Source organism: Impatiens glandulifera, chromosome 1 (assembly GCF_907164915.1).
Source record: "Impatiens glandulifera chromosome 1, dImpGla2.1, whole genome shotgun sequence".
NCBI lineage: Eukaryota > Viridiplantae > Streptophyta > Magnoliopsida > Ericales > Balsaminaceae > Impatiens > Impatiens glandulifera.
The window spans coordinates 28,426,682-28,498,770 of record NC_061862.1 but is presented as its reverse complement, the minus strand read 5'-3'; the positions used below and the strand labels follow the sequence as shown (position 1 = coordinate 28,498,770).

Below are 72,089 nucleotides of genomic sequence, written 5' to 3'. Positions count from 1 at the left end.
TCTACGTCGGGCTTCATCAATAGGCGGCGCAGGCGGAGGTTTACATGTCGTCTCCAGCCGTCTTTTAAGGCTACGAGATAAATCGAAATCTGTTAACGTGACATGACCAGATTGTTGAATCAATATATTCTCCGGTTTAAGATCTCTATAAACAATCCCCATATCATGAAGATGGTCAAGAGCACAAATGATTTCAGCTAGGTAGAACCGAATAACCGCCGGGGAAAACATGCGGTCGACTTGTCTATACCGGAGAACGTTGAGATCGCCGCCGGGGCAGTAAGGAACTGCCCATGCGAGAAAATCTTCTGTATCTGCCGACCCAATAAGGTTGGGTAAAAAAGCATGAGATGGTTCGGGGTTGGATAATCTGGCGAGGACGGAAACTTCCCATCTGGCACGTCGGAGGGCGTCTAGCTGGTCGTGGATAGAGGATTTCTGGACGACTTTAAGGGCGAAAGGAGATTCGATGGAAGGGTCTAGAATGCGATCGTAAACAAGGAATACGGTTCCCATTGCACCTTTTCCAAGCACCTTGATTGCTCTGAGTTTTTCCAGGTCGAGCTCCGGCGAGGACGATTCCATTCCGATTTGGGAAACTAATGTTCGTTGAGGAGAGAGAGAGGGGGAGTGATGGATGAGAAGAATTTTAGAGAGAGAAGGTAGGGAATGGAGGGTTTTTGGAAATTGCCATCTCAAAGATTACATAATATATGATTTTGATTTGATGGAATGGGATGGCACATATTCTTTTTTTTTTGGTGCTTTATTTTAATTTTTGTTTGTATTTATAATTTTTATATATGATCAGTAGTGTCTTTTTCGACAATGCTTAACGGGAATTTGGGTGCTTCTGTTTAAAATCAGTGAGTCATACCGTTATCCTCCGTTTGTTTGTTTCGGTACGTACGTACATGTCACATGATGATAATAGGATAATATGAGTTATGAGTCCCACATTATAAAATTATTTTTGTAATTAATTAACTAGCTAAGAATTATTTACTTATTTTAAAACTAATTTTAGATCTAAACATGAATAAATAAATACAAATTATACTACACAAACAAAAAATTATAATAAGATAAACATTATTATAAAAGAACTTCATACATATAAAATTATGTAAAAATTATACATATGTAGTTATTATATCATACCATTACAATGGAAAAATGTGATTGAAGAACTCTAAAGGCTTGTTTCACATATTTTTTATTTTGGGTATTGGTTTAGTAATTTTTTTTTTAATATTGTAGATGGTAACAGATTATTGTTTTTATTTTTTCTATATTTATATTTTATTTTAATGAAATTATTTTGTTATTTTTTAGTTTTTTTATCCATGTTTCATTATTATAAATTTATGGTATGTAAAAAAATATTAATTAAAAAATATATGATAAAAACACAAATTAAACCTATAAATAAATAATATATAAAAACCAAATATATAAAATTAACACATATCAATATTCAAATGACCAATTTATAATTTAAAAAAATTAGGTATATGAACAATAGAAACGCATATTTACATTCAAAAGAGAGAAAATAATAAAAACTACATTTTGGGTTTACATTTAAGGTAGGATTGAAGTGGAGAAATGCATAAAATTTTGAGTGGAGATAGTCTTAGTTTGATATTAGTATTTTTATATTTATAAAATTAATAAAATTTTAATTCTTTAAATAAAATATTAAAATGTTTTTATTATATTTAAAATATTTTAATAACTATTTTAAACTTAAATTTAACCTTTCTCTTTTGTAATTTTTTCTTATTATAGGATAAATATTATCGCCACAAAACTATAAAGAGATGTACATAGTTACATTTTATTCTCAAACAAAATCAAAAGAGTTTAAAATGGTTAGACGATATATTTTAAACGTCTTATTAAATTGGTTAAATGTGTTAGCAATAAAAATTAATCTCACTTTGAAAGAGAACTTTTCAATTCTCTTCATCATTAGAGATAATGTACTTTTAATTTTTGTATTCACTAAAAAGTTTTGTAGGTTACATTAATTATCTTATCTTGTTTTTGAGTTATTGAATTAGAGTGGCATAAATTCTAATGCTTAGTCATCCATCCACTTTTTCTTTGTAGGGATAATTTTATCTTTAGTTTTTAATTGACTCTCATAATTTGTAAGATATTTTTGTCTATTTGATTATGAGAATTGGGGAGAGAATTTGAGAAAGAGAAATTGAAGGAAATAACATGACGCAATCTAATTAGCTAAAAAATAATAAATTTTTTCTCTCCTCATCCTTTGTCATTTCAGTAATGTGGTGACGTCATTCCTCTCCAATTCTATTTCATCTCTTATTATTTTTAAATTCTAAAGAATATTTTTTTTATAAATAATTACATTATTCATATTTGTTTAGTTAGATGTTTGAGATATTTTTAGATGTTTTTTTTTTGTTTTTTTAGAAAATATTTTCTCAAATCTCATATATGTCTTTTTATAAGAGTTTTTATTTTAACAGTTTCAATTTATCTACTGTTTACATGTTCTTTATAAATAATATATGAAAATCCAATTTATATATGCATACTAACATGTTGTCATATATATATAATTTGTGAGGTGTCTTATTGTGTTTCTATTGTCTTTTATGAACTAATCAATTTATTGTCCTCTATTGTTCTCGGCTCTATTTTCAATTTCATGGATAATTTCAGTTGTTCAAAATTTTAGATATAAAAATAATTATAGTTATAAATAAAATTAATAATTATTTTAAATAATTATTAATTTAGAAGAGTTAGAAGCGATAAATTCTAAACTTTTAATATTGTTTGGTTTTTTTTTAACAAGGCTTACATTTTTTAAGACTGAAAATATGAAAATAATTGATCATTTTTATTGTTTTTTATCATTTGACAAGAATTTGAACTCTATTTTGATATGTCTCATTCATAATGTTTTAGAGATTATTGAAGTGAAGAACTTTAGGTCTATCAGTCTAGTTTTGTTCCGAAATTTTATGTCTTGTTCATAAAGTTCTGTGTTTCGTTCCGGATAAGGATTAGAGTTCGTCCAGTAGCTAATTATTTTTCTCGAAAAATTACGAGCTCTACAATCTATTAAGTATATTTTATACTTTTTAATTTAATGTTTTTTCGTTGTTTTTAAACGATTTTTATCGTTTATAATAAAATATGGATCTTTTTTATAAAAAAATTCAAAAAAGTAAAAATAAATAAATAATTTCTAATATTCCTGTAGTTGGCACAATTATTTTCTTGACTTGAAAATTGACATCATACATCAGTTCAGATCTTCTGCTACCGATTGCCGTGTTCCCCTGTGGCGGACCAATCAGATTGCAGCATTATTATTTTAATAATAATGCTGCAATCTGATTGGTCCACCACAGGAGAACACGGCAATCGGTAGCAGAAGATCTGAACTTATAATACATGCACCACGATAGTTTATATGATCTTGGTTATTGAGTTTTTTTTAATTTATTAAAAAAAATTAAGTTATTTGTATTTTTAACTGATTTAATTATTAAAAATAAATTTTATATTTATAATTTAATTAAAAAAATAAGAATATTTTAATATTTTTAATTAATGAAATGATTAATTTGAGCATTATAATGACTTTATAACTAATTAAATGAGCACTTGACAAGAAGAAACACTAGAGAGGTCATAAAATTATAAACAAATTAAAAATATTTCAATTATATAATTGTGTGATGTATTTCTCTAATTTAAATTGATACATAATACATTAATTAAATCACTTATAAAAACTATGAATTGAATCATTTTGTTACACTTCTTACTAATCATCTATATAAAGATGGTACATATTTAATAAAAATAATATATAAATTAAAAATATTAAAGTAAAGAAAATAGGTAAATTATTTAAATAACTTACAAAAATTACAACCCCATTTCATACCTTCTATTTATCCAATCAACCATTCATTAACCAACATATTAAACTCCTCATATATTTAAAATAATTGTATTATTATTATTTAATTATCTATTATATTATACACCCTTAAAAAAATACATTTTTTTCAAAAAAAAAATTCATTTCCTCAAAATTCTTCACAAATTTTTATTTTTTTATTCAGATTTTAGGTTTTCGGCAACAAATTCTCTTATCGCGAATATACGAATAACACGATCGACACGAATGACACGATTTGCACGGTATCAAGGATCGTGGTTCGCTTATTGTGATCACATTGTTAGTTGCTTAGTGTCGCTTGTCAATGTGCGCACGATCGGCACAATCGGCCATGAACGACACGGTATCAGCTCTAATTACTAGGTCGGTCATTCATCACAACGCTTGGTTGGAAGATTAGAGTTTCTAGTTTACCTTATTTTTATAGCTAGGATTTTTGGTGTACCCTATTATGTAATTGTTCTTCTTTGTTGTTTTGTTCTGTTTTTCATTGAAATGGAAGAAAAAAAACGTCCAACTCAATATTCATTATCTCAAAACTGGAATTTACTAAAGAAACAGAATATGAGAGATAGTTAAATGGTCAGTTGATGCAATGAAGGAGTGGATGAAGGCTCCCAAAAACTAAGGCCTACACTATTAGGAGTAATCAACATGAGAAAGTCAACGAGGTATGGAATGATAAAGTAGAAAACAAATTTGAAGATCATGACTACAAAGGAAAAAATCTACTTGGGGATATTCAAACAAAGGTAGAGGTACTCAACTCTCCGTTTGAATTAAACTGCCTTCTAAACTAGATGAGAAATGTATTGAAGACTAGGAGTTTATGGTGGTTGGAAACTTCATTGGGAAAAACAGAGTATCATTCCTAACTGTCAAAGAGGCTCTAATTAAACAGTGGGGATAAAAGGACTTGCCAAAAAGTTTCTGCAAACATACATGACATTACTTTCTACAGTTCAAAAAGAGCTCGAATTTGAAAGAAATCTTGGAGAGTGGGAATACTTACATAAGATAAAATTGAATGAAGTTGGAAAAACGGTCAGAAGAGATGAATCTACAAAGCAGATCAAAGGAAACTGTCTAGATTTGGTTTAAGCTCTAGAACAATCCAGCCCACATGTACAATGCTGAAGCAATTTGTCACTTTGCATGTACAATTGGGAAACCATTATATATAGACCCAATAACTGAAGGAGGTGAGCACTTGTCCTTTGCTATAATTAGCATTGAAGTACATCATAGGAGTGTCTTACCAATAAAAATGGCAGTTGTTGACAGAAAAGAAAAGCACAATGTCATGGAGATCTCTTATGAATGGAAACAAAAAATGTGTGTTTTCTGTAATACTTTTCTGCACAATAAATGTGATAAAGTTAAAACAAGAAGAGCAGAAAACCAGGAAACAAAAAAGAAAAAGAAGGAAATAGAGGAGGCTAAACTCAAAGACCAAACATTTGTAGAAGAAAGCCATAAGGATTCTGAGAAAAAGGAAAGCAGCAAACGAAAGAAAGTAAAGGAAATCAAGGTGAAGAGGAAAAGAAAATTTTCTGTAATGCAAATTATAGGCCTTAAAATGGAAGATAAACCTCAATTGTTGTTGACGAACTCAAGATGAAACAACCAGAATTTCAAAGCTGAAACAGATAATTCTAAAACCGATAAAGAAGATTTCAAATCGATGTGGAGTCTGAGTTGAAGCTGAAGATAAGGAAACAATAATACAGTAATTCAAGTTGAAGATAACAAAGGTAAAACCCTAAAATTCTCAGAAACAATTCTTTTATCAAATTAGAACAAACTCGTAAAATGAGAGAATTCAAAATGAGAAATTAACAATACTCATCTCCTCTTCAATACAATCTCCTTTTATCGTTAGAAGAAGAGGAAGAAGAAGAATGAAAACGTAACCTAGGGTAAAAATTTTAAACACTTTATATATGTATATATATGTTTAACAAATAAGTCTTCGTCCAGTTAGCTTTGTAGTTGAACTCTTTAATGATATGGTTTTAATCCTTTTCTAAAAAAAAATTTTTTTTTTTTTTCACATTAATCAAATAATCTTCATAAAAGAACCCTAGGTTAAAAATATTAATATGGTAGTAAAGGACATTAATTAGTGCGGAGCTTGTTGCTCTATGTATAGGTATAGGGTAACGCGTGCGGCCGCTTTTTCCATAATTTATAAAGGCTAAGGTAAGGACCACACGTGTTTTCATCAAGTTGATTTAATTTTGAACAATTATTGTAAATTATTATTTATAAAAATAAAATAAAATGAAGTTTCTCTCTCCTTTATCTTTAATTAAACACATGAGTGAGTGACAAAAGATAGCGTACGGCGATGACATGAAGACTACTTGTTCTTTCCATAATATAAGCCTATTCTAAGCAAAGCTTTGGAGTTTCCTCTTATTAATTAATTAATTAATAATATTTATATATGCATGGAAATATTATTACAACTGCTACGTACGTACGTACATTATTAATTTATTAAATTGTGTATTAATAATATTTAAGAAATGGGTGATTAGGTGAACAAATTAATTCATATGGGTTGTTGTTGTTGATTATTGATCCAGCTAGACCAATTTTATTTATTGTTTTTAATGTCTGTCATATTGATATTGGTATTGGCATGCATGTGTAATGCACTCATTTTTATTTATTTATTTATTTATTATTTACTAATGCATAATTTTAGTTTAAATAGTAAAAATTATAATTAGTAAAATAAATATCACAAATTTTATTCTTACTTAAAAAAAATAATATATGTATATATATATATACTTTAATCTAGAGAAGATTCATGACTTTGAGAATTTTGTTAGTTTTCTAAAACACAAAAATTATGGTATTTTAAAGAATATTAATTACTTGTGACTCTTTATTTTGTTTGTAATTTGTGGTATTTGGCATTAGCCATGTCCCCTTATTACAGCTTATCCATAAGTCTCTGACAGACAAAATGACATTTCACTGACACCTATTTTTATTTTGTTATTTATTAATATGCTTGGGTGATATTAATATATACTAATTAGTAATTATAATTGAAGATTGTTTTTAAAATATTTAGTTTGTATAATTAGGCGGTTTTATTAATTAATTAATAATATAGTGTTGGTAGATCAGATCAAATCCTTGATGATGGATGTTATCTGCCAATTGATGGGATACATCATTTTGATTCTTTTACATCCATCTATCTATATATATATAAATATATTCCCCATATTGGATTTTCTTTATGATTGCCTTTTGATTCCTCTACTATACTTAATTACTTCTCTTATATATAAATTTATTTATATGATTGAATCTCAAATACTATAATATATATATACATAATTTGAGAATCTACAAGCTTGTTTTTTATTAAAATAAGAGTATTTTAATAATTTAATCAATGAACGAAGTAATATGATATTAAAAAAAAAAATCTATATATAGTTATGAGTTTTTGATAATGAAAAAAACACACCAAAAACTAACATCAAACAAGCTTGAGATAATATGTATTTATTCTTTATACATTTTGGAATATATATTTTTTAGGCTTTTGTAATAGAAAAACAAAATTATTTAAAAAAAAACAGATAAATGAATAATTATATATATATATATATATATATTATATATATATATATATGAAATATAAACATTTATAACATGGTTATAGTTATGTATCTAACTCTAAATTAGTGTGACAATAATAATGTATTATATATAACAAGCATTATGTCTTTCATTAATTTTCTCTATCTAAAATCAAAATATTGATATATATGGAGCAGAATAAAATTCATTGGAAATCCAACAATAGTGTAAATAAATGGACCCAAGAAAATTGAGATAACAATAATAAGGAATCCCATTAATTGATTGTCGTGCTAGCTAGCACCTACTAATTATTTATTTAATTTAGTGTTACTAGCCCTAAATCCTTACAAATATTATACAAAAGCACTAATAAATCCAAAATTATTATAGTATACCATCTCCATGATTAAGAAATCTATACTCAACTAATTAATTAGTGGGTGTTATTATTCATATATCATATATGATTGAATAAATTATACATATATAATTAATCACAACCCATAATATAACTCCCAAAACACACACACAAAAATACATAAATGGGAGATATATAAATATAGTAAAATATGAAATGTAATTGTTAGGAAAATATGCTTGGCTTGAGTTTTCCAACTTTAGGTAACCAAAAAAGAAAAAAAATATGGTTTTGGCCCTCTATTTAATATAAGAGAGACATAATTGCCCTACAAGGAGCTTATTTAAATAAAAAAAGGCCCTTTCAAGTTTCACAAAAGTAGAAATTCTTGTCGGCCATCAATTGCTTGGAGAAAATTTTGGCAATGTTTTTAGTTCTACCCACCAGTGACCACCCAAAGCTCAAAGTGAAAGGCAAGAAAAGGTAAAAAAAAAAATATATTTATAAAAAAATTAATTAATTATATGTATAATTATTATTCATCCACCTGTAAACATAAATATAGTACTTTAAAGAGAAAATAAAAGCTTTGAACACAATAATGATTATGCCTTGTGGTCGGCCATGGCAGAAAGAAACCTCTCCTTTTTCCCTCACCAATTCTTTAATTAATCATCAAATAACTAATAAAATATATATTATTATTTTATTTATTTCTAATACATTTGTTTAGATTTTATTAACATCATATATTTTTGAGTAATCCTAAATTTTATTGACATGAAATTAAGACCCTACATTCTTAACAATTGGTTTGCACAAATATTGGTTGGTTGGGAATGGTGTACTATGATTAATTTTGTTATTTTATAATTTTAATTACTTATAAAATTGAATAAGGATGATCTAAAGTACAATTTATTACAAAAATAAATAAACAAATCACAAATTAAAGTTTGAATGTTTCTAGGAAAGGCCGGGACATTACAAACATAGTCAATTAGGAAATATATAAATAAAAACAATATTTCTAATCAAACAACATGCCTTTATCTTTTTTGGTTTGAATAATCTTCAAATAACTTACAAATTATTTATTTATTTATTTATTTATTTATTTATTTATTTATTTATCAATTAAAATATTAAAATAACCTTTATTTTTTAAAAAAAAAACTTTTCATAATTTCTAGGTCATGATGAGTCCAAGTTTGTTATCTAAAATCATTCTTGATATAAATTAGATGATGTGATGTTTTGTCTATTCGTTTGAACTTTCATTTCTAATTAAAACGTTTATAATAAAAATCGAACACGTGACATTAACTCTTTTAATTTGTTTATAAGATTTCAGAAAGAATTACTTAAAAAAACAAAAATAAACATTGGAGTATTAAGTGTAACAAACTATTATCTTTGATATTAACAAAGTCCATGTTATAACAAGGAAGATAAGTATGACTCATAATTATTAATTGGTCAATAATGATAAGAAGATGACACTACATGACTAATAATAGACTCCTATATCATTATTATTATTATTATTATTATTATTATTATTATTATTATTTAACCTTGTTCATTTATTTACTTTTATTTATATATAGATATAGCTTCCTATCATAATTAGAGATGCAGATAGAGAGGTTCCTTTGCTCAATAATGACACTTTTCTTAGTGCACGAATTGGAATTGGATGCACGATGCTTATTATAAGTAATTGCCACTGGACCGGACCGAACCGAACCGGACCCACACGAATTAAACCCTTAATTCTCTGCCGACCCTTAAATTATGCAAAAAATAATAATAATATTAATTTCCTAAACCCTAATTATTAGTTTCATTTCAAAAGATTATCCATGTTGTTGGAACTCTTCTTAATTAATTAATTAATTATTGGCTACTAAAAACTCATAAGTAACACTACTTTAGTCAACTTGAAGGTCTGAAATTGCAAGTATAATTACAGAATTCAAATGTGGTATGGGTTGTATCATTGCAAGTAATCAATAATAAAAGGAAAAAAAGAGTCTACATGATTTAATTAGATAGTAAAGTGTATAAATAAATATAAATGGGTCCATGTAATCCCAGTACATTTGATTATTATTTGAATGATGAAAAAATAAAATTTTAAAAAATGATGGTGAAAATGGATGGAGGGTTTGGGCAGCACTTAATGGTATGTAATAATGAAGAAGAATATTTAAAACTCTATATATAAGGCTGTGAAAAAGTTGATATTCATAATTTCCTTTATTCTGGTCTGGACCTGGTGACTGGTGTCTAGCTAGTCTGGTCCATTATATGACTGGTGTCTTCTGCTAAGGAGCCTAATTTAGACTGACTTAGTTTTATGATAACATGCATTGGATCGTGATTTAAAAAAAAACTAGAGGAAGAAAAAAATAATGATTGGTAATGATTTTGAGAAGGTGATGATTATTTTTGGTAAAAAGACTTAAAATGTATTGATATATATACATAAAATAATAAATAATAATTTAAAATAGAAGATATTTTGGTTAATAAAATGAATTATTTGATTGTTTAGAAGTGATCGATTAAAATTGATTTGGGTTGAATTTTTTAAAAATACAAAGAGAACCCGCCATAATTTTTAGAAGCTATATTTTAGTTATTTAATGTTGTCAAGATTTTACCACAACCAGGAATAGTGTTTTCGACACAACTTGTCATTTAATATACAAATAATGTGCTTTTTGGTTTGGTTTAAAGATAGACACTACCTTTGAGATAGTTTGAATTTATGTTAGGTTGAATAAATATAATATATATTAACAAAATAATACAATATAGGTTAAAGGTTATATTAACACATATTGTGTCAATACTCAATAGTTCAAAACTTCAAATAAGTGCATTAAGCGGAAAAAATAAATTTGTTATTCATTTGTGTTGTATTATATATATTTAGGTTATATTTAATAAATATAATAGTTTTGTATTATAATTAAAATAATAATAGTAATTAAATATTATGTTTTAAGATTCAAATATTAATTTGATCATTTTTCTTAAACTAAATGAAATGATATTTTATTAAATAAAATAGTAATTCGTTAATTACATAAATCAGTTTTTTGGTCAACTATATATAGTTTTTTGAGTTAGGCCTAACAAATCCAGGCCTTATAATAAGCCCAGAGAAAATTGATCGCCCAATTGAAGTAATACACTAACGGACTGACTTACGTACATGACTTGTATTTATTGGCCCAATAAGCCTCAGTCAAATTATATGTAACATAGCCTTGTTCGTTTAGGTTATTGGCCCAATAAGCCTCAGTCAAATTCTTAGTATGAAACACGGGACAGATTGATTGCAGTTGTACAAGAGGTGAAGTAATCCTTGATGGAGTTATAATTATGGTGTTCAAAAGGCTATTATCAAATTAGATTCTAAAACAATGAATGATTACGAATGAGAAGCACATCCAGTGGAAAATTAAGAAATTGTGGTGAACATTAAAATTGTGGTTAAACAAAGAAAAAAATTTAAATTTTTTTTACTCAACGTTGTAACAATAGGTTAACCATTGTGTAACAAGTTTATCTAAAATGAAATGTATAAATAACTCGTGGGTTTGTAATCTTAACGTCGAACTCAAATGTATCGTCCACGAGGACAATTTAAATTAAGTTGAATATGAATTATAATTTTGAAGGAAACAAAAATACTTGAACCAAACCGGCCCTCAATTTTGAATTTGGGTGCTATTTGAATTATTTTTTTTATCTTTTATGTAATATTGAAAATATATAACAGTTTTGTATTGTAATTAACAAAAGTAATCTAGTAGAGTTATTAGTAGGAATATTTATCCACATTTTCAAAGAAAAATATCGTGCATAACAAAATATTAAAAATATAAAAAAAATCGGTATGGTATAGCACCGATACTGATATTATGAGTTTTTTAAAATTTTGGTATACCTAAATAATATTTATAAGTAAGTAAATATATATTAAATTATAAATAATTAAATCCTAATTTTAATTTCCTAAAATAGATTAACTGAGGCTTGAACTTTCTAGCCAGACCAAACGACATTATCGTTTTACTCCTTAAGGATATTTCTTCGATTAAAGAATAAATACATTCGCTACCATCAATTGCCTCTTGTTTGTTCTTGGAAAATTTGATTTTTAGTTATTATTATATATATATATATAATGATGCTTAATTTTTAAAGTGTCCAGATTACCGGGTCTAGAGTTGTTGATAATTTAGATATATATGAGAATAAATGGATACTTAGGTCGGATTGTGGGTTGACCCGCTCGTAAATTTAAAACGGTTAAAAATAAAATTAAAATATTATAGGTATGTTTCGAACTTGCAACCTAACAAAAAAAAATTACAACCCTTTAACCAACTAGACTAATAACACTTTATATTTTGAATTCAACACCAAATTAGATAAACGCTAAATATTTTAACAATATAAGTTCAATTTTTTAACTAACTAATATATATATATATATATAATGATGCTTAATTTTTAAAATGTTCGGATTGTCAGGTTGAAAACTATGATTAATTTGGATATATGTGTGAGAGTAAATGGATACTTGAGTCGAATTGTGGTTGACCTACCCATAAATTTAAAACGGTTAAAAATAAAATAAAAAATGCTATAACTATGTTTCGAACTTGCAATCTAACAAAACAAGTACAATCTTTAACCAAGTGTAATTGAGATGTGGTTTGCTGAGAGATAATATGTCGGTATCAATTGAAAGTGATTAAAAAATATGAATCAAATATTTGATTCACCAAAGCGTAAGGTCACATTGAAATATGTGAAAAAATAAGTTCTTTTACCGAAGTTAATAAAATATGGAATGAGAACGTTTTATTTTTTATTGTAATATATTATTCTTGATTTATTAAAATTTTAAACATAATATATATTATATTATATTATTTTTTTATTAAATTTATTTTATTTATACTTTTATATCGTACAAAAAAATCAGTTATATTTTAAAATAATATATATATATATATTATATATTTTTTTAATTATTAATTTTATATAAAATAACATTTATCAAAGATTTTGGAAATTAAGTATATATAACCTCTATAATCATTATATCTATTCCTTAAATATTTTTTTCAGTTTTTTCTCTCTCCTATAATTATAACTTATTTTTATTTTCTAATTATATTTAAAAATAAAATACTATATATATATATATTATATATATATATATATATATATATATATATATATATATATATATATATATATATATATATATATATAAATAAGGTAAGATTTTAAATGTTTAAAACATGCCATTTCCATAATCATTTTAAATCTCTCCTAAAACTTTAGTAATTCATAAATTAAAAAATTTTCTAATTATATTTAAAAATATAATACCATATATATATATATATTATATATCTTTTTATTATTAATTCTATATAAAAAATAATGATTAAGGTAAGATTTTAGAAATTTCACGATTATCAAATCTCTCTTATATATTTTCTCTTTTCTAAATTATTAATTTTTTACCCTTGTAATTATAAATATTTTTTTATTTTTTTAATTATATACAAAAATTACAATAATATATATATATATATATATATATATATATATATCCTAATTAATTTATTTATCTCTTATTATATATATTAATCTAAGTATCATATTCTTGTAAATATTTTCTCTTTCCTAAATTATTAATTTCTCTTTCCTATAATTATATATTATATATTCTACCTTTTATATATATATATATATATATATATATATATATATATATATATATATATATATATATATATATATATATATATATATATATATATATAATTTTTTATATTTTCTAAATAATTTATTTATCCCTTATTATAATATATATTTTTTTATTATTAATTTTATATAAAAATAATACTTAAGGTAAGATTTTGGAAACTTAGTAAGGTTTTGGAAATTGATTACACGCATTATTCAATAAGGAAAGGTTTGAATTACTTTTTTAAAAAATTCTAAATTCACTTTAAATAGTTCCTCCAAATCTTTTTTTATCAATTTACTTTCAATTACAATATTTTTACAAATACATACGAGATAATCTTTGTTAACATATTATTATTATTGGATCAGCATGAACAAATTCATTTTCACTTTTATTTTGGTGTTAGTTTTTCTTCTTTCTCGTAAGTTTATTTAATATGATTTTTATAAGTTTCGGTTTTAATAATTATATAACTAGCAAATTAAACAATATTTATTATGTTTTTTTTCCAGAACACGATCAAGCAGTGTCACTAAAACCTTGTCGAGCTTATAGTAGTACTTTCAAAGGTGTGTGTCTATGGGACCCAAATTGCAGAAAACATTGCCTACACGAGGGTCATCAATCTGGAGAATGTAATTTTAAATTTCAATGCATTTGTTTGATACCATGCCAACCCGACAATCCCCCAATCCTTGCTCTATAAATGTACTATTGCATCAATTACTATTATAAATAATTTTTGTATGCAAATGAAATATTTTCATACCTGCTTACTTAATTTTACAATTAAATTGATTATTTTAAATTTGTTTAGCATTTAAGTAAGTCTATAACTCATTTAAGTAAGTGAAAATGAACATTTTATAAAAATAGGTAATAAATAGGTGTCTATATATTTAGTATAATATATTACATCCTATTATGAATTATCTCTTAATTGTTTACATTTCCTGGATTTATTTATTTATTATTATTTGCAAAATCACATATAAGCTAAATCATTAATATACATATTCTAAATCCATGTTAATCATTATAAATAAAAATAAATAAAAGAAAAATACTTAATGATTTGTTTTTTTATAATAATTTTTTTCTGTATCAATGGTATAATATCGATACCGTATCGAAATATCAATATACCGCAAATATTTTATATGATGAATAAGTTACCTGTATCATACTGGAATTTTGGTATAGTATTGATATATTATTTTCTATACTAAATATTTTAATACGATATAAATAAAAGTTTTCGATATATCATACCGACTCACCCTACCGTCCATCTATAATTAAATAATATAATAAAATTTATTATAACTATAGTCCATTTATAATTAAATATTATAATAAAGTTTATTATAATTTTGGGTTAAAACTTTGCTAGATCAACTTAAATTTATTTTATAATTATAGTGTTATCCAAAATCTCATTACATAATTCTTCAACCCTCAAATATAACACAACATGATTCTCTACAAACCAACCCTTAATATGTTGGGCATATTCGAGATAAAATTACTTGTACTATTATTTTGGAAGAATCTAGATAATGTTTAATTCACTAAAAAAATAGGACTTAAAAAGAATTTATAATACTATCTACCAACAAATTTTATTTTATTTTTGACAGAAAATTAATTGAATTTGAAGAAAATTAAAGATATTATCAATATAAATATCGTAAAATCAAAATTATTAGTACATTTGATTTTTAAAATTTTGGTATACACACTAATATTGAAATAATATTTATAATTAATATATATATATATATATATATATATATATATATATATATATATATATATATTGAAATAATAAATATTTATGCTTTAATTTTAATTTCAAAATAAAATTAGATTCATTAATTCATTATAAAATTTTCATTAAAATTAAGTATATTTATTTTGTCTCTCTAAATTTAAATGATTTTTTTTTTTTAAATAAATTTGATATTTATTCCAGAAACATAATTTTTGAAAATTAAATCAAAATATAATTATATTATAATATTATTTAATATATATATAATTTTTAGACATTTTATTTTGTTTCATTAAAAGTGTTTGGTTTTATTTTCACAATAGACACAATTAAATCTAAAATATTGTCAAGTTTATCTCAAATATAAAATAAATGAAATATGAAATACAAGAGTCCACCGAAAAACATATTCGAGAAACAATAAATTCAATAACTCTTTAATAGAATAAGAGTTTTAGTTTTGTCTAATGTTTCTATAATAATTATATTAAATTGGTTTTTGTTGAAGTAATATAATTTTTTTAGGTATTAAAGATATATATGTGAGATACTTAAGAAATGAACGAAATGAAAGTACGGTAATTTTTCTATATTGAAATTTTGGATAAGATATAATGTATAAATAAAAAATTAAGAGAATCTGTTTTCTTATAAATATAACCAGACATTAAACATTTAATAATATCCATTTTTTTTAATACATACCCTTTTTTAATTACAACTGGACTTTGTATTAATCCATTACACATTGGGCCTAAATGGGTTTGGGTCTAAAAGACCAGAAACATATAAACAAAATTGGATATATATTTTACTTTTTCATATTTATTTGATTATTCTCTTATCCAATAATCTCATAACAAACTAATAATATTTTTACAATACTCATTTTTAAAATCAACACAACTTTTAACAGTATTAAATATTTAATCGCACACACTAGGTTTGTAGTATTGATGTAATTTTACAATAATTAATATTTTATAAAAATAAAAATTGTAATAATACAATTTAGATCACCTGACTAAACGAAAATTAATTCAAAAAATATTTCATCAACTACAAATAAAATGAAAATTTTCAAAATGATAGATATTCAAAATAATGAAGTTCAAAAAAGAAAATGTCAATGATATTTAAATCCACTCAATTAAAACACAAACCATGATTACTTAAATAATTTGAAAATAATTAATTATTAACTTATACAAAATATGTCAATACTAAACATTTTTATTTATTTAAAAAAAAAAGCTCTAATAAACAAAAAACCACATTTGTAATCGAGAACAAATATATATTGTAGAAATATTCAAAGTTCTAGTTATCTTCTTCAAAGTATCTTGAACTAGTCTTATTTGATGCATCTATTTTTTAAAATTTAAATATAATGAGTTTCAAATGAATTATGTTACTCTACAAAATGGGTGGTATAGGGTAGTAGTTCAAAGTACATCCATAATTTAACTTTAAATTTTAGATTATTTAAAATTGTTTAATTGTTGTTGATTTTGGAAAATGAGTTTTTTTCAGTAAAATTATTATTATATAATAATATGATTATAAAAAAATAAATAAAATAATATATGATTGTATAATTTTTTTAATAAAATACTCAGTGCTGGTTAAAAAACTCTGATACACCAATGTAGAAAGAAACTCAGTCTGTAACTAAAAAATTGTCAGAAATATATTTATATTGGGACTGTGAAAGATTTTTTTTTCTTTCCAATTTATATTGGGTCTTCTGTGAAGCAGGAATTAGGGCCAATGCTAACCGAATCTCAGTAGCATTCCTGATTGGCTTATTTCCAAACCATTAATTTTTAATATTATTCTCTTTTTTATTGTTTTTCTCAATTCCAAATCTGATTTAAACTCAATTTAAAATGTCTAAACTCACATTATGTTTCGGTTCGTGTGTATTCATTTCAAAGACATTGGTTTAAAACAAATGACCTAAGATGCTGTTTCTTTTATTAATATATAATAATAAAATATATATTTAAAATAAATAAAAATTATTTTAATATTTTAATTAATAAATTAAATAATATGTATGTAAAGATTGAGTGAGTGAATAATTTTTTTTTATTAGGATTGAACTAACTAGCCATATAAAATAATAAACATGCTAAAAGTTTTTTTAATAATATATATACCATTTTTATTTAGTTACTTGAAAAAACAATTCAGACCAAAATTTATCTTAGAATGATCACTTATACTTCATAAATATACTTTTAAACTATTTTATTTTATCTTATATATATATATTTTAAGGAGCTATAGTGAGAGAAAATATCGTGACACCATATCATTGACCGAAAAAATAATAAATGGTAAAAAGAGGAGAAAATAATATTTTTTAAAACTAATTAAATTATTTATGGAACGTCATCCTTCGTCCAAATTTTATTTTTCTGTCATTTCTCATCTATTTTTATAAATTTTAAATTTCACATATAAAACATGACATTCTCATTAATAGTCTAAATCATTATTGAAGTTGCAAATCAATTTTAATAAAAAAACTCTTTTAATCATATTAATTTTGTCTTATATTTTTTTATATATAATAAATAGATAAATATCTTAAAATCAAACATATTGATATTTTTTATGTTAGTAAATTAACAGTCTTGTTTTAAGTCTTGTTTTATAGTATCTTGAGATCTTTTATTTAAGACATTAAGACATATTCTCTTTGAGATTTTAAAAAAACTCAACTAAAATTAATTTTCCAATCAATCATATCTCAACAATCAGGTCACTCATTTCATTAACCGAAATACTAACATAATCTCTACTTTAAATTATTATTTTTTATTCTAATTATATATCAATACCCTTTAAATCTTTTTACCAAAAATAATCATCACCTCTTCAAAATCATCATCAATCATTATTTTTTTTCTCCCTCTAAATTTTTTAAGTTTTATAAAAACTTTAATCCAAAAAAACTTAAATAATACTATTTTTATTTAAATTATTATATTGAATTAAAAATAAATATATCTAAAATTACTTGACTTTACCTGAAAATGCCTAAAAAAAAATTAACATTAATAATATATAAATATATTCAAATTTAATCTATTTAATGATTTATTAATTCATTTTATATATTCCGAAATTAATTATTTTTAAAGTCAGATAGATACAACATTATCTCTACAATAATTATTTATTTAAAATTTGTACAATGAGCAATATGCTAAATTCTAAAAAATAAAATAGGCTTGAGACTAAAATATATTATAAATCAAGAAGTAAAAAATTATATTTTATAAAACCATTATCTATTATTCTTGGAATATTTGAAAATTATTTTAAGTATTTAATATAGAAAATGACCTAAGAAGTTAAACTATGTAAAGCATACAATCAGGCTTGGGTTTAGGCCCTGGTGAGATTAGAGGTCCACACGGTCTAGGCAGATCAAAAGTACTGAAAAATTCGGGCAGGATCAATGGCATAGAAAAGTACGCGAATGGCTCGGCCAACAAAGGCCTGGACCCTGAATTCGAACATCGGACCTTTTAAAAAAAATTTCTTATAGTTTAGCTAAGACGCTCAGTCTTAGGTCACCAGATCGAGTCCCATGACGCGCCTTGTTTCTTTTTGCCTCGGTTGCGTATGACTTCGTGGTTCTCCATCGGGAGTCTTTCCTTCTAGGTCGTTCACAAGATTCGATCCAAGAACTAGCTATTCTCCTTAGCTTTGCTCGATTTCTCTGTTTGACTCAATATTGATTCCGCCTTATTGTCCGTTTGGTTTTTCCTTTTATTTTGCTTGTTCATTAGTTTTTTGTTTTGGTTGACTATGTGAGTTGATTTTTTTCCCTTTTCTTGCAAAAATACTCACAATATAAATTTTTAAATACTATTATATTTATTTAATCATCATCTATTTATTTATTTTGGGTTTTATTTAAATTATCCTAACATTTTATTAATTCAAAATTTGATTAATACGACACAATTTTGAAAGGCCTTTTATACATTTTGAATTCCATTTTATAGATTCGAGGTTTGGGTGTATAAATTGAATGTTTACTTATTAAAAATAATTATGAAGGGACACTATGTGAAATTAGCCGGTTCCAAATTATGTTTATTTAAATTTATTTAAATAAATTTTAGATTATTTTAAATTGTTTAATTTTTGTGGATTATGTAAAAATAAGTTATTTTTTCGTAAAAATATTTAAAAAGTATTAATATATAATAATAAATTATTTTTAATAAAATTTATTTTAATATTTTAATTAATAAATTAATAATATAATTATAAAAAAACTAAATAATATAATATTTAATTATATAATGTTTTTAATAAATAAAAAAACTTAGTGCAGTAAAACCCTGATTCTCCTATGCATAATGAAACTCAGTCTGTAACCCTGAAAATATCAGAAAATATTTTTTATTCTCCATTTATATTACTCATTCCTGATTGGCTTGTTTCTAATTCATCAATTTTTAATATTACAGGATTTTTGTGAAATTATCTTCTCCTTTTCAATTATTTTTCTCAATATTTCACCTCGATCTAAACTCGATTTAAAAAGTCTAAACTTCACTATAGGTTAATTGTGTGTATTCATTTCAAACACATTAGTTTAAAAAAAATTGACCCACATTAATTTATTTGTAATTTTCACATTTATATATATTTCAGTAATAATTTATTTAAAAAATATTAATGGATAATATTTATGAGAATTTTGTATTATAAATATTTAAAAAGTATTAATATATAATAATAAAATATATTTTTTTAAAAGAAAATTTAATTTAATATTTTAGTTAATAAAGTAATAATGTGACAAAGAAAGTAATTAAAGTGACTTTTTTTTTATTGTTCATTAACAATGGACAATAATACAACATATTAGAAAGTTTTTTTTAATCAAGTATATATCATTTTTATTTAATTACTTGAAAAAACTGTTAACAAAATTTATTTTAGAATGATTCCATATAATTCATAAATATACCTCCTATAAACTATTTTATTTTCCCATAAATACTCTAAATTTTAATATTTTGATTTATCATATATATATATATATATATATTAGAAGATTTTAAATTTCACATGTAACATGTCATTGCCATTTATAGTCCAACCATGATTGAAGTAATCAATTTTAATAAAACACTTATTACTCATGTTAATCTTTACTAATATTAAAATTTTGAAAAAATAGATAAATTTCTTAAAATCAAACATATTAGATATTTTTTTTTATCTAAAGTAAATTAACCCCACCTTGAAGTAACTTTGAGATATTTGATCTAAATAATATTAGTTTTATTTAAACTATTATATTGAATTAAAAATAAACATGTCTAGTTTGTCTAAGGTGATTTAAATATACTTCCAAAATTTTAAAAACTTGTGAAAATTTGTATGGTAGATTTTTGTTAAAGATGAATTCTAAGTTTTAGATTATGATCATTAGTTTCATATTGTCTAAGAAGTTATTTACAGTATGTTGAGAGAAAAAGTTGATCGAATTCGAGACAAAAGATCATTAATGTATTTTGTTATTTTCGATCATCCTTATCCATTTAGGTTATGATGATCATAGGTGAACTGATCACTAAACTATAGTTATCAATTCAACATTTGAATCAACCTGTACAATTGAGTAACGATTGAGTTTCACTTTTGAAAAATCAAAAGTTTTTGCTAATAAATATATATTCGTTGTGAAAAAAAAAGACGACCCGAGGTTGAAACTACATCATTTGATTCTTCGGTTGAGTGTTGTAGAGTTTGTAAAATGGTATCGTTTTGGGTCAAGATGCGAACTCATAGGTGTTCCTTTTGGCTTGGCGTTCCGGATGACGATCGTTGGTATAGCGTTAGTTGATTATTTACTGCGCGAAAGCGTCTATATTTCTTTGTAGCGGCAATGCGGTCAACTTATGTCCATCGCGGTTTGCTGTAACAATTTTATTTTCGGTTGTATCACTACATTTTTTCAGCTTATAACTTGTTTCAATTATTATTTTTTTACTTCTTTGGCTTTTATTTTATCCTATAAAATAAACATAATTATTACATAAATATTTATTTTATTTATTTTATTTGGTGTATTTTGGACTTTTAAATATTTAATTTGTGAATAGAATGAATACAATATGTATTCTTAATTTATTTATTTTATTTATTTGAGTTATTTAAATTTTAATTTGAAATAAAATCAGTACAAGATTTATCCCAAATTATTTATTTTGTCTTCTCTTAATTTTAATTAATTAAGATTAATTATCACAATAATTATCTTAATTATTTATTTTGTTTTGACCTTAATTTTCATTATTTTAAATTTATTTAAAATAATTATTCAATATTTATAAATTGGGGAGATGAAATTTTAACTTATACCGTACAATGAGCACATTTATAAATTATTTTTAAATTTATAAAAACAAATTTATAAATTCGTAACTTTTAAGAGTTTTAAAATTGGTGGGTAAAAAATGAATGTCGACATATTAAAAATATTTATGAAATTAGGGGTGTCAAAAATAAACTCGACCCGCCAATCCAACATGAGTCTACCCGAAAAATATTTGGTTAGAGTTGGGGATTCCAAGTTCGGGTCAGGTCGGGTTAGACCCAAAATCTGACATGAAAAAAATTGGGTTTATTCGAGTCAACCCGGGTTAAATTGAATTAAAAAATCAGGTCACTTTTCAACCCAAAATCACCCGACATTTTTTTTAATAGTATATTGATATCAAAATTTTGGTTAGGTAATATTTGTTTTTGTTAATTTTTTGATTTTTCTAAACAATTTTTTCTTTTGTGGAATAGTCAGTACTTTAAACTTTAAATTTAAATTTAAATAGTTAAATTTATGAACATAATTACCCTATTATGCTAATTTTGTTATTTTGTTTTTAAATTAAAATATTATTATGTATTTTTAATTTTTATTTAATTATTTTGTTAAATAATAAAATAATAATTTTAATAGTAAAAAAAACCATTTCAAGTTGATCGGTTGACCCTTGTTCGGGTTCGGGTTTGTTCGGATGCGTGTCGGGTTCGAGTTCAGATTTTTCAACTCATTTTTACTAAAAAAAAAAAAAATAGTTTTTTTAGTAAAAATATTTAAAAAATACTAATATATAATAATATATATTTTTAATAAAATTTATTTTAATATGTTAATTAATATTAAAAAAATAAATATAATTTTTTATTAAAAAAAATTAGTACAAGTTAAAGAAATCTCTGATGCACCAATGCAGAAAGAAAGTCAGTCTGTAACTTAGAAAATTATCAAAAATATTTTTATTCTACATTTATATTGGGTTTCAAATTTGTATTGGTCGGATGCTGACCGAATCTCAGTAGACTATAATCATTCCTGATTGTTATGTTTTTTTTGAAATTATCTTTTTTTAATTCTTTTCAAAATCCCACCATCTCGATTCTGATAAAGAGGTCTAAACTTCACTTTCGATATGGTGATGTGTATTTATTTCAAACACACCGTTTTATTTAAAAAAAACTAACCCAAATATTAATTTAATTGTAATTTATGTATATAATTTTTTTTTTTTTAAATCTTAGCTAAAGTTTGTTCGGTAAGAGTATTTAAAAAAATATTGATGACGTTAAATTTGAGATTTTTTTTTTCTATAAAAGACTTGTAGGTATTAATATATAATAAAATATATATTTTAAAGAAATAAAAATTATTTTAATTAGTAATAAATTGAGTGATATAATTTATAAGTTAGTAAGTGAATTATTTTTTTATTTATTATTATGAACCCAAAATAATACATCATATTAAAAATGTTTTTTAATATCATTTTTATTTAGTTACTTGAAAAAACTCTTGACCAAAATTTATTTTAGAATGATGATTAGTTGATCACGTATAATTTATAAATATACATTTAAACTATTTTCTTTTCCCATAAATACTCCAAATTTCACTAGAAGATTTTTAATTTCAAATATAACATGTCATTTTCATTAATTGTTTGAATTTACTAATCAATTTTAATAAAACACTTATTAATAAAACATGATATCTGGCTGAGCAGCGAAAAAACTTTCTTATGTAGGGAGGATCGAACTTATCAAAATCGTGTTTATGGGCATAGTTGACTATTGGACGCAACAAATGGTCATTCCGAAGAAGGTAATGAAGGAACTCGACACGCTGATGAGAAACTTTATCTGGGGTAGTAGTGGAAGAGGAGGAAAGAAAGTCAAATGGACCGCTCTCTACAAACCGAAGGACGAGGGAGGCATCGACTCGAAGAACTGTATCGAGTGGAACAAGACTCTAACCTTCAAGCATCTGTGGGCTTTGGAGCGCAATCAGGAGTCACTATGGATCAAATGGGTGCATACGAGGTTTATGAAACACGAAACCAGCATCTGAACCTGCAAAATTCACGAAGGTATGAGCTGGTCTCTGAAAAAGATTCTTAAACTAAGAAGCGATATTGCAGATCTTTATGACATCCGACTAGGGGACGGGAAAGACACATTATTCTGGCACGACCCTTGGTTTGAAAACCAGCCTATCATCGACAATGAGGAGTTTCAAAATACTCGTATCAGAAGGGACTGCGCAAAAGCGAAAATTAGAGACATCAAAGACGGGAATTGGAACTTGCTCTTGAGAAGAATTCCAGAAGGAAAGAGGATACTTGATCATATAAGTAACATACAACTACACGACAGACCGAATATTCATGAATGGAAAGCTGAGGACAATGGGAAGCTGGTATTGAAGAAAATATGGAAGGTAATCCGGGAAAAAGCGCAGAAAGTAGAATGGGATCCTCTTGTATGGTCAACGAAGATTATCCCTCGACACCAGTTTATCCTATGGCTCGCCTTCTGGGAAAGACTCAGCACTCGTGATTGTATCAGTAAGTATATGAGCATCCTGGACGCGAGCTGTCTTCTATGCATAGGAAATGAAGAAACCATAGATCACCTATTCGGGAGCTGCTGTATTGCTTCGGAGCTTTGGGACAGATTCTATAAAAACCTGGAGCTGATCAGTTTCCCGAGCGAATGGAATGAAATCAAAGAAGCAGCACTACTCAAAGCCAAGGGAATTAGATTTGCAACAAGCGTGTTCAAGTGCGGCTTTGGAGCAGTGGTGTATAACATTTGGCAAGAACGGAATGCAATGGTATATGACAGAACCCGCAGGAGCATTGATGAGTTATGGAAAGATATTGTATCGGATTGCAGCGCCCTCGCGGGAACGTGGAGAAGAATTCCAAGCACGGAGCAGAACTGGAATATCTGCAGGAACTGGAATTTACCGTTTTTTAAACTCACTAGAATTGAAAGCATTGTAAACAGATAATTCATTTACGTTTTTAGCTTTTTAGCTTTTATTCAGAATGTTACGACTTCAAAATCATTCTAGGCCTGTCTAGAATGATCTCTTAAACTCGTGGGTTTTTTTTCCGTTTTTGGGAATTTTTAATGAAATGACGCTAAGTCGTTTTAAAAAAAAAACACTTATTACTCATATTAAATTTGAATTATATTAAAATTTTGAATAAATAAATAAATATCTTAAAATCAAACATATAGATATTTTTTTATCTGAATAATATTATTTTTATTTAAATTATCATATTGAATTAAAAATAAACATAGTAGTTTAATTTATGGGTGATTTAAATATATTATGGATTTAAAATATTATTTTAAAAAAAAATTATATATGTATTTATCACCATAGCACCAAAATTATTCATCTTACCATGGTCCATTTGTATATACTCATTGGACATGTGTCTATAATAATAATTACATGCAAAACCTTTTGTTTGAATATAATAATTTTTTTTTCAATAGTCCTTATTCATTAAAATTATTATAGGTTCGATGATTCTAGGAAGAGTACGGTAACATGAAAATCTGAATTATCTTAATTTTTAAATAATATTATTATTTTTAGTAATATTAAAGTAATATTTTGAATTTTTATATTTAAAATAACTTAAAGAAGGAATTAAAAACTAATTGAGTTAATTATTATGATAATTAAATCTTAATTAAAAAAATCATTCAAAATTCAAAAATAATTTAGAATAAAATATTGTATTTATTTTACTCAAATTAGACAAAAAAAAAAGAGACTAAAAATATTTAATTATGAATTATGTTTAATTTATGACTTAAAACAATTAAATATAATATCCAAAATTCCAAAAAAATAAAATATAATTATAATTTTTATTATGATTCTAAAAATATATATTTTTTTAATTTTTGGTGAAAAAAAACGTACAAAATGAATTAAAATCGATTTTTAATAACTTTTTTAATAAAAATAAAATCTGGACCATCAGATGATATTGTGTAGCAGAAGTTATTTTTAATTTTTGCAGTAAAAATCTAGATCATCAGATGAGCGCCCAGACTTCATCCAACAGCCCAAACGCTCCCATGCAGCCCGCTACAACATATCAAGCGCGCGCCTGCCACACCCGATCAACTAACGGGATGGATTAACCCCATTAGTCAAACGAGCTGACCGTGGGCGGAACTTCAACGGAACCCGACATTCCGTCACTCGAAACGACATCGTCCAACTCGTCATCTTCGTTGAACTCACGACCTTGTAGGAAACGTGTCTCGCCGGCGCGCGATCTTCTAGAAGCTCCAGCGTCCTCGTTTCTCAAGCATATCCGCTGATTTTTTTGACCATATGCTCCCCTCGTCATCACATGCGAAACCCCCTTATCTAGAAGCCTTATCCTGCCATGGATAAGGCTGCCAACGAAATGAATAAAATTTGGAGATAAGCTCACCGGAGGACAGTTTCGACCTAAATTATCCCTCCTCAACCGACCTATCCCTATTATAAATACTCCCCAATGCTCTGTGAAGAAAATCATCGAACAATTACAACCTACAATGCCATGAATCAAAAATTAAAGATCCGACCTAGAACTGGTTTTTGTCAAAACCTTCTCCGACCACCACAACTTCGATCCAGGCTTCTGAATAGCTTCCAACACCTTCAAAGAGTTTTCTCCAAGTGTTGTTATGAATCCAAAACGTTTGTATTTCAATATGTAATTGAAAATTTGATTTTTTTTCAAAATTTTTTGTTTGAACGGGTTTAATCTGTTTCTTAAACTTGATTATGAAAATTTTGTGTTTAGAATCATTCTATATATAATGTATGAACTTTTTGTTGAAAGAGAATCGATCAAATCAACTTAAATTAAGAATTTCGAAAATTTAAGTTTGAAAACTATATTTTTTAAAATTTTGTGTTCATAGTTTTAATCTAGATTTTTTATTCAATTAGTTGATATACATGTTTTTTAACATGTTAGGATATATTCCAAACAACTTTAACGACGTTTTGATAATTTTTTATCAAATTGAAATTTTTAAAAATTAAGTTCAAAACTAGATTTTTTAAAATTTTGTGTTTTTGGTTTTAATATGAATCTTTTGATTCAATTAGTTGTTATACGTGTTTGTTGATGTGTTAGGATGATTTTCAAGTAAATGTTTCTCCATTTTGATCATGTTTGATCAAATTTTGTTTTTGAAATTTTTTGGATTTTAATTTAATCCTCAAATATTGTTTTAATGTTTAAATGAATTTCTTGTTTTAGTTGAGTTCAACTATATTCATCATTTCAAAGCTAACAGAAGAAAATGAGGCATTGAAATTGCCTAATTTGAAAAATCCCAAAATTTGATATAGAAATTGTGTTTTGAAATTGATTTTTGTAAAAGTCTTGAAATCGTTATTTATGTTAGGGTTTTTGTTCTTAATGATCATATGAACTAACTATAGCTTACAGATAATGATTCCATGTTTTGAATCAAAATTTATGGACTTTTAAAATTTCTAACCAAAATAAGACTACCTCAGTCCTAAGGTTTTAGCCTAGGACCGCTAATCCTCGGTCCTGTTCTTCAGCCACGATCGAGAAAACCTAGCCTCCGACCGAGGACTAGGACTGGTATTCTTCAGCTCCGACCAAGGACCAGGACTGATGTTCTTTAGCTCCGACCGAGGACTAAGACCGTTGTTTTTCAGTTTCGACCGAGGATTAGGACTGATGTTATTCATTTAGGACCGAGCTCTAGAACCGTGGAGCCCTACCGAGTTTTGTAACTTAGGACCAAGTCCTCCCCTTACCTTAGGACCGATGATTAAGACCGAGAGCCTCTAGCCTAGAATCGATGACTAGAACTGAGCCTCCTAGACCAAGGACTGGTAAAACTAACCATAACCACAAACCTAGAATTGAGAACTACCTAACCCTAGGACCGAGAACCTAGACCGATAGACTTGACTTGGGACCGAGCCTCCCATGTCTACGACCGAGCAACATGAGTTTGGGACCGAGCCTCCCAAACCCATGACCAAGCTCTCTGGTCTCTTGACTCGTACGATCTGGACCACCCCAGTCTTGACCGAGCCAAGATCGACCAAACCGAACCCAGACCCTAGGACTTCTTCTTATGACCTGTTTGATTCCACTTTTCAAAATCCAAATTTATTTTTGTAATTTTGGAACCTGAATCATTTTCAAATAATCTCGAAAGATTTTGTTAAATCTAAATACTAGCGCAAAAGGTACACACCCTTTATAAATAATTTTGTATAATTATTTGCGCGATCTAAACTTATCCTATTTTAGGACCACTTGACTGCTAATTAAAGGTAATAAATGTTATAAATTAATTTATCATAGCCACACTTTGTGTATTTTAGAAGAATTTTTAAAAACATTCATTAGGCGGGAGTAGAGGACATAGCACGAAAGACATTTCCCGAGCGTAAACAGATAACGAACCACTATTTTTTAGAAACTCTAGTATAAATACGTTTATACACGTATCATTTTATTGATTTTCATAAAATCACTTGGCGACTCTGATTTTCAAATAAAAAATCTTTTAAATTTGGTATGTCTAATTAATTGAAACTGGGTTATAGTTAAATTAATATTTAACCACTAGATTATTAAAATTTGAAAAAAGATTAATTATTTTTACATAATTAATTTTTTACCGCTCCATATATTTTCAAAATCTTTTAAAAACTAAATATTTCATTTTAGAAGATGCATAGCATGCAAACCAAGGTTGAAAGTTGAAACGCATCGAACATGGAGTCACTCAACGATATTCTCCCCATATTGCCACGCATCCGCCTCATCGCGGTGCGTGCTAAGCTATGTAACGAGAGATAGATCTGTGAGGGTTATAAAGACGATCCGACGTTGAAACGATGCGTTTCATTCTTCCGCTTTTGGGTCAAGGCGAAGACGCTTTGGCGTTCCGTGTGCGTTCCAGATGATAATTGTTTGGTCGGACGTTAATTAATTTGTTGTTGCGCGGAAGCGTTTAATTTCTATTGTAGCGGGCGACGCAGTTAGCTTCTGTCCATTGGATATGTCTCAGTGCTCAACATAATGGTCGCGTGGTTTGCTTTTAACTCTTTTGTTCGGTTGTACTGGATTTCAACCATTTTTAGTCTTTCAACTTGTTTGAAATTATTTTTTTCTTTTCACTAATTTTGTTTTATTTTATCTCACACAATATACATACTTATTATATACATCAATATTTATCTTGTCTATTTTTTTTTTATGTATTTTTGGGGTTTTTAAATATTTAATTAAAATTAAAATAATATAACATTTATTCAAAATTTATTTATTGTTTTTACTTGAGTATTTTTAAAATTAATTCTGGATAAAATTAGTATAATATTTATCCTAAAATTTTATTTTATTTTATCTTAATTTAATTAATTAGGATTAATTATCACAATAATTATACTAATTAATTATTTTATTTTGACCTTAAATTTATTTATTAAAATAATTATTTAATATTTATAAATTGGGAACTAGAATTTTAGTGATTATCCCTACAATTTGAGCTTTTATTAATTTTGAAAAGAATTTTTTATAGATTTAGTAATTTTTTAAGAGTTTTAAAATTTGGGTGCAAAAAAATAAAATTGACCTATTAACAACATTTATGAAATGCACATTTTTCAGATTAGCCATTACCAAATGAGAAATGATATTTTCAACGAAAGAGTAGCGAAAGTAAGGCCACGAATCTACGTGGCCTTGCCAGCTAGGAGAGAGAGAAAAAAAGAAAAAAAAAAGAAAAAAAAGAAAACGTTTCAGTTTCCCCCTTCTTCTTTCCTCTGTCTTTCTTCTTTTTATTTATTCTTTCCGGCGATTTTTCTCTTCTCTGGCGATTTTTCTCTCCGGCGGCGGCATCCCCGACTTCTTCAACTTTATTCATCTTCTTTCTTTCGATCGAAAATGGTAGGTCTTCTCCTTCGGGTATTTCCGTTCACTTCACTGTCTGCATTCGTGAATATCTTTTCTCTTTTTCAGGCTGATGGTCTAGGTACATCTCCATGCAAGACTCCAAAATCTCCAAGGACAAGGTAAATAACATCTCCTTTAGAATCCTAAAACATTTTGATGATTTGAAGACCGTTTAGGTTTTTGCGGTTAGGGTTAGGGTTAGGGTTATCGATTTTGATGATTCTGCTGATTCTAATGATTTTAACGATAGAAATGGTTGATTATTTTGTGTTTATTTGCTTCTATGTGATGATTTATGTGATTTTTGATATGTTTGGCTGTTATGGGTCCCGAAAGTGTTGTTTCGGGGACCCGAAAGTATGATTACATAGTCCAGAAATTTGATTTTGATATGTTATTTGAATGAACAGTCCCGAAAGTGTGGTTTCGGGACCCCAAAATTGAATTTTGATATGTTTGGCTGTTATGAGTCCCGAAAGTGTTGTTTCGGGACCCGAAATGGGTGGTTTCGGGACCCGAAATGGGTGGTTTCGGGACCCATAAATCTGATTTTGTAATGTTTGGCTGTTATGGGTCCCGAAAGTGTGGTTTTGGGACCCGAAATGGGTGGTTTCGGGACCCATAAATCTGATTTTGTAATGTTTGGCTGTTATGGGTCCCGAAAGTGTGGTTTTGGGACCCGAAATGGGTGGTTTCGGGACCCATAAATCGGATTTTGTAATGTTTGGCTGTTATGGGTCCCGAAAGTGTGGTTTTGGGACCCGAAATGGGTGGTTTCGGGACCCATAAATCGGATTTTGTAATGTTTGGCTGTTATGGGTCCCGAAAGTGTGGTTTCGGGACCCGAAATGGGTGGTTTCGGGACCCAAAATGTGTTGTTTCGGGACCCGAAAGGTGGTTTCGGGACCCGAAATGGGTGGTTTCGGGACCCGAAATGTTGTTTCGGGACCCGAAATATTGTTTCGGGACCCGAAATAAGGTGTTTCGGGACCCGAAATTTAGATTTTTAACTTGTTTTCTCTTGGTTTTTAACTGGCTTTAACTTTGTTTCTCTTAGATTATCTGTTTCATGTTTTTTAAATGTTTATCTTTTGTTTTTGTAGGGCAAATAAATGTAAAAAGAATGCCCAAGAAGCAGCATCTCCCAAAGCAGTTCACAAATCCCCAAAAGCTCCCAAATTAGTTCTGAAATCCCCCAGAGCAGCAGCTCCCAAAGCAGCCCCACACAACTTTTTTTTAACTAGGACATCTTCTTTTGGCCTTTTCAATCTTCTGCAACTACTGTCTAATGATCAAAAGGAGGCTGTGAAGTCAATAGGCTTTGGCCATCTACTTTCATTATCACTTTCAAAATGCCCCGGGGAGATATCTCGTTATCTAGTGAGGCAGTTTGATTGTGATAAATGTTCTTTCACTCTAGAGAATGGCGAGGAAGTGAAAATCGAAGAAGAAGATGTTGAAATGGTATTAGGTCTCCCCAGAGGGGAGTTGGACATTGTAGAATATCAGAATAACGAGACTGATGACAAGCTGAAGGCATTTAGGACTCGATGGGGTAACCCTATTAATGGCGCTCCTTTAGTGACTGCTATGCCGACGAAAATGATTGAGAACAAAGTTGCTGACAACAATTTTAAGATAGACTTCGTATTATTTGTTGTCAGCTGCTTTCTCTGGTGTGATCACCTAGGTCAACTATCAAGGTACTATCATTTTTGTTATTTCATTTGCATGACAACTTATATGACATGTTAATAAATCCTCAAATATGTTTTTTCCCCTTGCAGGTATAGAATTCTGAAATCTATTTCAGATGTTCATAATATCAAGAAGTTCAATTGGTGCAAATTTGTACTTGAAGGATTAGTTCAATCATGCGCAAAAGTGAAGGAGAATGAAAAACGACATTTCCAAGGACCACAGACGTTCCTTATTGTAAGTTATCCGTTAATTAATTTCTCTGTTTGCAAAAATAATTGGTTTTAATTAACATATGTTTGTTTTCAGTTGTGCTACGTGTATAGGGTGAGCAACCCACAACTGGGAGGAGTTAATGACCGTCGATTTCCAATACTGTCATGTTGGAATGACACGACTTTGAAGTTTAGACTGGATACGGAGTTTGAAAATGGAGGATTCGGACGCGGAAGCGTTATGGGACGAATTCCACTACCGGGGATGTGGGGGGAGAACGATGAGGAGGATAATGATGTGGGGGATAATGATGAGGAGGATATGAATGAGGGGATGTCTGAGACCCCAAAGGCGGCGGCGGCGGCAGCAGCAGCAGAACCTAGGAATAAGTCACCACCTAGGAATATGTCACCACCTCGGAAGAGGCCACCAATGAGGAGGTCAGAATCAACACCTATGAATCAAGGCCTACCACCTATGAATATAACACCTATTAACACGGCAGGTCCGGACGTTGATAAACTGAGTTTTACAGAGAATTTGGCGTGGATTGCTAAATGTACGTTGTTTATTGAAAAAGCCACGAGAAGACTGGAAGCTTTAACTTCAGGCTGGGATGCAACGCCAATGTATGACAACGCCATCCACATAATTTATAGAGCAATGGACAGTAATAAACCTTTTAGGGATGCCATGCACAGATACTTCAAAGATCGAACACCCACTGAGAATGATGGGGTAAACGATCAGGACGCTCACACTGAGGGGGCTCACACTGAGCGTGCTCACAGTGAGGGGGCTCAAACTGAGCGTGCTCACAATGAGGGGGCTCAAACTGAGGTGGCTCACACTGAGGTGGGTCAAAAGGGTGTTCTCGAAGAGGAAGATGAAGATGAAGTACCTGAAAAAGATGGATCTCCAAGAAAAAGAAGGAGAAATCCAATGCGACATATGAAAATTCCAGCACGCCTTAAATCTCCATACATGACGCAGAACAAGCCGACGAAGATCATCGAGCCTGCCCCTCAAACTCATGATGTCGCGGGAAAAGAATTGGTTGCTTCCAAAAAACAGAAGAAATATCCCATACATATGATGGAACTTCCAGCACGCTTTCAATCTCAATATATGAAGAAGAACAAGCAAAGAAATCTAGAGTTCTATCATTTTGTCAATATGGAATACCGAGATGAAGTCGTTGTGGGATTCATTTATGCAGTTGATTCGAATGCGAGGTAAATCAAAGAATTAAACGATTGGAAATCCAATTTCTTTTCTCTCTCGATATTTCTCAACAGAGCCCTATCATATTGCTCGACAAATTGTTTGAGGGATGTTTTGGACTGCACGTAGTCATCAAAGAAGGCGTTCATACTTTCACTCCGTTGAGATGTTGACATCCCGGCCCAAAATTGTCCTTTGACATAAACAGGTATCCATTTAGATCTTTCCAAATACAAAGATTTCAACCAAACATTATCTTCCAACTGATAATCTTCAATTAGTCTATTCCAATCCTCTTCGCATTGTTGAATATTTATGGAATTGTATACAATATTTTTCAGCCTCTTCTTTATTAGATGATATTCAGTATGGCTTCCAAGTTTTATAGGAAGTTTCTTCATTATATGCCTCAAACAAAATCGATGATGCATTTTAGGAAATACCTTCTCAATTGCAATCGCCATGGATCGACATTGGTCTGTGATTATGGCATTGGGAGGTCTATCATGCATACATTCCAACCAAGTTCTAAACAACCATGTGAAAGAATTTGAATCTTCACTTGACAATAACCCACATCCAAGCAAAATGGATTGACCATGATGATTAACACCAACAAACTGAGCGAAATGCATGTCATAGCGATTTGTCAAATATGTTGTATCGAAAGAGATAACATCATGAAAATCTTCAAAGGCAGCCCTGCACCTACCATCTGCCCAAAACATGTTTTTAATTCGGGATTCCTCGTCCAAATCAATAAGGTAGAAGAAGTTTGAGTTCCTAGTTTGCATTCTTAAGAAATAATTAGTGAGTGCTTCAACATCCCCAATCCTTAACCTCAACCGTCGTGCTTCTGTAACGTAATTTCTACATGTCCTCTCATCGAAAGACATGTTTTCATACCCTCCAGCTTCAACTACAAGTGATTGAAATGTTTTGGCCACAGTTATTCCAGCTTCATCGTTTGTATCCAATCTTCTCTTTACATTTCCGTCAATTACTTTGTAGGATCTAACATGACGTATTCTCTTAGGGCTTAAAGAATGGTTGTGCTCAAGAGAAATACTTGTTATCACATATTCCCCTTCATTTCGAACAACAACATTAATCTTTGCTTTACAATCTGTCTTCGTTATTGGTCTAGGCTGATGAAACTTGTTTTTTGACTTCGATTCTTTCAGAAAACTCTTGGCACAACCAACGCTGAAGTATTTCCTCTTACCACCTACATTTTTGCTCCCTAATTTGGTAATGCCGAATCCCGTTAAGTGGGCATATGATGTGTAGAATTCAAGAAGTTGTTCTTCGGAGGAAAATGTCATTCCAACACTAGGAATGTGACTGCAAAAATTAAGTGAAACCGTAAGAAAAAAGTCCATAAACCACCCATTTCGGGTCCCGAAACCACCCGTTTCGGGTCCCGAAACCACCCGTTTCGGGTCCCGAAACCACCTTTCGGGTCCCGAAACAACCCATTTCGGGAAATATAAGGACCCTTTCGGGTCCCGAAACAACCCATTTCGGGAAATATAAGGACCCTTTCTTGTCCCGAAACCAACCATTTCGGGACAAGGAAGGACCCTTTCTTGTCCCGAAACCAACCATTTCGGGACAAGGAAGGACCCTTTCTCGTCCCGAAACTAACCATTTCGGGACAAGGAAGGACCCTTTCTCGTCCCGAAACCAACCATTTCGGGACAAGGAAGGACCCTTTCTCGTCCCGAAACCAACCATTTCGGGACAAGGAAGGACCCTTTCTCGTCCCGAAACCAACCATTTCGGGACAAGGAAGGACCCTTTCTTGTCCCGAAACCAACCATTTCGGGACAAGGAAGGACCATTTCTTGTCCCGAAATCACTAGATCTGTTCAGGGTACCTTTCGGGTTCAACAGGGGTGGATCTGTTCAGGTTAAGTTCTTCATCTACTGGGTTGTTCAAGTTCGGTGCTTCGGTTTTCTGAAAATTCAAACAGTTTAAATCCATAAATACTTATGTAAAATGTAAACCCTAGATCTGTAAAATCTAAACCCTAGATCTATAAAATCTAACCCTAGATCTATTCAAAAAAAAAATAAAGATCCTTAAAAAGGATACCATGGAGAAGTAAATGCTGCCGTAGAAAGAAATAAATGCAGCCGGAGAAGAGAAATAAATGCAGTCGGAGAAGAGAAATAAATGCAGCCGGAGCTGGAGAAGAGAAATAAATGATGCGTTTCAGAGAGAGAAAAAATGCAGAAATATGAAACCCTATTGGGTGAAAGAGGATATGCAGAAATGTAGAATTTTTTTTTTCTTTTTCTCTCTCCTAGCTGGCAAGGCCACGTAGGATTCGTGGTCTTGCTTTCGCTAACCCTTCGTTGAGTTTATCATATCTCTTACCAAATTAGGTTATATTTGAATTTATTTGATTAAATCTTAGATTATTTTAATTTTTTTTTGATTATTTAAAAATTAGTCCTTTTAGTAGAAATATTTGAAAATTATTAATATATAATTTTTTTTAATAAAATGTATTTTAATTAATAATGTGATTATAAAAAATAAGTAATATAATTTTATATTAAATAATATTTTTAATAAAAAAATCTCAGTACAACTGTACAAGTTAAGAAAAATCTGATAAACCAATGTAGAAAAGAAGACCAGTTTGTACCCAGAAAATTATCAGAAATATTTTTTATTCTCCATTTATATTGGGACTGTGTTAAGCAAATTTGTATTGGTCGGATGCTGGCCGAATCACAGTATACTACTTTTACTCATTCTTGATGGGCTCGTTTCCAATCCATCATAAACTAATATGATATAAACTCGATTTAAAAGTTTAAAACTTCACGTTCGGGTTGGGTTGGTGATGTGTATTTATTTCAAACACACTTGTTTAAAAATAATTGACCCAAACATTAATTTAATTATAATTTTTATATAAATATTTTCTTCTTAAAATATGGTTAAAATTTGTTAGATTTTAAATTTCACATGTAGCATGCTATTGTCATTAGAAGTCCATCACATGATTGAAGTTACTAATAAACTTTATTAAAACACTTATGACTCATTAATTTTGACTTATATTAAAATTTTGAATAAATAAATAAATATCTTAAAATCAAACCGTATAGATAATATTTCTTTTATCTAAATAATATTATATTGAATTAAAAATAAACATATGTAGTTTAATTTAAGGGTGATTTAAATATACTATGGATTTAAAATATTATTTAATAAAAAAAATTATATATGTATTTATCACCATACCATCAAACAAGCTCAATTATTATTATTATTTTTTCTTTTTTTTGAAAACAAGCTAAATTATTTATCTTACCATTGTCCATTTGTATTTACTCATTTGACATGTGTCTATAAACATAATTACATGCAAAATCTTTTGAGACATGTGTCTATAAACATAATTACATGCAAAATCTTTTGTTTGAATATAATAATTGTATATATTATTATTTATTTATTTATTTTTATTTAATTTTGTCTATTTTCAACCGGCTTTATTCATTCAGATTATGATTGAAACTATGATCAAAGGTAGATGATCACTAAGTTATAGTGATCATTTGAGCATTTGAAACAACTTGTTGATTGAGTATTGGTCGTGTTTCACTTTTTAAAAATTAAATATTTTGGTGATGATTATATGTTCCTCGCGAGAAAGAAGACGATCTGAGGTTGAAATGAAACGACATTGTTTCGTTATTCTGCATTTAAGTGTCGAAGAGTTTGTAAAACGGTGTTATTTTGGATCAAAACGCGGACGCCTGGGCGTTCCATCTACGTTCTGGATGACAGTCGTTTGACCCGACGTTAGTTGATCCGCTGGGTACAGATTCAGGATTTAGAGTTGAGGTAGGCTTAAAAAAATGACGAGAAAATTTTGGATAAAACAATTAAATAAAGGTAAGTTTTACTATTTTTTAATAATTATATAAACAAATAATGGAATATATTGAATTTTTTTTTTTTGTAAGAAATTAGGGGTAATGTCACATTTATACAGTAAAAAAATTAGTTCATTTTCCGTTGTTGCACGAAAGCGTATGACTTCCGTTGTAGCAGACGACGCAGTTATGTTATGTCCATTGGATATGCATTGGTCCTAATTTGATGATCGTGTGGTCTACTACAACTCTTTTTTTTTTTTCGGTTTTACTAGATCTCACGACCTTTTTTAGCTTTAGAGCTTATTTGAAATTATTTTTTCTCTTCACTCATTTGGTTTTATTTTATCCTACAAAATATATATAATTATTATATATATGTATTTATTTTGTCTATTTTATTTTTGTGTATTTTGGTGGTTTTAAATATTTAATTTGGGAATAAAATGTATATAACATTTATTCTTAATTTATTTTATTTATTTGAGTCATTTTAAAATTAATTTGAGATAAAATGAGTAAAACATTTATTTTATATTATTTATTTTATTTTATCTTAATTTTAATTAATTGAGAATTAATTATCACAATAAGTATTCTAATTAATTATATTGATTTTGTCTTTATTTTGATTATTTTGAATTTATTTATTTAATATTTATAAATTAGGAAGGTAGAATTGTAGGGTTTAAAAAGAATTTTTACATGCTCTTAATTTTTAAGAGTCATAAAATTGGTGGGTAAAAAATTCAATATTTAGGAAATGCACATTGGTGAAATTAGTCGTTTCCAAATTAGGTTTATTTAATTATTTGAATAAATCTTAGATTATTTAAATTGTTTAATTGTGGTTGATTATTAAAATGAGTCTTTTTAGTAAAATATTTTAAAAGTTATATTATTTAATAATAAAATTATATTTAATAAAATTAATTTTAATATTTTAATTAAGAATGTGATCATTATCAAAAAAAATAAATAATATCATTTTTTTATTGTATATTTTTTTTTTAATAAAAAACTCAGTATAAGTTCAGAAAATCTTATGCACGAATGTATAAAGAAATTCAGTCTGTATCCCTGAAAATTATCAGAAATATTTTTTATTCTCCATTTATATTGGGGACTGATAAAAAAAAATTCTTTCAAATTTGTATTGTCGGATACTGACCAAATATCAGTATACCTGATTGGCTCGTTTCCAATTCATTTTTATTGGCTCGTCTCCAATTAATCCTATTGGCTCCGTTTCCAATTCATCAGTTTTTAATATTGTAGGATTTTTGTGAAATTATCTTTTCTTATTTCTTTTATTTTTCTCAATCCTACAATGCCGATTATGATATAAACTCGATTTAAAAGACTAAACTTCACTTACAATGCCGATTATGATATAAACTCGATTTAAAAGACTAAACTTCACTTTGGGGTTGGTGGGTAGGTGATGTGTAATTATTTCAAACACACTGGTTTAAAAAAAATAAACAATAATTTAAGAGTAATGATAGGAAAAGCAAATCTGGGACGGTTCCGCAAAGTGTAGAATATTCCCTTTAAATACCAAATATTCTCTCTCATCTTATTAATTAATTTATAACTCTATCTCTACTAACTAATTTATTACGATTAATTATTTCACTCATTTCTTTAATATTTATTATCTCTCATTTAACTTTAACTTTAAATTTAACCGGTAAAATAAAACATAATGTGTTTTTGTATTTATTAATTAATTTTTCCGCTAAACCCTAATCTTTAACTCCTAAACCTTAAATCATAAACCCTAAACTCTAAACCCTAAATCATAAACCCAAAACTCTAAACTCTAAACTCTAAATTCTAGAGCTTAAACTCTCCTTTTATTTATTCTATGCCTTCTTTTTTCTTTTTTTTTATTATTTTTTTCTATTGACTTATTAATATATTTTTTAGTTTTATTAAATATTTCTATTCTCACGATTAATTATTTTTTAATTAATTAATTTTTTTGATAAATTCATAATTCAACTAAATAAAAATAAGAGATATTATTTAGGATTTAAGATTTAGGGTTTATAATTTAAATAAATTAATTAGAGATGAGAGAGATAAATGAATTGATTAGTGAAAAAGAAAGAGAAATAAATTAATTAATTCGTAGAGACATAGAGATAAATTAATTAATAATAGGAGAAAGAATATTAGGTGTTTTAAAGTGTTTTAAAGGAATGTTTTATTTTCGCGAACTTTCGTGGCCCTAGATTTGCGTTCTCTATCATTACTCATAATTTAATTATAATTTATATATATATATATATATATATATAATTTTTTTTTTTTAAAAAAATGTCTAAAGTTGTTGGGTAATAATTTGTTTAAAAATGTTAATGGATAGTAATTTTGATGACTTTTCTTTTTGTTTGTATATAATATATGTTTTTTAAAAATACAAATTATTTTAATTAGTAATAAATTGAGTGATAGGATTGATGAGTATGTAAGTGAAACATCTTTTTTTTATCATTATTGGATTAATATCTAAAAATAATACAACATCCTAAAAAGGTTTTTTAATCAACAAATATGCTATTTTAATCTAATTACTTGAAAAAACTGTCCAAAATTTATTTTAAAAAAATCACATATAATTCATAAATATACCTTTAAACTATTTTCTTTTCCATAAATACTCCAAATTTAAAAATTTTTATTTACCATATATATATTATACTTTTAGAAGATTTTAAATTTCATAAGAAACATGTTATTGTCATTTGAAGTTACTAATCAACTTTAGTAAAACACTTATGACTCATATTAATTTTGGCTTATATTAAAATTTTGAATAAATAAATAAATATCTTAAAATCAAACATATAGATAATATTTTTTTTATCTAAATAATATTATATTGAATTAAAAATAAACATATGTAGTTTAATTTAAGGGTGATTTAAATATACTATGGATATAAAATATTATTTAATAAAAACAATATATATGTATTTATTACATACCACCAAACAAGCTCAATTATTCATCTTACCATTGTCCATTTGTATTTACTCATTTGACATGTGTCTATAAACATAATTACATGCAAAACCTTTTATTTGAATATAATAATTATATATATTTATTTATTTTTATTTTATTTTATTTCTATTTTCATCCATCCTTATCCATTCAAATTATGATTGAAACTATGATCAAGTGAAAGGATCACTCAGCTATATTGATCATTTGAGCATATGAATCAACCTGTTATGGAATATCAATCGAATTTCACTTTTAAAAAAATAAAAAGTTTTGGCTGATGATTATATGTTAGTCGCGAGAAAGACGATGATTCGAGATTGAAACGACGCTATTTCATTATTCCGCGTTTGAGTGTCGAAGAGTTTTTAAAACGATGTCATTTTGGGTCAAAATGCGGACGCTTGGGCGTTCCGTCTACGTTCTGGATGACAGTCGTTTGGTTGGATGTTAGTTGATCCGCTGTCAGGTACGGATCCAGGATTTAGAGTTGGGGTGGACTTAAAAAAAATTTAGAATAAGCTTATTAAAATGGCGAGAAATTTTTAGATAAAACGATTAGATAAAAATAAATTTTACTATTTTTTTAATAATTAGATAAACAGATAGTGAGTTATATTGAATTTTTTAAAGAAATCACGGTGATGTCACATTTATACTGTAAAAAAATAAAAATAAAAATGACTCCTTTTCCGTTGTTGTGCGAAAGAGTATGGCTTCCGTTGTAGACGACGCAATTATGTTATGTCCATTGGATATGCCTTGGTCCTAATCTGATGGTTGCGTGGTTTCTTGTAACTATTTTTTTTATTTCGGTTGTACTGGATCACCGCCCTTTTTTAACTTTATAGTTCTTTTGAAATTGTTTTTTCTCTTCACTCATTTAGTTTTATTTTATCCTACAAAATATACACAATATTTATTTTGTCCGTTTTTTTTTTTTGTATTTTGGGGTTTTAAATATTTAATTTGTGATTAAAATGGATATAACATTTATTCCTAATTATTATTTTATTTTTTTTAGTAATTTTAAAATTAATTTGGGATAAAATGAGTATAACATTTATTCTAAATTATTTATTTTGTTTAATTTTAATTTTAATTAATTGAGATTAATTATCACAATAATTATTTTAATTAATTATCTTAATTTTGTCTTAATTTTAATTATTTTAAATTTATTTATTCAGAATATTTATTTAATATTTATAAATTGAAAACTAGAATTTTAGTGTTTCAAACGGTGTAATAACCACATTTACTAATTTTGAAGAAAAAAAATTGTAGTCTCTTAATTTTTAAGAGTTTTAAAATTGGTGTGTAAAAAATAAAAGTTGAATATTAAAAACATTTATGAAATGCAAACTCATGAAATTAGACGTTTCCAAATTATGTTTAATTAATTATTTGAATAAATCTTAGATTATTTAAAATTGTTTAATTGTTGTTGATTATTTAAAACGAGTCTTTAGTAAAATATTTTAAAATAATTATTATTTAATAATAAAATCATTTTTAATAAAATATATTTTAATTAAGAATGTGATTATAAAAAAATAAATAATATCATATTTTATTATATTGTATTTTTTTTAATAAAAAACTCAGTATAAGTTAAGAAAATCTTATGCACCAATGTATGAAGAAACTCAGACGTCTGTAACACTGAAAATTATCAGAGATACTTTTTATTCTCCATTTATATTGGGCCTGATAAAAAAAATTCTTTCAAATTTGTATTGGTCGGATACTGACCAAATATCAGTATACCGTTACTCATTCTTCTGATTGGCTCGTTTCTAATTCATTCTTGATTGGTTCGTTTCCATTTAATTCCTGATTGGCTCGTTTCCAGTTCATCAGTTTTTAATATTGTAGGATTTTTGTGAAATTATCTTCTTTTTTCCTTTATTTTTCTCACTTCTACCATATCGATTATGATATAAACTCGATTTAAAAGTTCTAAACTTCACTTTTGGGTTGGTGGGTTCCTGATTTATTTCAAACACACCTGTTTAAAAAAAATTGACCTAAATAGTAATTTATTTATAATTTTCATATATATATATATTATAAAAAAATTATAATATTAATATATAATAAAATATATATTTTTTAAAAATAAGAATTATTTTAATTAGTAATAAATTAAATAATGTGATTAATTAGTAAGTAAATGAAATAATTTTTTATAATTATTAAATTATAATCGAAGAATAATACAACATCTTAAAAATGTTTTTTTAATCAACAAATATACCATTTTTATTTAATTCCTTGAAAAAACAGTTGTCCAAAATTATTTTACAATAATCACATGTAATTCATAAATATACCTTTAAACTATTTTCTTTTCCCAAAAATACTCCAAATTTCAAAATTTTGATTTACCATATACTTTTAGAAGATTTTAAATTTTAAATTTCACATTTAACATCTCATTGTCATTAATAATTCACCACATGATTCAAGTTACTAATCAAATTTAATAAAACACTTATTACTCATATTAATTTTGAATAAACAAATAAATATCTTAAAATCAAACACATAGATATTTTTTTATCTAAATAATATTACATTGAATTAAAAATAAACATATTTATAGTTTAATTTAAGGGTGATTTAAATATAATATAAATTATGAATTTAAAATATTATTTAATAAAAAAAAATTATATATGTATTTATTACCATACCATCAAACAAGCTCAATTATTCATCTTACCATAGTCCATTTGTATATACTCATTTGACATGTGTCTATATAACTACATGCAAAACTTTATTTAATTTATTAATATTTTTTTTTATTAAATCTCTACCTAGTTCATATCGATGCATAATAAAACTGTGTAATAAGTGATGAGTCATAAATCCGGTTTGGAATGTAGTTATGGTTGTCAGCAAAATAAATAAAATAAAATAATATATTTATGTTTTTTTATGCTTTGAATTTAATTAATCAACATCACCACCTAGATTTGCGTGTTAATTTAAAACAAACTATCTTAAATCCCTCTTTATGATAAAATAAAAAATAAAAAATAAAAATAAAATATCGCCCGTGGTTTTAAGAATTGATAAAATTTGAATAATTAAAATAAATGAAAAACCATCCACAGCGCCTCCTTTATAATTCGGTGACCCACAAAGGGAAAATTTGCGGGTCGGCAAGAAATTGGAGAGAGAGAGATAGAGAGAGAGAGTTTCTCTCTCCCCGATTGAAGAAGATCTTCTCTCCATCTGAGGTGAATTTCTTTTCTAATTTTTGTTATTAAAGGTGTATTGTAATGATTTTGGGTCGATCTGCTGCGATTTGATCATTTTTTTTACTGTTTTTGGTTCGTTCAGGCACAATTATTGCGATTTTTAGGTTGGAGGAGGAGAGACTGTTGTTGTTCTTCCCAACAGGTTAGGTTGTTGTGGAGGATTATTGAAATTGTTTGTGTTTTTTTTGCAATGAATTCAAAATTTTATTGATTTATTTGTTTATAGGAGTTTGGAGCCAATACCTAGCTGATTCATCTGAAATGGGTTGTCGTTTTCTGGACTAAATTCCATGACATACTGTAGATCTATGTTAGACCTTTGATGGGTTGTTCTAAATCACATGCAAACGAAGTTTTGATTTCCTTGTTCATTTTCTTTGAATTTTGATGTGTCTAGTTCATAATTGTGGAGTTGATGCTTGAATCTTGATCCATTTAGGGTTTGATTCTATTTATTTCAAGATGGTTTGAATTAAGCATTCAATGAAGTAATCTTTAAAACTGCATCAATGGATTCCATTTTGATTGATATAGATAGTTGCATGTTAGAATCTTAGTGATTGGAGGTAACTTGGGAAGAAAGAACTGCTATCAGATGTTATTCCTTTTTTTTTTTATGTTGGTTCAAAGTTAAAACCCTAGATTCTGATTCAGGTGTAAGAAATGGAGCATAATGAAACTGGATGCCACCCTGCAACTGAAGGTCCCATTTTGTGCATCAATAACTGTGGGTTCTTCGGAAGTGCAGCAACCATGAACATGTGTTCGAAATGTCACAAGGATGTGATGATGAAAGAAGAACAAGCCAAACTTGCTGCCTCTTCCATTGAGACCATTGTAAATGGTTCATCTTCTGCTGCCAAGAAGGAGACTGTTGATTTGCAAGCAGTTCCATATGAATCTAAATATGAGTTGCGTGTGGAACAAAGGACTGCTGATTCAGACGCTGTGTACTACTTGGTAGAAAAGAAGAAGGAAGGGCCCATACGATGCACTACTTGTAACAAACGTGTAGGCCTAACTGGATTCAAATGTCGTTGTGAGAATATGTTCTGTGGAACTCATCGCTACTCTGACAAGCACGATTGTTCTTTCGACTATCGTGGTGCTGGCCAGGATGCAATAGCCAAAGCCAATCCAGTTGTCAAGGCTGAAAAACTAAACAAGATCTAGTGGAGAACAGAAAAAAAAACAAATAAATCTGTTTCTGCTAAGAGCCATGCAACTGTTAATACCACCATCAAATGAGTTCGGTTGGGGCATAAATAGCTTAAAGATGACTCTTTATCTATTTGTTGCACTTTTCCTTGTAGCTCGTTTGTTTGCTCGTAGTGTTGTGGTTGGGGTTTGTTTCTAGAACTTTTCTGTCTTATTTCCTTTCAGTTTCGAGTGGTGTCTGTTTTTCAATGTTCTGCTTCTGTAATGGACATGTTTCTGCTTTTCTTAATCTAAGTTCATGGTTGTTCTTGCTGGTCATATGAATCTCTTTCTTTGGTGTTCTTTATGTTTGTCAATTTCAACCCTTTTGGACCCCATAAATGTTTTTTCTTTCTTTTTTTCCAAATATTTTTTATTTTCTTTTTCCAATAAATGGTTTTTTCTCTTTTTTACCAAACTTTTTTTATTTTATTTTTTAAAATGTAAACTTTTATTAAAAAGAGAGTATAAAACCTTTTTTTTGAAACTTTTCTTTTATGATCGTTCATCACACGTAATGAAAATATGTTATTCTTAGAATTCCATGCATGGTCTCCCGCTTAAACTCGAAACGCTTTTAGATGTAATTGAATTTGTGACATTTAGGTTTTTTAAGCCGACTCTTACCACTGGGCTATTTTATTGGAGTTAGAGTCATTCTTTGTGAAATAACTTGAGAGATGTAGTATAAGTGGGAGCGAAAGGCGAAAATGAAATACCACTACTTTTAACATTATTAATAGGAGGCGGAAATACCCTTCTTTTTAGATCCAAGGCCGATCCGACTGGAAGCGAACCTTAACACAAAAAAAATAAAAAGAAAAATTGCGGTTTTCAAATAATCCACACATAAAACAAGAGAGTGAAGAAGAAGCCAAAATGTCATAATGATACAATTTAAAGCATGTTCCCAAAGGCAAACAAAGCTATTTTAGCTTTGAATATTAATATTTTTCAGTTTTGAATTGAGTTTGGCTCTATAATAATAATAATAATAATAATAATAATAATAATAATAATACTTCCCTCCTCCTCCTCGTTGAATCAAAAAATATTTGAGCATTGAAGCTGTCTAGAGTGATTCACAATCTTCTCAAGATTTCAATCTCTCTTGCCAGATTCTAAGTCATTCTTCAATGCTGGCGCCTGTTAGGTATAATTCAATGCTTCTCTCTAATGAACTCATGCTTCCTGCATGATTTGATTGATTCCTCTGCGCTCCATCAAGCGTTTTTCTTCACTCTTTCCAATTGATTTCTCTTACCATAACTGATCAATAAGAGGTTATATATATAATTGAGTAGTGCACATTTGATCACCATCTCAATTTGATGTGTGTTGAAGCTCGAAAATAATGGAGAACAAAATCGATGAATTCAAGTCAAAGATGGAGGATTATCAAGTGCTGGAGCAGATTGGAAGAGGATCTTTTGGAGCTGCGTTTCTTGTTCTCAACAAACTTGAGAACAAGCAGTAAGACCTAATACAATTATAATCAATCTATTCTTCTTCGAAAGTATGAACAAAATTCTGCTAATATTTAGGTATGTTATGAAGAAGATACGATTAGCGAAACAAACGGAGAAGTTCAAACGCACGGCTCATCAGGAGGTACCATCGTGGAATTCTTAATCATCAGCATTATGATCATGAGTATCTCTGTCGATTATTCATAACCTTATTTTATTGCAGATGAAGTTAATTGCCAAGTTAAGCAATTCCTACATTGTGGAGTACAAAGACGCTTGGGTCGATCAGGTAATTCTCGTCTTCTTCTTTGATACTGAAATTGGAAAACATGCAAATGCAACTTATTACGTTGAATCAATCATTGCAGGGTTCCTGTGTTTGTATCGTGACAAATTATTGCCAAGGAGGAGACATGTAATTATATATATGATGAAATACTTTGCATGATATATGATATGTTTTGTTTAAGCATGCATGATTTCATCGTATGTGTTTGCAGGGCTGAGAAAATAAAGAAATCCAGAGGAGTACTCTTCTCTGAAGAGGTAAGAAAAAGAGATATGCGTATTTGGAAATGATTCATGATCGAGATTATACAATGATTTTTGTTGTTAAATCCATAGTAGACTGTTCGAAATCGGGATCATGATCAACATGAAAAATATTAATGAAAAAACAGCTAGAATCATTTGTTTGTTATTGAATGTTGCAGAGGCTCTGTAAGTGGCTGGCACAGCTCTTGCTAGCCGTGGATTACCTCCATTCTAATCGCGTTCTTCACAGGGATCTTAAGGTAGCTGCTCTGTTTGTATTATTATTGTCAGTTAATCACTTACCATCATCTTCTTTATGAGTTTCCTCCTTTACTTGACAGTGCTCCAATATATTCTTGACAAAGAATGACGAAGTTCGACTGGGTAAGAATGCTTGACAATTTTTTGGATTGCCAATTTACACTCAACAACTTTTAACTGAAAAACATGTGGTTTACAGGCGATTTTGGGCTCGCGAAGCTACTGCTAAACACAGACAACCTGGCTTCTTCTGTATGCGGGTTTCTCTTTTCTCTTAGAAAAGTTTGTTTTTATTTTTAGACATTGATTTTTTGTTTTTGCTTTTTCAGGTTGTGGGAACTCCAAATTACATGTGTCCCGAGATTCTTGCTGACATACCTTATGGCTACAAATCAGACATATGGTCCTTAGGTTTGTTTGTATTAGATATTTTAGAAAAACATGATTGATTAGTGTTGGGAACTAATCAAAAACATGTAAAATTCAGGATGTTGCATGTTTGAAATGGCAGCCCATCAACCGCCATTTAGAGCAGCTGTAAGTCCATCCAGCTTAAACTGTCTTTGTTTTTCGTCTCTTAAATTAGAGTTAAAATGAATGAATGAACAACAGGACATGGCTGCTTTAAGAAACAAAGTGAATAGGTCGACCATTTCTCCACTGCCAACATTATACTCCTCTTCATTGTAAGCCACCATCATATTTGTGTTCTTTAAAAGAAAAGAAAATCATCTGATCTGATATGATATGATCTGCAGGAAGCAGTTGATCAAGATCATGCTGAGGAAAAAGCCAGAACACAGGCCGACTGTGAGTCCATCACAAATGAGATTTTGACAAGAAAATGACATGAAATTTTGAGGTTGATTGTTTTTTTCTTTTTGTGGTTTTTGAATTAGGCGGCAAAGCTTCTGAGGCATCCCCATCTGCAACCTTACCTTGTGAAATGCCGCAACTTGTCTCCTGTCTTTCTTCCTGTAAAATTGGATAATAATAATAATAACAGTGTCAAGATAACGACTAAGAAAATTCCAACATTATTGGAGCTTGTAAACATGCCTGATGAGGATACAACAACAAATGACAAAAACAGCGAAACAACAAAGATTAAAGACAGCAAGAGCGTGTCATCAACAAGCACAGTGACGATTTCATGTGAAACGGAGATGAAAATAATGACAAACAAAGTTTGTGGCAATAACCGCGGTCCAATGCATTCACCAACAAGCACCCTTCATTTGTTAGATGGAAAAAAGGAGCCGGAGAGAATCGAATTGGTGGAGACAAGGAGGAGCCATGAGAGGGCAGAAGCAATGGAGTCACTACTTGAACTTTGTGCTAAATTGTTAAGGGAAGAAAGGATTGAGGAATTGTATGGTGTTTTGAAGCCATTTGCAGAAGAAGCTGTTTCATCAAGAGAAACAGCTATATGGTTGACAAAAGGTCTTATGAGTGTGCACAAAAACAAGAACATAAATTAATATAAATGGACTGTTTTTTATGTATTCTTAGTAATATATAAATGGGACATGGATTATATATATTGTGATTTATGATGAAGAAGAAGAATTAATAGTCACCTTCTTGTTTTCATACTAAATTGGAAATGTTTTATTTATTTATTTATTTATTGTGTTGAGATATTTAATACAATGTTGGATTATAATAATAATATACCTTATATTTTCCTATCCATCTTAAAATGTGAGATTCAGGATTCAATAGAAGAGTAGATCAGTAAAACAAAATACAACAAGCATGTAAGCCGTCTTAGCTCAGCTGGTAGAGCGCGTGGCTTTTAACCACGTGGTCGTGGGTTCGATTCCCACAGACGGCGATTAAATTTTTTTTTTTTTTTGAAAAGGCAATTGGCTTTATTTGTTAGTTGTGTCTATTCACATAGAGAATTAAGTCATCTTGTCTTGTTTGAATGTTTTTGAGATTTTGAATAATCTAATTTGAAAAGACATTTTCATTAGAAAAACAGATGATTGGCAATGCTTGATGATCATAGTTTATTTAGTATTTGTTACAGTATCCTCATCAACATGACCATTAAAAACTTATAAAAGTACTTCTCCAAAATTAGTTTCCCTTTGTTTGTTATAGGCATAGATAAATGAATCATAATGGTTGAAGGATTAATGGTTGGTTATCCTTACAGCAATTTCGCAAGCAAATCTCATGTTCTTGGTCAAAATCTTTGCGGCAAAAATATCTTTTTTCTATTTTTGGTTTCGAAATCTTTTGTTTCAATTCAAAGACACCTTTCCGTCTAAGCTTCAGGAATACAGTTTAAAAAAAGCTGTAATGAAAGGAACATAAGAGTTTGTCGCCGGGCATTTAACCAAATAGGATCGAAATAGTCTTATAAATTAATTTGATGTCCACTAACTACCAAAATTGGAAGAAGAAAAAATCAGCTCAAGTAAACAACCAAACCAACCTAGTAGACAAATTTGATTAACTTGTTTACTGTTTTCATTCTTAGATAGAAAAAAAAAACAAAGAGGATATGGAAACCTTAGTTCCTGTGACCAACACCAAAATGAAACCGTCCTGTTTTCCTGTCATTGAACGCATATTCTAGTCGCAAAGGGCCTAGAGGAGAGTCTACACGAACACCCAATCCATACCCATATCCACTTCCCGGTTTTAGCCTTGCACCCGCAGGATCACCTGAAACCAGAAAATAAATATCACAAAACCATCTATCTGCAAAACCTATGTTGATTTGATTTTAAAAAACACTATAAAACATCCACATCTATAGTTTATATTTTTTATACGATAAAATAGCTATGCCCCACCCCCAAACTGACTCTCGACAATCAAAGGTATACGAAATAGGCTAATAAGACATACCAGGCACGGTCGAGCCAGATCCAAGATCAGTCCCATAATCTGCAAATGCAACCCCTTCAACTGGCCGGGCCTGTGTAAATATATGGTGATGCAATGTGAATAGACTGATGGAAATTCTTGGATAAAATATGTGGATTTCACAAAGGTCATCATCAAACTGATGGTTAGTGGCCACAAAATCCCAAATTTTACATGATCTTAATTAGGAACATAGTCCAATTAATCTATAACTCAGCACGAATTTCTTAGAAGGCGTCAAAATTAAGAAAAAAGAAACAAATACACTTTATACAACAAAGTAAATGAAAAGCACTCACCAGCAGAAACGATATTTCTCCGGAGCCAACAACATAAGACCTGCCTGAACCTACAGCACCTTCTTCATAACCCCGAATGCTGTTCGTTCCCCCAATTGCAAATGCTTCATGAGGGGAAAAGTTTCCCACCACATGGCCTCCAGACAAACTATGACGACAAACAAAGCCCAGATTATTTAGGTAGGAATGTTCCCCTTTTAAGTAAGGAAGAAAAGAGATCTGCACCTTAAAAGAAAGCGAGCAGGACCAATTTTCAAACCCTTTCTAGCACGAGTGTTCACTCTGTTGAAAGATAGCCATTCCGGAAGCAAAGGAAGTCCCTGCTCTACGCCAAACACAAACTGCAAGCACAAATAAGATAATGAGAATCATTCACATACTGTCGTTTTATCAAAATATCATTAAATTAAAGAGAACGCACCAGTGAAGACCCGGGGTCACCAGAACCGGTATATACACACTCAAACTTTGTAAGTAATGTCTCGTCATAATTATTGCCACTACAAAAAGGAACCAGGTAACAATGAGTAAATGTCATCCATGCGAGAGTTAGGCCTTGTTCGATCTAATGTTATTTAATATAATCTCAAATAACCCAGTATACCATCGTTAATCCCTTCATTAAAATTATCAGCCAAAATACCATCTTTTTTCTTTCTTTTCTAAAATCATTATAAAATTTGAAATAACACAGAACATAGTTTTTTATTAAAATAACCTACTAGTTATCCAAATATAACCTAAGATTGAGAGAAGTTTCGTACCTGGCAGTAAGTGGACTGCTGTAAAAGTCCTTAATGATTGGATTACCTCTGTCATCCCGAGCACCAGCATGCTAAACATTAAAAGTGTGGTTTGTTTACATTAAAAATGTTAAGTTTTTAACGTTGAATGAAGATTTTTTATCGTACCTGGAAAATAAGGCCAGCCGTGCCACTCCACTTTGGCCTTAATGGTCTACTGAACTCGATCCCAGCTGTAACCCTGCCTATAGTTAGGCTACCATTGTCAGGCTGGTTGCCATGAACAAGTGTTCCTGGCATACGCGAATTCTGATGATATTCATAGGCACTATCATTAAGCAACTGCTCATTAAAAATTATCCCATGTAGATAAACAAGTCTTTAATTTCTTCCTTTTTACTTTACCTGAATCATTATTGATCTGGACGTCCGCTTATCATCTCCTTCAATCCAAGGGTCTGTGTAGTTTATACGAAATATTGAGTCAACTTGCCCTCTTTCCAATGAGACATTTAGCTTTTGGTTTCTTCCAAAAACATTTCTATGAGAATATGCAAAGCTGCAAAACAATGTGAAGGAAACATCTATGAATCTAAGACATTCTTTTAAGAATCATATTTTGAGAAACTATCAATTAAGAATCTTTGCGGGTGTACAAAACATAGAGCGAGTATTTTAACCAGAAAAATCTACAACATTGATAGAACACTAACCTTCCTATTAATCCCGACAAAGGGCCACTTGTAATCCTAAAAAATGGCAGAAATTGTTCAGCTAAGCATTGGTGATAAAATGGAAAAAATTATCACTTAGTTTGCAGAAGAAATTGAAAACAAAAGCACAAATCTTCATTAAATACCCGCTCGAAATTCCACCACCAGCAGAAAATCCTCCACTGACACGCTCAACAACATTCATAGTTAGATCAACCTTACCAGTATCTGCAGCAAAAACAATTTCAGTTTTACACACTTCTTAAAATTACAACTTCAAATTGTATGAAACATGTCAACTATCATCTTTTTTTCCAGGGGGTACGGGGTAAAAGTACTAAGTACACAAAAGAACACATATATCATTCCTCACCTCCAGCAGGTTGAGGTACAATGCTAACATCTTCCATGATACCCATTGTTAAGACAGTGTCAACATCTCTCTTCCCTTGAAGCATACTATAAACCTGAATTTTTTTGATAAATTATTGTCTTCACCAGCATGTCAACAAGAGTACAAAAGCAGTGATGGCTGACAACTTACTCATAGTCAAATTATCACCATAAAAGCATGACAACACACATAACAACTTCATTTCCATTCCCAATAAGCTGACATGTGATATATACATGTCTTCTAATTTGCTAGGCCATGATTGTATCTTATTCATGACTTCAGCAAGTGATTGTTTTATTAAACAACAGAAAACCTAATGCATATTGTTATGACAAATAAAAATTGCAGCCCTACCACCTCCAAGTGTAAGGAGACTAAATTATTAGCAAGTAGGCATTGTTGGTCCAATACAATAATGGCTCCAATTAGAATTCATGATTGTGAATGCAATTGCAAATGCGTGTGGACATACCAACTTTGTTACAGTTTTAGGCACAATATGATAATCCTAAAATGGCCTACAGTGTGAAGTTGAGTCAAGTAATGGACCGTAGTGGAAGCCAAATGTGAGAGTTTTGAACTCAAGCATCCTAAAACACTCTATTGGTGCAATTGTCTAAGAGATTTGGACCAAAAGAAATGCAAGAGTGTTTGGAAGGCCAAGAAAAATGAAAGAAAAAAATATGGAAACCAATTGTAAGATGCTGTGATTTAGATAGTAGAAGCTGGATAAAATTCACAAATAGTTAATTGGCTTATGTGCATTGAATGGGGGTATGGATACTGACTCAATACTATCTCCCCTACATAATCTCAATTCCCAAGTGCTGTTTGGAAAATATGACATAATGGTTTGGTGTTTTCTTCCTTATCATTTTAAGCTTCTTTTTTTTTAATCATATAGGTTAAGTTTATTGGTTATCTTTTATTCTTTCCAATAATCAACATGTTTTTTTTCCTTCCTTATTTTGTAAGTGACTTTGTCTTTCATTTATTAAATTAAAACCCATGCCTTTCCCAAAAAAATAAAAAATCTCACATGTGAACTCCAAACTTCCTCTAATGCTAGCTTATGAAAATTACTTATACAGCCATTAAAATGACCTCTGCAAAGACGAGAAGCAAACAAAGTTACCAACTATTTAATATGAAGAAGAAGCTATCAAATCCAAAAGAAGTTCGGAGAATTTAACATCAGTTATAGCTAGAAACAAGGTTCTTGTGAACAGAAATACCTGTCCTTTCTTGGTAGTAAGTTGTCGAAGTATGGTTTCTGGCCTTGTCTTTCCTATGGTTGGCTCACCACTTAAGACAACATAACAGGTAAAAGATCAAATCAAGACACTATACTAAAGCAATTAAAAACAATGAATCTTGGTAGCATGCTCTTACGTCTTTCTATCAAGAAATCGAACAGAAATGTTATTGACTTCAGCTTCAGAAACTTGGAGCCTAAGAATACCCCCTGAAAGAATCTCAACGCCTGAAACCTGGGAGAACAATATGAGAACACCACCCGTCATTAGCATATATTGTTAAACATAACAAAGCCTTATTATAACATGAAAAAAAAGCACTACCATGCCGAAAAGACCACTTTCCATGTACCATCCATTGATTGAATCTATTACTTCATCCAAACGCCTAATATTAATAATTTTTCCTGCAAAACTTGACCCAAAAAATCAAACGAAGATGTCTCCCATCAGCTGAGTTACATTTACTCTATTTCATTCAGCAATCTGCGTGACTTCTAGTGATTCAATAATGAAAATAACAGATGAAAAAGTAATGTTCATTCTAAATGAATATCGTGTTAATAAAGAAGGTAACAATACCATATCCATCGCGGAAAGAATCTTCTATAAACTTTGTTGGAAGAACATTAGCTCCTTCACATACCAACCCTTGGAACTCCTGATTTGGTTCTACCTTGTGTCAAGAAAAGACAATATGAATCCCTACTCAGCCTCGCCATAAAACTATTGATTCTGATTTTGATTTTATACATCTAAAAACAGTGGGAAAATATGATCTTTGAAAATCCTAAAGAGAACAACATCAAAATTTGGGTACCTGAAATACCAATCGAATTCCATCCCTGGTGTCAACAGCCATAGGCATACAAGAATAAAAGTACCCACTGTTTATAATCCTATGAACATCATCTTGAACCTCGCGAACTGTTAGGGCAGAATTAGGTTTACAAGCTTTCAAAGCAACTAAAGCCTCATTTTCCAAATCCTTCCTCTCTAGTTCCTCCCCATCCTTATTTCTCACCAAAACCTCGCTGATCAACACTCTCTCCTCCTCGTGTCGACTCGGCACAGCGGAGTGCGCGCTTTTGGGTTGAGTAACCGCAGCAGCAGCAGCACCCTCTAGCTCGTCCGACCGAGTCAATGCAAGTGTTGCCGAGCACAAAAGTGGACTCCTTGATGGTAACCCGCGTGTTGTTTTGTTGTGTTTCAGAGAAAAGACGAAGTTGTCAATTGCGTCTTTAGCTCTGGAAAGAGTTGAATTGATCAGAATTTGAGGACAGAACTGGAGTTGAGAGAAGCGAGGCAGAGACCATAGTTGATGTCTGTTGAAGCGATGGTCATCTTGGAGGGATGAAAGAGGGAGTTTGAGAGATGAAGAAGTAGTGAAACGGACACCTTCGTTCTTGGGCATGGCTTTGGCCGGAGTAAGGACCGGCGGCAAGGTGCTTCTATGGCGGTTGTCTCTACAGAAATTGTACTTTTTATATGGTGTAATCCCGAAATTGGATTGTTTTAGCGCATTCAAGATGGTCTGAGCAATAACTTCAGCTACATGAGAGAACCTACTGCCATTGACACACAAAGTAGTCTCTCTCTTACGGCATACCCCAAAGATGCAGACTTCAGGTGGTTTGGGCCAAATAATATATCAGTGGACTAGACTCATCTAGTATAAAGTCCAGCCCAATTCTTCATCATCCAAATAACCCACTTTCTTTACATTGTTTTTTTTAAGATAAATATATTTAAAATGGTAACATGATAATACTCTTATACATTTAAGATTGTTTTGAATTGCTCCTTTATATTTTTATATATATATATATATTTTAAAATGGTTCATTATACATTTATTTTTATTTGAATTAACAACTTAAATATCTAAATAATTTAATATATTATAAAATCGTTAATTTGTATTGAAAACCGACACAAATTTCTCTTATACGTGGTATATTCATTTTTTTAAATCTTATTATGAACAAAGTTTTTGCATTCATCCTAAGATGAATTCTTCTAAGTACATGTTCAAACAACGACGCATATGATATCAGACAACAATGATATATACTAAAGGTGACATGTGACAACCAGATTGTGACTTTTTCGTCCTCTCTATATTTATATATTGTGTAGAACTTGAAACAAAATAAATTTATAATAAACAATTTCAAATCAAATAATATATAAAAAAATATTTAAAACTTGATTAAATGTATAAAAAATATTATATCTATTACTTTTTTAATACATTGCTTTTAATTAAAAAGTTAACCTAACAAGTTTATACAAATATCTCAAATTAAACCTTATTTCTTCCATACTACTATACTATCGTATTAACTTATTAAATTATAAAAAAATATAAAAAATAATTTAAGTTAATCGTATGGGCATAAAATGTAAGAAAATATAAGATATTCATAGTACTTCTTATGGAAAAGTATTGTTATCTTTAATGTATTTAATGTAATATTGGACATTTTAATATTAGAAGAATGTCAAATTTATTTCCTAATAAAATTATATTTATTATATAAATTTGTCAAAAAAGTGTTAAAATTATTTAATATAATAGAAGTTCTCAAATGGGGTTAAATATTTGAGTAATGATAGGAGGGTTAAAATTTTTTAGGAATTTGGGCAGCTAAGTAAACCACGTGCAGCAGAGCCAGTGTATATTTATTTTTTTTTCTTTTATATTCATTAATAATTTTCTCCCTTTTCTCATTATTTATATTTTCTCCCTTTATCTTAAATAAAACAAATTTAATAAAATAAATTCAATAAAAAAAATTCAATTTTTATTATTAAAAAACATATAATAATTTATCTCTTTAATTTTTATAATTATAAATATATATATTTTTTAAATTATTGTACATCCACTATAAACAATGAGTCATTACTGGATCATCTTCACCCATTTCCTATACAATAAATTCTAATTATTTTCTCCCTTAATAAATTAATCTATTTTATTTATTAAAAAAATTAAATAATAAAAATCACTCAGTTTAAAATAAATATTAATTAATTGTGTTAATTAAAATTTATATTCAAGAGAATAAAAAAATTATATTTTTTTTAAATTCAATTAATTAATTCTATCATCTATTAATTTAATAATATATATATTAATAATAAAAAGTAAAATTATTAATCATTTTACTAACAATTGATTCTCTTTTTTAAACTTTTAATAGTTGTTTCTCTCTTTTCTCTCCTTAAAATCTCTCCTTAAAAGTCTTTTTCTTTTCATGTCTTCATTTTCTAGAATTTATTAGAAACTCAATCAAGTATTTAAGCTCAATCAACTACGAAAATGTCAATAACTAAAAAAACACAATCAACAACATTCAAATAATGACTAATGGCATGTACAATAATTTAAAAAATTATATTTATAATAATAAAAATTAAAGAGATAAATTATTAAGTATTTTTTAATAATAAAAATTGAATTTTTTTTAATAATAAATCTATACCGAGTCTCAAGTCTTTATCTTTCGCCCTCTATCATTACTCTAAATATTTATCCACATGTTATATCTATTTATTATTTATTATATATTAACCTAATTTTATTATTTCAAACAAGACCTTCCATAAATTAAGAAAAATTAAAAATTAAACTTCTCCATCTCTCCTTTCAAATTTCACCAACAACCTTGCATAGAAATTAAATTACCTTGGAGAATCGAAGGTTGTCCTACAAGATTGAGAATGAGGAAGGGGATGCTAGATTAGAACGGGCAAAAGGTTTGTGTAACGAACATAGTCGTTCGTTCAAAGTTCTAAAGTTATGATATAGTTGCGATAGAGAGAAAATTGAAAAAATTGCTAATAGAAGTCAGTGGCGGACCCAGAAATGTTTTCTCGGGGGGCCAAATAACGTAGCATCTTTTTGGCGATCAAATAAATGCATTTTTTAATTAAAATTTTACTTGGTAATTACATAAAAATACTAACAAACACAATTACAAAATACTAATAAGCACAATTACTAAATTATTCTTGTCCATGAGTCGGTACAAAAAAAGACAAATTTATTCTACGAGGTTCCATTTGTTGAAAATATTGCAATATTGGCTCATTTTTAATTGTTGAGAAAATATCTTTCTCAACATATACAACTAAACTATCATTCATCCATTCATCTCCCATTCGATTACGCAAATTAGTCTTCATGGTCTTCATTGCGGAAAAAACTCTTTCAACGGATGTAGTTGCAACTGGTAAAACTAAAGTCAACTCTATCAATCGATAAACCAATTGAAAGACTATATGTTTTTTCTGTTATAACCAATTTCTGAGCAAAAATTCCCAAGTCTTCAATTGAAGAAAAATTGAGGATCATCCCGCAAATTAAATAAGTAAGCCCGAAGTTGTTGTTCCAAAAATAAATAATCACTGCCTGTGAAATTTTGGAATAAAGTTTGGCAAGACGAATGAGTTTACGAATATCAAATTTGGAGAATGAATTTCTGGGATGAAGACATGATATGCAATCAAGTAATTCTGTATTAACTTCTGAAAAACGATTATTCATTTCTTGCATAATCAAGTCAACAACCTAGCATTAAATAATAAATAATAAATATTAGTAGATAATAGATAATATATAATAACTATTAATAAATAAGAAATAATATTTATTATACCTGACAAAAGATTTCCACACGATAATGATGAAGATTAGTGATGAGTTCCCATTTTCCTCTTCGCCTACCATTGCTATCAATTATTATATGCTCATTTATATCAAGTATTGAGAGTGTAATTGAGAAAAACTGTTAACTTGGTCCAAAATATCATGCCATCCATCTTCTCTAAATTTTTGTAATTGATTTTCGGAACTCGCAATCAATGACATGGCTTGAACTATATTTTGATCTCCTCTTTGTAGGCAAAGTGATAACTCACTTGTAATTCTCAATAAATTTTTTATCAAATGCAACACAAAAACAAATTCATAGAAAAACTAACTATATAAAAAATATAAAAATCTAATTTAATAAGTTTCAGCCTAATTTTATGAGAATATAAAAAAAAATAAAAAATATTAATAAGAACAAAAATACAAAAACTTGATAAACATACATTATCAAGTGAATAGACATTCGAGATTACGATTATAGAATGTTAATGCATATAAAAATAATATATCAAATTCTTTATTTAAATACTAAACAAAACCAATGTAACTATTTTAACTTGTTTATTAATATTAATTTATATTTTCTTATAAAATTTTGAAATAGTTTAAAATTAAGAAATATAAAAAACTATTATTATTTTAATTTTTATATTTACCCTTATAAGTAATTTATATTATTATATTGAAATAAATAAAAAATAATGTATAATTATTATATAAATATAATTTTAAAATAAATAATATTATTATATAATTTACATTATTTTATATATAATTTTTTATATTTTATTTATATAAATAAATCTTATTTATATATTAATTAAAATTTATGTATTATTATAAATATTTGTATATTAGAAAATATTGTTAGTATAAAATAAAATATTAATAATAATTATTTTAATAAAATTAAAATAATTATGAATTAGTTTATAGATAAATTATATTTTAAAATAAATTAAAGGTGAGGTCAGGGTTTTGGTTCATTGTTCAGCTTCAAAGTCAATTGGACTAAGAGTTACTTGTTAAATATATATATAAAAACAAATTATTTTAAGGTTGGGGGAGGCCCGGCCCCAAGGCACAAAGGTCCGCCACTGATAGAAGTGATAGATGAGAGAAAACGGCAAGAAACAAATGAGATGAAATAATGACCTAAACCTAAAATGATGATAATTAATAAATATATAAAGAAGTCCATGAAGATATTATAAAATTACAAATAGTTATTATTCTTTTAATTAAAATAAAACTTATCCCTATTATTAATTATGAAGGAATTACATTACTATATAAATGACTTTAATCCATCATATTTAGACATGGATTAATTTTATGAAATAATTACACTTTTCATTTCTCTATCTTCTCATCTCCTTCTTATCAATTCTTCATACATCATTTATAATTGTTATTTATGTAGCGTGCTGCGATGGGCTTTACCCTGGGCTAAAGTCCACCGCAGTCCGCTACATAGCTCCGCTACATAGGTCCGCTACATAGCTCCGCCCTTGCCTCTGAACTCATTCAAAATTGAGCAATTTTTTCCATACTCATCAAGAAGCAGCTCATCAAGAAGCAGCCTCGACAAACAATAACAATATGGTGGTTATGGCTGCAAATGAGTCAAGCCGCTCGTGAGCCGCTCGGTTAAAGCTCGACTTGAGCTTGACTTTAATCGAGTTCGAGTCGAGCTCGAGTCGACTCGTTTAATATTCGAGTTGAACTCGAGTTCATATAATGCTTGCTCGAAGGCTTGTCGAGCTTTTTCCAGCCTTATAATATATAATATTTTATTTATTTATTTATTTAATATTAAAACTTAAAATTAAAACAATATTTTTTTTCTATCTCTTTTTAAAGCCAATATAGAAAGCCCACAATCTATATTTTATATTCTATTATCCTAAATCAAACCCTAATTTATATTGCATCAATCCTATCCTATGTGACCCTTCATCTCATTTTCTTCTTTCTTCAGTTCATTTTTTCTTCTTCCTTCTTCACCATTTCTTCTTTTCATGTTCTTCTTCTTCTTCACCATTTCTTCTTTTCATCTTCTTCTTCTTTCGTCTTCACTATTCTTCACCATTTCTTTCATTCATTCATAACACCATTTCTTTCACTCATTCATAATATAATGATTCATTTTTTATGTTATCTCGCGCTTTTATCTCTGTAGACTTCCTCTGTCCTCGCAAATGCACTTTTTTCTTTCTCCAGGAAAACCCTTGTCATAGAAAAAGCTAGAGGTTGGAGAAATTTCAACCTCAATTTTCATGTCATGATTTTTTTATAAAATATTATTTTTAAAATTTTTATAGAAATATGTCCTTATATTTTGGAAATTAATTATAAAAATAATTAATTTAATCAAATTTCAAATAATCTTTTTAGATTTAAAATAATCCAATTAAAATTTGATTAAAGAAATCTATATTTAAATTATTTAAAATAATTAATTTAAAAGATGATTTATTTGATAAGAATCTCCAATTTATTTTTAAAAATCAATAAAATTATATGTTTACAAACGTATTTTTGACTATAGTCACTTTTTGGTTTGATGTTTCGTGATACTCAGAAAAAGGCTTTCATGTTATATCCTTCATCCTTCGTACCCGTTTAAAATAGTTTTTACTTTATAAAGTCTTGGATTTTGAAAAATTAGTTTTATTATATTTTATTTAACCAATTATTTTTCATGTCCTAGACATGCACATATTTTTTGTGTATTTAAAATTATAACAACAATATTTAAATCATGGTACATAAGGCTAATGATGACGATTAATGAGAAATATACCTGAAAAAACATCAGTTTTTAGGATATTAAGATCTAAAAATAAATCCCAGGTCCTTGTCAAAATATTTTTTATGAAAATATTCTAAAAATATTTTGAAATTATTTTTTATTTTTTTAGACTTTTAGAAAATTGTTTGGGTTTCTAAAATTATATAAATAATTTTGAAAATTTAAAGGTTGAACCAAATAGGCCATAAGACTGGTGTTTTTGGTCCTAGGTGCGATCTCCATAGGTCTTTGGCTAAGGCCCTTAGTTCGAGGTCGAGATCCCTTGGTCGAGGTGTGGGAACTCTCGATCGGGGTGCTGAAGACTCTCGATCAAGTGCAGGAGTCATCGGTCCTAGGTGCGAGAGTCCTCGGGCTAGGTGTAGGAGGCTCTTGATCGGATGCGGGGATCCTTAGTCGGGGGTGAGAGTCCTCGGTCTTGGGTTAGTCTTGGGCTAACTTTCTCCGGTCCTTGGTGTGAGCAACACTTGGTCATGGGTTAGCCTTGGTCTAACTTTCTTCGGTCCTTGGTGTGAAGAACACTCGGTCTTAGGTTATCATCGGGCTAACTTTACCGGTCCTGTGCAAAGGACTCTCGGTCCTAGGTTAGACCTAGGCTAAGTTTCTCGGTCCTCAAGAACATCAAACTACAAATTTGATGATTTCGTTTGAGGCCACAATCCTTTGATCCATGGGCATGGGAAGCTTCATATAGTTTCTAAAATCATTTATAAAATCATCCCGATTCAATCGGGATGATGTCCCATTTAACTCAAATAGTTTTGAGGTAAAAACGAGTTTTTTGTTTTTAAGTTTTAATGAAGCGTAAGGAGCTTGTCAATAACTTTATTATGCTTCATTTGGTTGAATAAAACCAAAACATGAATACTAGTGGTTCGTTTTAACCAATTCAAGAACTCAATTTTTTTTATGAATTTTAGTTTTTACTATTATGAATTTTAGTTTTTAAGGATGTTCCTAACATCCTTAGAAACATGTTGGACAACTTTCTGGGTTGTTGTTCTTGAGCAATAACTTAATAATAGTAACCCGATTTTGAAAATTTTCAAAATCAAATTTGGGGGTTTCTGATTTAAGTCGTTTGATTGTGTTTTGTTTTAATAGAAAGATTATAAATGATCTTAAGATCGTTTTCCAATAAAAAATTCACAATAAAGCAGTATATGAAACTGACAAAATTGAAATCAAGTAGTATTAGTTTCAATTCAAACTGATGGTTAGAAAAGATATATTCTATTGAATTGTTATATTGGAGTTACATAGGTTATTCTATATCGACATTACATTAGACTTAGAAGAAAACTAATATAATACAATAATATAATATTTATATAATCACAATTTTTTATAGTGTGATAATATCTTACATATTTATTATCTTTATATTATAACATCTCTCCTCAAACTCAAGATGGAACTTGAACAATTGAGATTGAAGACGGGATGTTGAAATGTTGATGATGTATTCTTCAAGCATTAGAAACTCGCGAGCACCATCCAGTTACAAGTTGGCAGTGTGTTGATTGATAAACCAATGAAGATGTATAATCTCATGAGCATTAAATACTGGGGTGAAACAACAACCAAATGAACTCTGAAGTTACTCATGAGTATCGAGATCCGTCCAACGAAGGGGTGACAGTATATTGCATAAAAGAAAATCAGCAAAGAAGGTAGAATCCTACGGGAATAGAATGTTAGGGTGAAACAACACTTGAAAAGATATTTATCCTAACGAAAGGATGACAGTGTATTGACTAAATAACCAGTAAAAAACACATATGATTGGATTAAGACTAATAAAAATATGAGCATTGACTATTGGGATAAAACAACAACTGAAAATAAAACTCAGATAATATGATTACCGAAGAAAATAAGAACATGAAGAGAATTATTTGAAAGAAAAAATATTATTAAAATTAAAATATAATAATAATTAATATAGCATTATTAGAGTCATCCATTAATAGTTAAAGTAATCATTGATGGAGACAGGAATACTAGATTTTGTAGCTCAAAACAAAACTTTAGCTCTAATACCATGTAGAAGAAATTGTATTGGAATGTTATATTTAGAGTTACATAAGTTTTGTCTAATATATAGACATTATATTAGACTTATTAGGAAATTAATATAGTAATATAATATTTATATTATCACTATTATATGAGTAATGATAGGGGAACAAAAGTCTTGCAGCTAAATGATATGAAAGGGTGACTAGGCTTAATGACTAAGCATAATTTTAAATGTTTATTTATCACTCATTCATTAATAATTTTTCTCTCTTCCTTTTATTAATAATTAATTTTTTACTTTTACTATTGATATGTAAATATATGTTTATAAATTTTGTTATTTAATTTATTTATTTATATATTTTTTTGATAAATATATATTTAAAAGAATAAAAAATGAATACAAAATTTTTTAATTTTTTTAATTAATTGTTTCTCTTATCTATTAATATATATATATATATATATATATATATATATATATATTAATAATTTATTTATTTATTTGTTTTTAAAATGAGTAATAATAGAATAAATAAATAAATAAAATATATAAATAGTTTATTTATATTTTTTTTACTCAAACTCTTTACTAATTGTTTCTCTCATTTCTCTCTTTAATTTAGTTTTTTTTCTTTATATATATATATATGTTGAATATTAATATTAATAGTTCATAGTAATAGTTCTTATATTATAATTGATAAGCTAATATTCAACATATATAGATAAAAAGAAAAAAAATAATTTAAGATAAGAGTTAACATAATATATGATAATATATATTGAGAATATATAATATTTTGAGTTAAATGATTGAACTTATAATACATTTATAAATAAAAAATTAAAAGAGAAAAAAAGAAACAACTAGTAAAGAGTTTGAGTAATTTTTTTTTTTAAAATTATATATTTTATTTTATTTTCTTATTATTACTCATTTAAAAAACAAATATTAACCATATATATATATATATTAATAAAGAAGAGAAATAACTAATTTTAAAAAGTTAAGAATTTTTATATTTAATTTTTTATTCTCTTAAATATATATTTATCAAATATAATATATATTTTTAAAAATATATATTTTGTTATTTGATTTATTATTTTCCCTATTATTACATTATTTTTTATAAATAAATAAGTTAAATAACAAAATATATATACATATATTTATAAATTAACAATAGAAATAAATTATTCATAAGGAGTAAAAAATAAATTATTAATAAAAATAAGAGAGATTATTAATATATATGAGAGATAAATAAATATTGGAAATTATACTTAGTCATTAAGCCTAGTCACCCTTCCATATCATTTTGTTGCAAATCTTTTGCTTCCCTACAAATATATTATCTTTATATTATAACACTCATAAAATGAATTACAGTGTGATTGAAAGCTTACTTGGAGCCGTAGAACACTTCTTAACTCTTAGAGAAGCTTCTTGAATGCTTGAATCATAGTCTTATAGCCTTAATAACGAATTTATGCTTGGGCTTGATTTAGAGGCGGAAAGTGGATTTCTTGTATTCGGTTGTCCCTAAGGAGGCTATTTATAGCCTCCCAAGGTCGGTTCATTGAGCAAGTGGGTCAGATTAAGTGAAAAGGTTATTGATGATCTTTTGTTTGATCTCCAACCAGTATAGATCGTGATGATGCCTCAAAGAGTAAGAGAAATAATCACCGGAGTAGGGGTGATCATTTCACCTTTTGAATGAAGTCAAAAAGTTGAGAAATGACCCAGTTCCATCTTTGAAAAATCAAAGATAGAAACTTTATTCTTATCTGATTCGTCGTTGCGGGGAAGAAGGTGAAATGAGGCAGTTTCGGGTGAAAAATCGAACGTGGGATGCTCCATTCGCATTCCGTCCACATTCGGGTGTTCCGTCGTGTTTGGGCTAATTACGTTGAGGCGCTCATGAGTCGATCTAGTGCTTCATGAGCGCGCATCTCCTTCGTTGCAGCGGGCGACGCAATGGCTCTCATGCATTGGATGGGCTTCCAGCACTCCTCCAATGGTTGTAGGGTCTATTGCAACGAATCCTCTTGATTTCGGCTGCAGCATATCATACTCCATTTTCATCCTAAAAGTTTGTTTGAAATTGATTTTTCTTTCATTCATTTGATTTTATTTTTAACCTACAAAATATACAAAATATTTTTTTTAATAAATATGACATTTGTTTTGCCAATTTTTTATTATTATATATTTTTTAGTTTAATAAATAATTAATATAGAATAAAATAGATATAACATTTATACTAAATGATTTATTTTATTTCCCCTTAATTTTCTTAGAGTTAATTTGAGATAAAATGAGTACAACATTTATCTCAAATTATTTTATTTATTTTTTTGGTCATTATTTTAATTAATTGAAATTTAATTATCACAATAATTAATTCAATTAATTATTTAACCACGTTTTGGCCTTACATTTAAATATTGAATTCAATTAACGTTTTGGCCTTACATTTAATTCAATTTAATTATTTTGATTTTATTTATCAAAAAAATATTTTTAAAATTTATAAATTTGGTAAGTAAAATTTTAGTGCTTATAGGTGGGAACTAGATCAAGATCAGATCTTGAAGAATCAAAACCAAAACAGAAAATTTATATGTTCGTGTCAATGTGCTCAACGAAAAAGTAAATAAATAAATCAAAATAGTCAATGTGCTCAACGAAAAAGTAAAGAAGTAAATCAAAATACTTGAACATACCGAGGAAGTAGTTTACAAATTTGATTCCAAATAGACGGAACACCAAGCAAGGACCGATAAAACGATGAAACAAATATTATTAAAACTCGATGAACTTTCAAAAGGCAATTTAGATCATTATAGTTATCGAACTGAAGTTAATGATCAAGATCAAATTACAATACAACATCACAATCATCAAGAATACCGACACCAAGAATAACATTATAATTATCAAAGAGATCGACACCAAGAACAACAAGAATTCTATGATGTCAAAAATTATGAGCGTACCCAATGGACATAAATAATAGACCTTACCATATACACAAATATTTTACCATAATCGACTTTCTTAAATTTAACGACAATGATGTTGATGGTTGGATCTATGTAGCTGAAGAGTTTTTTCAAGTCAACAATATCCTCTTGATATTCAGCAAAGAATTGCTCGTCTACACTTCAAAGATAAGGCAAAGTTATGGTATACAAACTTTCAAATTATTTAGATGCAAATTTTGTTATTACATGGAATTTCCTTAAAACAAAAATTAAGAAAAGATTTGAACAAATTTTTTTTGATGATCTTATGGGTTAGCTAATGAATCTCAGACAAGTTGGTTTAATTAATGAGCATAACGAAAAATTTATTGCAATTTCATAAAGGCTTCCCCGAATGCTGATGATTACAAGCTAAACTATTACTTTTGTGGAGAAATGAAATTGCTAATTATGTTAGACTTTTACATTCGAATTCATTGAACGATACTATGACAATGGCTAGATTTCAAGAAGCAAGATATGATTATTTAAAATCCTATCTACATAATAATTGACCTCCTTTATTATCTACTTCTAAGCCAACAAAATTTAATGAAATAATAATAATCGTAGAAAGAATTACAATAGATTAGATCACAAGTTTATGGTAGAAAAATGAGAAAAAAAAAAGTGTTATTATTGTACTGAGAAATTTAATTCTACCCATAAATGTAAAGGGGGATTTTATATGTTAGAAAGCTCTGAAATTATAGATGAATCACAACCTGAATTAGATAATCCACTAGTTGAAGATGTTGATGAATTATCGGGAATATCCTTGAATGCTATCAATGGTCCGTCATCGTATAGAACTCTCTGTCTTTCTAGAAAAATAGGAAAAGTAAATGTTGAAATACTAATCGATTCATAAAGTACATATATTTCATAAATTCTAAATGACTTCCTCATATTAAAGACAATTTGATTAAGACACCTACTTTTTTTTAGTATCTGTTGCAGATGGAAATTAATTTCCTAACAGTCTTATGTATCAAAAAATATTATGCACTATACATGATTACGAATTAATGACAGATCTTAGAATATTAACTATGCCTAAATATGATGTTATATTAGGCATTGAATGGTTGGTGTCACTTTTAGACATACATTATGATTTCGTACACCAAAAACTCTTATTCTTATATAAAAATAGTAGAGTCATTTTACAGGAAATATCGATGCTGAAATTTGTAGTATTTTAGGAGCTCATATTTTGATAAATATAAGAGACCTACTATTATACTTATTAATGATCCTTTTAAACCACAAACAATGAATATGACTTACCTAAGGAAAAACTTGATTCCATTTTAGATGAATTCTAAATACTATTTCAAGAGCCAAAAGGATAAACTCCACATAGACCAAATGATCACTGTATCCACCTAAAAGAGGGAACAACACCAATTAGTCTTAGTCCATATAGATACCCTACAATATAAAATACAGAAATAGAATAAATAGTATCTAAAATGTTAGAACAAGGAATTATTAAATATAGTCATAGTGCTTTTGCAACACCAATTATTCTTGTCAAGAAAAAGATCACACTTGGCATTTATGTATTGACTATCGTAAACTAAATCATATTACAATTAAAAATAATTTTCATATTCCAATTATAAATGAGCTTTTAGATGAATTACATGATAGTTGAATATATTCTAAGCTTGATCTTACAACAAGATTCCACCAAATTAGAATAATACTAATGACACTCACAAAACAACTTTGAAAACAGATGAAGGACTATATAAATTTCTTGTTATGCCATTTGGTCTTACTAACGCTTTCTCTAAATTTCAAAGTTTAATGAACACTATATTTAATCTTTATTTTCGAAAATTTATATTAGTGTTATTTGATGATATACTAATTTACAGTATAACATTACATGATCATTTAAGTTGCTTAAGAATAATTTTTGATATCTTCAAACATCATAATCTATTTTTAAAAAGATCTAAATGTGCATTTACATGTAAAAAGATAGACTATTTAAGACATATTATTTCTGCCCAAGGAGTTGAGGCTGATCCTAATAAAATAAATGTTATGCAAGGTTGACCTATACCATCAATGCTCAAACTTTTAAGAGACTTTTTAAGTTTAATAGGTTACTATAGAAGATTTATTTGTAATTATGGTCTTATAGCTAAACCATTAGGAAATTTATTAAAAAATATAGTTTTAAATTGGATCATTGAATCATAAATAGCTCTTACAAATCTTAAAATGTCATGTGTTCACCTCTAGTTCTATGACTTCCATATTTTAAAGAGACATTCATAGTAGAAACTGACGCAAGTAATATACACTACAAAAACAAAGGTGGTTTTTGACGAAAATTACTAACGTTTAAAGGTCGTCAGAATTTTCCAACGATTTTATTTATGTCATTTGTGATAAAACTAATAAACGTCAGAAAAAGTAATGAAAATAGGAAAAATCGAAGAAAAAAATTAAGGAAAATTAACTACGCTCATTTTCTATCGCTTTTATGGAAAATAAACACAAGACTCAAAATTCACTGGAATATTCTGACGGTATTTTCGATATATCTTTCAAAGAATTTTGATTTTGTCGGAAATATTTATTAATGATAGATTTTTCAATCAAAAGTTTTGCCAGAAACCTATTAACCTAATACTTCTCCCACGCCATTAATCGTTTTTTCATCACTTTAGCCCATATTGTCATACTCTATAGTCTTGCTTTATAATTCGGCTTCTATAAAGGCTTCCACTCTTCTTATCGGCATAAATGTATGGAGATTATCTATGATTCTATCCTCACGCCACAAATCCATTAAAGAAGAAACCTTGATCCTCGGCGCTTTGGAGACCTTCTCTTTCTATCATACTAGAAGATTGCATCATACTACACGCAAACCGTTGAGGACCGGTAACACGTCGGAAGAAAATCTCAAAATCTGGTGTATCAAAATCTATAAACATAGATAATGAAGAAAAATGTAGATCTTCTCTCAATGGAAAAAACAACAAAAGGTAGACTAATATTTTCTCATATCTTAAGGTAAACAACATAGTGGTTGATGCCCACTTAAGGAGAGAAGGGCAATTGTGGGCTTTCTCTATATATCAATATTCTATTATTGACAAAATTACATAAACATGAACAATCGACATAAATATGCAAGGAATAATTTTAGACTTAAAAAACAATCCAAATTCTCACTCAAATTTTACCTACCTAGATAAACAACTTAGAAGACAAGACAAATTAGTGGTGGGTTATAAAAAAATTAAGACAAGAATTAATTGAGACTATGTATTCTTCCTCTATTGGAGGACATTCTAGAGTGCTTGTAACTTACAAAAGAATGCAATTGGCATATTTTTGAAAAAAAAATGTTAAAAGACATTAGAGAATTTATTTGAAATTGCAACATTTGTCAAATTAATAACACCAGTAATGCATTCCCTAATGGTTTTTTACAACCTCTTCCTATTCCTAATCTTATTTGGACAAAAATATTTATAGATTTTATAGAAGGGTTACCTAAATCTCAAGGAAAAATTGTTATATTTTCAAAAATGACACATTTTATGTCAATTAAACACCATTAATCTTCCCAAACAATTGCTACTATTTTTCTTGATTCAATTTTTAGGTTACACGGGATGTCCCAACTCATTATAAGCGATAGAGATAAAGTGTTTCTAAGTTAATTTTGGAAAGCATACTTAAAACTACAAATAATTACTCAAGCTTTATCTATGTCTATCATCCACAAATAAACGGATAAAATCACTAACAAATGCCTAATGACATATCTTAGATGCATGGTGGGACAATAATTAAGTCCGTGGGTTAAGTGGCTACCTTTATCGGAATGGTAATACAACACAATTTTCCATTCAACAATTCGTGTATCTCCATTTGAACTTGTATATGGTCACCCTTCTCTCGTTCATGTACCATATTTAGTAGTAGACTCCACTAACAAAAATGTAGACAGAAGTATGCAAGCAAGAGAAAAAGTAATTAACTTGACTAAGTTCCACATTGTGAGAGAACAAAATAGGATAAAACAAAACTATGATAAAAAACACAAATATTCAACACTAAAAGTAGAAGAAAAAAATATACTTGAGAGCTCACCCATATCGATAGCTTACAATGACTCATGAATGCCATCATAAACTTCGACCTAAATTCTATGGGTTATTCAAGATCATTGACAAAGTTGGTCAGGTAGCGCACTGAATCAAATTGTCACCCAATGCCAAAATTCACAACGTCTTCCATATCTCACAATTAAATAAGAAAATCGGGAATAATCTCACAACTCCAAATCTATCGAACATATATGATCCTACACATATACCTAAAACCATATTAGACGAAAAACTTACTTTGAAAAATAGAGAGTAAGTTCATCAAATATTAGTTCAAAGAAACGAAAACGAACCTAATAAAGTTAATTGGGAAGATTCCAACAAATTATCCAGATCTCAATTGGAAAACCAAAGGGAGACAAAGAGGGAGTATTATAACGAACATAATCGCTCAAAGCTCCGATGTAACAACGATAGAAGAGATATAAGAGAGAAAACTAAAAGAAGCTACGATAGAAGAGATAGAAAAGAGAAAACGACAAGAAGCAAATGAGACTAAAACAATGACCTAAACCTAAAATGTTGATAATTAATAAATGAAAAATGATAGAGAGCGTGAAAGAAATGACAAGAAAATGTAGGGAAATGATGTGTCATTTCCTGAGTGGTTTGAAAATTTAATAGGAGAGAGAATTTTTAGATTTTCAATCTAGTCAAGGAATGACATATCATTTTCCTACACTTTCTTGTCATTTTTTCCCACTCTCTATCATTACTCTTAATAAATATATAAAGAAGTCCATGAAGATATTATAAAATTATAAATAGTTATTATTCTTTTAATTAAAATAAAACTTATCCCTATTGTTAATTATGATGGGATTACATTACTATATAAATGACTTTGATCCATCATTTTTAGACATGGATTAGTTTTATGAAGCAATTACACTTTTCATTTCTTACATTTATCTTCTTGATTTCTTTTCTTCTTCTCGCAATCTACTCTACCTTCTCATCCCTTTCTTATTAATTCTCTATACATCATTTACAATCGTCACAGTTTGGCGGATGATTTCGGGGTGGTTGCGACGATTTTGCATTGGAGGATTGTAGTGATTTGATTATTATCCTGCCTAGTGTTTGTTGAATTACAACATCAGTGGTTTGGCAATGCAAGGTGAGGTTGTTTGTCAAATGGGATTGTTGTAATGGGATTGTTGTAGGCGAGGTATGGATTGGTTGTTGCCGGAAGCTGAGTCTAACACAACTATGAGAACTTGGATTGGTTGGGCTATGTCAAGTTGATAGCGTGCAAAAGACACTTTTCCATCCAGTTCCATTTCTCAAAATCTCAATTTCAATAAAAATAACTTATAATTCAAGAATTGGTTCAAAAACATTCACTCTCCTTCCCTTTTCTGTTCTTTAAGTTCAAGGATGGAAATAAAAATATTTAACGTAGTTTGAGACTTCTGTTATATTAAATAGTTTTGATATTTTTTTACTAATTTATATACATAAAAAGAATATTACGAGTTTGTAAATACATAGTTTAACCCATTATATATTTTTAAGAGTGAAATAATATATTTGACGGCACTCCCGAGGACGTAGGCAGATTGGTCGAACCTCGTTATATCTTATGTTCTTTCTTTTAATTTCCCTATTATTATTTGTTTATGTGGTTATTCGAATCAATAATTGGTATTAAAGTGTCGTTGAGATTTAACCTAAACTAATTAGAGAGGAAGATGGTGTGTTCGGGTTCTAATTCTCAAATCAGATCGACAATGATGATGGAGAATAAATGGTGAAGTTTGTTTGACTAGTCGAAGCTTCCAAATGAAGAAGGATTTCAGAAGTGGTAACAAGAAGTAGGCATCTTCTTTATTAGTGGTGAAAAGCTGAAAAACATGATTGATTTTCTCTCTGTCACTATAAATAGATCGAAATAATCTGAAAGAAAGAGGAAGTTTTTTAGATCTATTTTTTCAATGTACAGAAAAATAGAGATCTGAAGATATATATATTTTTTTTAAAAGATAGAGAATATAGAAGAAACAAGTGACAATAAGAGAGAAGCAAATCTGAAAGCTTAGGGCTTCCTTGATATGTTAACGAAGCCACAAGGGGTTAAACACATAGTCTTCAAACACACTTAACCATTTAACTAGGTGTAGAACTTGTCATCTAACGGGCTCGAACCCAGGACCTCTCATGAAGGCTGAGATATACACCTCTTGTTGTTTCTAGGCTAGAAGATGAGATAAAATGGGACCGCGGGTTAAGTACAAAGTACACAAACATACTTAACCATTTAACTAGGCGCAGAACTTGTCGCATGAAGGACTCAAACTTAGGACCTTAAGGAGGCTGGGAATATCCGTCTGACGGGCTCGAACCCAAGACTTCAAGGAAGCTGATGTGTTAACGAAGCTAGTTATTACCGACAAGTTTAGACATTGTTTGGGATTGTTGAATGTCTCAAGTTGCTAAGGAATAGTGGTAGGAAAGCCCACTTGGAGTGTTTGAAACTCTATACTGTTATCTTC

The 72,089-nt window shown here is 28.7% G+C and overlaps 4 protein-coding genes and 1 non-coding gene across 5 annotated transcripts in view; 3 read left to right on the top strand and 2 right to left on the bottom strand.

Annotated features, from left to right (window-relative positions):
• The window catches only part of LOC124920587 (serine/threonine-protein kinase UCNL), a 1,651-nt gene extending 983 nt beyond the window's left edge, over positions 1-668 (bottom strand). The window contains exon 1 of the mRNA XM_047461100.1: positions 1-668. This exon is cut by the window's left edge and continues 111 nt beyond it. Coding sequence (XP_047317056.1) covers positions 1-585 — 585 coding nt within the window. The 5' untranslated portion in view covers positions 586-668.
• A 42,347-nt stretch (positions 669-43,015) lies between these two features.
• Positions 43,016-44,642, top strand: LOC124921295 (zinc finger A20 and AN1 domain-containing stress-associated protein 4-like). The gene is made up of 3 exons (XM_047461931.1): positions 43,016-43,145; positions 43,249-43,308; positions 43,821-44,642. The coding sequence occupies exon 3, from the start codon at positions 43,830-43,832 to the stop codon at positions 44,337-44,339; it is 510 nt and encodes a 169-aa protein (XP_047317887.1). The 5' UTR covers positions 43,016-43,145; positions 43,249-43,308; positions 43,821-43,829; the 3' UTR covers positions 44,340-44,642.
• Positions 44,643-45,384: 742 nt separating this feature from the next.
• On the top strand, positions 45,385-48,208 carry LOC124921296 (serine/threonine-protein kinase Nek6). The gene is made up of 14 exons (XM_047461932.1): positions 45,385-45,516; positions 45,708-45,836; positions 45,908-45,974; positions 46,056-46,121; positions 46,201-46,247; positions 46,333-46,378; positions 46,546-46,626; positions 46,708-46,750; positions 46,827-46,879; positions 46,957-47,038; positions 47,115-47,164; positions 47,240-47,313; positions 47,386-47,437; positions 47,527-48,208. Exons 1-14 carry the CDS (start codon positions 45,500-45,502, stop codon positions 48,106-48,108), a joined length of 1,389 nt encoding a protein of 462 aa, XP_047317888.1. The 5' UTR covers positions 45,385-45,499; the 3' UTR covers positions 48,109-48,208.
• Positions 48,209-48,391: 183 nt separating this feature from the next.
• Positions 48,392-48,464, top strand: TRNAK-UUU. Its single transcript has one exon. It is a non-coding gene; the product is annotated as a tRNA-Lys (tRNA).
• A 572-nt stretch (positions 48,465-49,036) lies between these two features.
• Positions 49,037-54,526, bottom strand: LOC124921294 (outer envelope protein 80, chloroplastic). Its single transcript, XM_047461930.1, has 16 exons — positions 53,739-54,526; positions 53,501-53,594; positions 53,243-53,325; positions 53,055-53,152; positions 52,898-52,967; positions 51,639-51,732; positions 51,412-51,493; positions 51,266-51,301; positions 50,958-51,111; positions 50,721-50,861; positions 50,574-50,644; positions 50,231-50,309; positions 50,035-50,150; positions 49,810-49,957; positions 49,493-49,562; positions 49,037-49,306 (listed from the first exon to the last, which is right to left on the bottom strand). Exons 1-16 carry the CDS (start codon positions 54,330-54,332, stop codon positions 49,152-49,154), a joined length of 2,085 nt encoding a protein of 694 aa, XP_047317886.1. The 5' UTR covers positions 54,333-54,526; the 3' UTR covers positions 49,037-49,151.
• Positions 54,527-72,089: the final 17,563 nt, after the last annotated feature.

Excerpts from the sequence above, each read along its gene's own strand:
- LOC124921294 (XM_047461930.1), bottom strand. The coding sequence starts at position 54,332 with ATGCCCAAGAACGAAGGTGTCCGTTTCACTACTTCTTCATCTCTCAAA. Across the intron at positions 53,595-53,738 it reads GAATTCGATTGGTATTTCAG|GTAGAACCAAATCAGGAGTT; the intron begins GTACCCAAATTT and ends TCTTGACACAAG. Across the intron at positions 51,112-51,265 it reads TTGTCGGGATTAATAGGAAG|CTTTGCATATTCTCATAGAA; the intron begins GTTAGTGTTCTA and ends ATTGTTTTGCAG.
- LOC124921296 (XM_047461932.1), top strand. Across the intron at positions 47,165-47,239 it reads AACCGCCATTTAGAGCAGCT|GACATGGCTGCTTTAAGAAA; the intron begins GTAAGTCCATCC and ends AATGAACAACAG. Across the intron at positions 47,314-47,385 it reads ACATTATACTCCTCTTCATT|GAAGCAGTTGATCAAGATCA; the intron begins GTAAGCCACCAT and ends TATGATCTGCAG.
- LOC124921295 (XM_047461931.1), top strand. The coding sequence starts at position 43,830 with ATGGAGCATAATGAAACTGGATGCCACCCTGCAACTGAAGGTCCCATT.